We start from the raw sequence: 72,089 nt of genomic DNA, 5'->3' as shown, positions 1-72,089 counted from the left end.
GCGAACTAGGCTAGTGTAATACAAAAGAGTAATCAAAGATTTGAATTATGAATAACTATATAAATGGTATTAAAAGTAATATTGGTAAGATGTGAACACGTTAAACAAGTAGTTATCTTATGGTGTACAAAAATTAAAATGTTATCCATATGTGAACAAAACTAAAAGATAATTACCTTTCTAAGTCATTTTCACTTTTTTTTGTTCATGTATATGCCACGTAGGCAGTAACCTAGAATAACCGGTAATATTGTTTAGATGTTAACATAATAAACAAGGTAGTTACCGTTTGGTGTATAAATATAAAATGCTACCCATATATAAACAAAACTCAAAGCTAATTACCCTCTTAAGCTATTTTCCGTGTTATAACATGTGGTTCAAAATTATTACAATTTTATATAACAAAATATTATAATAAAGTATCCTTTTTATAACTAATATCAAAAACATAATTATTTTCTAACATATACGTACCATATATTGGATATATATATATATATATATATATATATATATATATATATATATATATATATATATATATATATATATATATATATATATATATATATATATATATATATATATATATATATATATATATATATATTTAGGTTCCGTTTGATGAGTCTACTATTCATAAAAATCTTACAGAATTCAATGACAGTTTACATAGTAATACTTGTTGAAATGATGATCATCTTCGTACGGAAACTTACCGTACGATGGCATTGTGTATAGATCATATTTTTTCTTACAGATTAAATTTCCAAACTTTTTAAAGCTATCCACTTACATTATTATAATTAACCAAATCTAATCTGATACTGTAAAGTCTATTTTCCTTACTTTAATTTTTTCATTGTATCACATAAAAGATTCTAATAAATTTAATGTCTAAGTATTTTTATCTTAAAGTTTAATATTAACCAATAGCAACTTGTTCAATTCTTTTCTTATTTTGCGTTTAGAAACTGCTTCTGTCCCAACATTGAATCTGAAGTTGTCTTGTTGGTGGAAATTGTGGTTTTTTTTCCCTGCTGCTTTAACGGTTTCTTGGTAGCAACATTAATGGAATACGTTTACCCTTTGACTATAGATTAATTGAATTATGTTGAGGGGAAAATGGAGGATTCAAATTTAAGGGTGTACAACTAAAATAATATAACATAATAAATATTAAAAAAAAATGATTTTAGATCGGGTCATAACTATACCATTATACATGACAATTATAATGATATAATAATTGTTACAAAATCATAATCATCTCTAACATTAATATACAAAATTAACCAAATTATTAATGAACACCGTGTACAAACTAAACTAATAAACAAACATATTTTGATACTGTCTTAAATTTTTTCTAAAAATTTTAAACATCGCTATAAACTAAATAAATTATCAAATAAACTAATATATTATTGGCAATTGATGAAAGTTTGGATACATAAAACTTTATTTTCTTCGTACTTTAAATACGAGAGGCAACATTGCTTTCTATACTTTATCATTTTACTAGTTGTAAGACCCGTATGTTATACGGGTTTGGTAAAACAAAAAAAAAAATATATATATATATATATATATATATATATATATATATATATATATATATATATATATATATATATATATATATATATATATATAAATGTTTAAACAAAAATTTATTTAAATTTGAAATTTTAGATTTGAAATTTAAAATTTGAATTTAAAAGGAAACATATTAAAATACAATATATAAGTACTAATATTGTAATTTGTTGACTATTTTTAATTAAGGCAATTAGCAATTGGTGTGTAAATTTGATTGTTAATTAAGAAAAGATAAAAAATGACAAAATGACAAATGGAAAAAAAATTTATTCAAAAATACCAAAAAATGACATGTGTCCAAATTAATGTAAGAGTAACAAGTGGCAAAAAAACCTTCATTTATTAGAGAAGATAGACTTTGACTTTGGCTATAGTAACGTTTTTTTATATAATAATTATATCTAAATCTACACACAAACACAATTACACGCTAAGTACTAGAGAGAGTGAATAAGCGAGACCTGAAAATAGAAGAGAGTAGAGAGAGATGAGAGTGGACAATGGAGAAGCAACGCTTCAATTCCAATCGTTGGGGACGGAAAGCGACAGAAGGTGGCAGAGATGGACAGCAAACGGCAAGTAAGGCCAGAACCGTCGAACCAACTGACTTGTTTTACTGATGGAGAGGATCGGCAAATCAAAGGCACCAAGGTCGAAGTTAATAACCGATCGGCGAAGCTACGTAAACACACCAGCTTCCGGAGACAACTAATAAATTGTTGGCGAATAGAGATTGAATGGCGGCGCCGTTGACCGAAAAAAATGTAAATTTTGTTTTTTAAGGGCTGGCATTTCAGTGTTCTTTACTAATACTTTACATGATTTGTAAGATTTTAAAGAGATTATATTTATAAAAAGTTTTTTTTATTACCCAGCTAATTACTCATATGTTACTAAATTTATAAATTCATAAGATGTTAGAAAATTTCTAGATTGTTTCATGTTGCCTCACAAAGTGGTGATTTCCATCGGTATCCCTCCCAAATTTACCATATAATCTGCAAAGAGAAGTAAATAACAAGGGGTGTCATGGACACCCTTTAGTTCAAAGTAGGCTCGCCTATGATTATGTTTCATGCATTAATGTCCTATATTCATGGACTCCCAACCTAATTTTGAAAACCGTTTGGATTAATCAACCAAACACATATACAAACCCTCATTGGAGTTTTATTCTCCTTGAACTCTTGCATATTATGTTTACATTAGGCCTAAAATGTGACAACCAAGATCAAACCACCGTTAGGAAATAGTAAAAATAGATAAATGTAATAGTTTAGTATCGTAATGTTTGATTTTATGAATAAATATAATCAAATATAATGTTACATTTAGAAGTAATTCGACGTTTAGACTAAGAAAATAAGTGTCCAAAAAATTATACCGTCTTTTAAAAAGGTTGATATATTCGGAAAGTACTCGTCGACGTGGTTCCAATGACATAAAATTGATAAAAATCAAACAATAGCAGAGAACCGACCCGAGATCTAACTTATTCAAACTCAATCAAAATTCCAAAGCAATACAAATTTCCGATATCCACTTTAAGTGGCAGAAGATAACATACCCGCAAACATCTGAAGGAATCATGACCACATCCTCCTAAGTTACCTCGACCATCCTGAGGACATGGTGAAACACTCCCTTCAGATCCCATTAACGGGAACTAGCAGTAGGATCCTCCTTCCTGATGGATTCTAGGGATCTATAGGCTTTGGGATCCAAATGAGCCCCTAACTGCCCCGCAACAATTCCGACCCGAAAGGCATCGAGACTACTATCGAGAGCTCCCAAAAACCTTGGATGAACGAAAAACCATCGTGGTCCATTCCAAAACTCTGCAAGTAATCTCCGATGAGATGAATTCCCGCGATCGTGCATCGATTGGCCCAGGTCCTATTCCTGAGCCGCAGCCAGAATCTGGATCCCATTCCTGAGTGCTCCAAATCATTCTCCCGCTCTTGGGCTCTAGAAATCATATCATTCAGGGTCACGTACCCTGACACACTCACCAGCTCAATCATCCACTGATGAATTGCAGTAGCTGAAGCAACCTCTGCCCTAAACCAGGCTACAAACTACTCCCAGTACATAGTCTCCAATCCCGAAAGCGCAATAGATCGCACATTAATCTTTGTCGCCCGATACAAGAGATCCAAGGCGAACCGGACCTTAGCTCCTATGGGTAGGGACTAGTGCGGAAAACACTTTCCATCTCCTTAATCCAATCCGAACTCAAAACCCTGGCAGTCCTTCCACTAGCTGGCTCACCACCAGAGCCGGGACCAAACCCTGGTCCTTCCCCATGTGTGCTCATCCTCATCTAGCAAAGCAGCTATCCCCACGATCAGAGCATAAATAAGAATTCTCCTTCCCATACTATATGATTTATTGAAGACAATTGAATAGAATTCTTAATTATGTGGTGTTTCTATTATTAGTGTTAATAGCTAGCAAGAAATTACAAAGACAAAACTAGAAAAGGGTTAACAATCCGACCAACCCATCTATCCAAAACATTATTATTTCTATTGACAAACCAATTAAATGAAAATTTTATAATTTCTTCAAAGATGATATTACGCTTTAGGATTTCATCTTTAAAGATAAGATCATTACAAAATCTCAAAATCCGCCATAAAGTGACATGCACAACAGATTCTAGAAGCATACGAACATTAGGACCGCCATGAAGATCATATATCCATCTGAAAATTTCCTTCACTGCCACCCAAATATGATTTTGTTTGTCAAGCCATTTAAAAATATTCCTCCAAATCGATGAAACTAAAACATGATCTAAGCACTCCACAACCATCGAACAAATAGGTCACATAATAGACTCCACTTCAGTACCTTTATGACTAAGATTCCAATGTGTATGAAGCCGATTCAAATGAGCTCTCCAAATGAAAATATTAACTTTCCTTGGAACACATCGATTCTACCTCATAGTCATATCCACCTCGGGAAGACGCATTTTGTCAACTATCTTCCTCATGTCACAAACCGTGAAAAACTCCATGTCTTCCAACGCCCATCTTCATTTATTTGTATCATAAGACGCATGAAAATCACTAATAAGCAAGAGAAGATTATTCATTCGAAGTTGTTCCTCCCCACCCCAATGGGGGGCCACCAATTCCAAGCACCATTTGGACCAAGTATGTCGAGCACAGAGCAATCACAATACAACTCGAGATCATATAATAATCTCTTAAATATACTTCTCAAGGGAGTATCTTCATCCAAACTTCTAACCATAATTTTGATTATCTACCATATCCAACCACCCTTCTTAAAACATTATAAGGAAGAATACCACTTTCATGCATAGTATTAATAGAAGCCACAATCCTAGCCCAAATTCTACCTTCATGAGCATACTTACCGAAGCCATCCCAAAATAAATAAATAAATAAAATGAAGTTGGCACTTTGATTTTTGGGCTTTAGAAAAATTGAATGTATATCGAGTTGGTTTTTCTTTATACAAAAACCAATCAAAAATGTATGAACTATAATCCCCAGATGATGTGTTGATGATTTTAGTGTCACCGTGTCATTTTATGTATTTGTGTAATGCCCTGTTCTGAATTGACTCCTAGTCTAAGGTTGTGGCCCGAAGGTCGATCATTATAAGAATTATGTCTTTGAGAAGGTAAGATCTAGGTCCACTTGGGTGCGGGTGATGTATTAAAAGTGATACGGGTGTTCGGTTCGTGTTTTGGAGCCTAGGGGTATTTCGGTGAAGTGGCAGTTCGGGCTTTTGTGGAAAATGGGTCTTTGTTCGGAAGGTTTCAAGAAAGGTATGAGTTAATAGAAGTGTAGGGCTTCTCGTTACCTTTCCATGGATAGGGGTGTTCGTTTGGATGGATCGGTTTGATCCAATCCAATCAAGTAAATCCAAATTCATTTTGGTTTTCAAAACATGGATCCGAATTGTCCAAACTAAATTCAAATCCGATTTGATCCGATCCAATTACAATTCGGTTGGATCGGTTTTTATAATTCGATTTTAATAAACCGGAATATTTTAAAACGACATATAATTATAATATTACTCAACTTTACACAAGAAGCAAAAACAAATAATTTAGTTGTGATTGAAAATTTATGAAAAAAACTAATAAAAAGATATATTACAGTTAAATATTTTATACATACAAAACTTTCGAGAGAATGCATATTAATGTTTTTTTTATCGGGTGAAACGTTTTGAACCTATTTGAAAAAATAAATTACAAAATTAATAAATAATTATAGATATATATTATAAATAGATAACTAATAAATGTTTGTTCGGTTTTTTTGGACTATTCGGTTTTATTTTATAAACAAAAACCAACCCGAAATCCAAAATAATAATTCGGTTTTGTTGAAAACCAATTCAAAAATCCGAATATCCGAACCAAATAGTCCAATCCAAATTGTCCAATTGGATAATTCGGTTTTATCCAAATAGTGAACAGCCCTATCCGTGGATATAAGGATCGTCGGAATCGGGTTTAGAACGAATAAGTTGTTGCCTTCGGAAGTTTTGTGGTTTTCAGGAGTACGTTGGGCTTACTGACCAGGATGGTCGTGAATGTTCCCAGGAGTACGTTGGGCGTACTCAAGTCAGATCAGAACCCTATTTTAGGGTCTTGGACCCTATTTAAGCTCCTTATCTCATAACCTAACCCTAATATTTTCAGCCTCCACCCTCTAAAACCCTAAAAATTATCATATATCATTCATGGTGACATTTTGAGCTTATGAGTCCATTTTTGGGATGTTTGGCCCATTTTCAAGAAGATGGAGCTTGTTGCAAAGATGGGAATCAAGGAGGAGATTATGGATCTGGCCTTTGGGACTCATTCTCAGCTTGAATAAGGTATAAAGCTTTGAACTTGGTCATTCATCTCTTAGATCTACCATTTGTGAGTTTTGTTCATTTTGGTCCCAAGTATGAGATCTAGTGGTCTTGATTTCATTCCAGGAGCTTTGAGTTGCCCCTCTTAGTGTTTCTGAGGTTCAAGGTCCATAAAGTTGGCACCTTCAGAGTTTAAGACCATCTATGTGTTGGATTAGGTGTCTAAGTTCATAACTATTTTGGGATGTACTTAACCCGATCAGCATGGTCCATTTGGGTTACATGGCATCATGCATTTGGATAGACTAAAATGAAAGAAATAACACTTATGGTTTATTAATATATTATAAGTTCTAATATATTAATAGGATTATTTAATTAGTATTGATCAATAATTAATTTGGAATTAATTAAGTGATTAAAAGAAGACTAATTAAATATATAGGTTGATTGTGTAAATCATCCATACTTGTATAGTGGGCTAATGCTCCATGGATTATCAAGTTGTGCTAAAACCCATAGGATGCTCCATGATGTTTATAGAATCGGTGGGTCATGGAAATGAAAGGTCATGACAATTAGGGTTTACATGGTGTAACCCTAATTGTAGCACATTATATAAGGATCCATATGCTCACTAAAATCGGACATTGAAGCAAGTAAGAAGTGGGCTAGCCGATTTCAAGAGTGTGACATTTCTCTCAAAGTTTATTCCAAGTGCATTTGGTGTTGTGTAAGACATTTGAGGCATCACACTTGGGGTGCTAGGCTCACAAGGTTATCAAGGAATCCAAAGTACTACAAGGTATGTTTTCTTACTATCTTTTATGATTAAAAGTTCCCTTGTATGCTAGATAGGTTAAGAACCTTGGAAAATCAATTTTGCATGTATCATAGATAAAACATAGATCCAAGGTTTCTAGGGTTTCATGTACACCATAGGAGTGTTAGAATGCTCAAAACCCAACACTATGTTGGAGTTTGAGCCATTTCCATGAAATTAGAATGCTATTTGGTCTTATTAGGGGCATGCAAAGTCACCAAGTCAGTGACTTTATGGGTTACTTTAGACATTATGTAGGACTCAGATTTGTGGTTTGGACTTATGACTTAAAGCATTAAGTGCTTAATGGCAAAAGTGAGACTAGAGGGTAGTAAGTTAGGCGTACAATCCAGTACGTGCAGCGTACAATCCATTAAGCGAGTACGCGCAACGTATTGCTGAGTAAGCCCTGCGTACTCAGCCAGGTTGGGTTTCGGACTTTGGGCTTTGGGTTTGGGCCATCTGTTTGGGGCCTAGATTCTTGGACCCTAATCGACCATCATAATGGTTGTGTTCTGGACTAATTGAAGGATTGGATCTTAGGTTAAGGCCCAATAAGGAGCGTGGGCCCAATTTTGAAAATAGGGCCATTCATGGGCCTTTATGGATTTTATGGTTTTGGACTTTGTGTTTTGGGCCCTATTGGGCCATCAGGTTTTGGGGTTGATATTTATTTGTGGAGGCCCATTATGGTTTTGAGCCCAAATTGGAAAATTGGGCCATAAATTGGGTCTTAGGGAATTTTTGGTAATTGGGCCTCGTAGACTATTGGGCTTGGGCCCAATTTGGAAATTGGGCCAGTAAAGGACTTATGGAAATTACAGCGTTGGGCTTTTGTATTGGGATTGGGCCTTAGTTTTGGATCATACTGGGCCTGGGGTAAAATGTTCATTTTACCCTATGCATGGATTAAGGATTATGGTACGGGACCCAATTGCTAATTGGGTATATTGTTTGGTAGTGACAGCTCGGGAAGCTGGCGGGGCAGCAATTAAGGAATTCATGCTTGAAGCTTTTGAAGTGCGAGGTGAGTCTCCTCACCATACCAATGGGTCTAAGGCACCGAGGGCGACCCATTTTATTATATGTGATATGCAAGCTGATTATATGTAAGACCTCAGGGGGTTCCCGAGGCAATAGACTAAGACCAGGTGGGGGTTCCCATGGTAATTAGTCATATGTGTTATGTGGTATGCTAGCCATTATGTGATATGTGGTATGTTAGATATTTTTGTGATATGCGGTGTGCTAGTTGACTCTGTGTTGTTTGCATGGAAGACCTCGGGGGGTTCCCGAGGCAGTGGGATATAAGACCATTTGGGGGGGTTCCCATGGCATTCCAAGCTAAGACCATGTGGGGGTTCCCATGGCAGTGATCTAAGACCATGTGGGGGTTCCCATGGCTTTCCTGGTTAAGACCATGTGGGGGTTCCCATGGCAGTAGGCTAAGACCATGTGGGGGTTCCCATAGCAGTGATCTAAGACAATGTGGGGTTCCCATGGCTTTCCTAGATAAGACTGTGCGGGGTTCCCAGGACAGTGGGCTAAGACCACGTGGGGGTTCTAGTGGCACCCAGTGTAAGACCTTGGAGGGTTTCCATGGCTTCCTTATATGTTTATATGCATGTCTTGTGTAGTTGATATGATTTATGCGAGCATGTGAATAAGACCTTGGAGGGTTTCCATGGCATCTTTATATGTGTATATGCATGCTTATATGATTGTTATGTTGTATATAGTTGTTATAGCTGATAAGGATTATATGGTTATGTGGATTGTGTGGGGTATGCTCTAACTAACTCACTTAGCTTTGTGCTTACAATTTACAGTTTTGGTTTCAGGTATCATCGATTTGGAAAAGAAGGGCTCGGATCAATCGCAGTGCACACACCTATGATTTCCGCAATGAATGATTTTGGGATGAACTCTGATAAATGGCTTACTTAATGATGATTTGAAATGTTTGAAATAAATGGTATTAATGTTTTAGCTATATTAAAAATGAATTTTTTACCCTTGATTTTTGGGTTGTTACAAATAGGAACTAAGATGTGAGCTAAGGGGATTCAAAATTTTTACTCTAATATATGTATGGGTTTGTGCAGATTGCACGCATGTATAAGATTGAATTAGAAGTCGTTTCGATGACAAGTCGGGGGTCCGAGGGTAGCGCCCCTGGGTTCGGGGTTTCCAAAGGGGCAGCGCCCCTTTGGTGGTGTCTAGGGGCAGCGCCCCTATCGGGATCTAAAGGGCGGAGCCCCTGGATGGGGTCCTGCTGACTTGTTTCCATAGTGGGATAATACAAATTCTTGAGGGTGATTATGGTTAAACTAACAAAATTCATTAGTTTTGGAAACCCTAAATCCTCATTAAAAATACGGATTTCCCTGACTTGTTTCCAAAGCAACCCATGACGGCCAACCCTACCCTAATCTCATTTATTATATAAACGAATCTTCTCTTTGAGAAGAGACACGATAGTTATTAACTCTCATTTTCTTAAAACAAACACAAAATCCGTCTAGCAATTTGGCTTACGATTTTTGGGCGTAGAATTGTAAGTGTCCTCTTGTATTATACTAGGCTGGATTTTTTACAATCCATACATAGGGTAGAAATATCAGTTTGGAAAGTATTCACATGATCCAAATGGTATCCAGATCTCCAACGTAAACCCTAATACATCCAACATGATGTACTTTATATATGAATAACTAATAAATTATATTAGAATTTTAAATAAATAATGTCTTTGCAGTTTGAATTGGCAATTAAGATAATAAATAATACTTTTTAGGGAGAAAAATGTTAAAAAGTTGTAACATCTCTAATAAATGAAAGTTTTTTTGCCGCTTATCACACTCTCATTCAATTTGTCAAATGTTATTTTATGGTTATTTTGAATTAATTTTATTCGACATGTCATTTTATAAGTTTTTCTATTTTATTAAATTTCATATAATATTTTAATATAACAATTGGAATAAATATAGTAATAAATAGATATCAATTTCATTAATGAACATACCTTTTAATTTTAAAATTCATAAAATTAAACTTCATTAGTTTCTTTTATTCATCCACTTATGAATAACGAGTGCTGAAATTCTAAAAAAAATAAATTTTTTATTTTATCTTACAACTATATCAATATGGATGTCTATTTACAGAGAATAAAAAATTATGAATTTTGATATATTTAAAATAATTTTTCGATAAAAATGACTTTATAAAAATAAAAATAAAAACAAAAAAAGTATGTTTTGTGTATATTAAGGTAATGATTAGCATATTTTAAGCAAACATGTTTGGTTAGAAAACACATGTTTATCCTTTATCAATTTCCGCCGGTACGCTTAACTGTTTTGAACCCTCCTCTCTCTCTCTCTCTCTCTCTCTCTCTCTCTCTCTCTATATATATATATATATATATATATATATATATATATATATATATATATATATATATATATATATATATATATATGGTTAGGTTCATATGAGACAATGGTGTTTTATGAGACAATGGGACCAAATTTTGACCACTCGTCTTGAATAATCAAAGGCTGAAATTAAATGAGATTAAACCACAATGAACCACAAGTATGCGGTGAAATTTTTGTAATTAAATGGAACTTTGGGATTAGATAAGACACGGATGGGCAGTAATGGAATTTTACATTCTATTTCATCCAGATCGGAAAAAAAACACTCGGTATTCTTCTAAATCTTCTTCATTCTGATTCATAAAACCCTAATCTCGATACGAACACTAAAACCCATTTGATTCAATCTCGATCATCAACATCTTTTGTTTCCTTTAGATTCAGATTTGAACACTCTGATTTTATCAACCTTTCATTCCGATTTTGATTCAGAAATCGCTCCAGCATCAACTGTTCCTGAATCAAAAGAAATCCAAATTTCTTATTGCAACAAATGGATATAGAATCGGATTCAGCTTAATTCATTCCAGGTAATGTATAGTTATATAATTTATCTGCATCATGATTCAAACCTTTCTTCGTTTTTTCTCACTTACAAAACCCTCTGCCTCGATGAACACTAAAAATCCTTTTTTCCTGATCTACCGTTCGATTGAAGAATTAGTAAATCGAGATTAAGTTTTTCTTTCAACCATCAGATTCCTCTCATGCTTAAACATTGTGATTACTCCCATTCTAATTACAGGAGAGATTTGCGATTAACGAACCCTAAAAATCCTCTTATTCACTTTGATACATATTTTCAACTTTGTGATTCTAATTATGTTCCCTATTCAATCTTTCAATCACCCAGCCTTACAAAATCAAAGAAATCGGATCAAGATCTCAAGAATGCCTGGGTCAACATGATCAGATTCAGGTTCTAATTCTCATATAAAATCTCTTTTTTTTACTTCGCTTCATATCTACTCAAAATAACTATTTTTTGTGTCCAAGAAGTCAAAGGAAATGTGAATAAACCATGATATATCTTTTTGTATATAGCTTTCTTCAAATTTTGAAATTTGAATGTCAAATATTCTATCGATTCTATGAATTTGTATTGAGAATGCATAATATTTTATATATTTTAGTATCATATTCTACATATCTGCACCAGTTAAACACCTTGTAGTTCTATATAAACCTTGCACTTCCATGAAGTACAGTATGCCAGATATTTTAAAATATGAATATGTGATATTCTAATTATTTTATAAATTGTAATGTGGAACTATAGTATTCTACATATGTTAATATAATATTCTATATATTCTTTATATTTTTTGTGGTATGTGTAATATTCTACATACGTTAGTATAGTATTCTATATATTTTGAATATGTATTCTTGTTCTTTAATTCTTTCTCCCAATTTGGCATGTACATCACATTCCTTTGCTAAACAAGTTGTGAACTGATGATTAATTTCTAAAATCTTCATAGAATTGAATGTGTGATATCATATTCTACATATTTGCATTAGCTAAAGGCTTTGCACTTCTATATAAAACTTGAACTTCCACACAGTATAGATTCCTATATATTTCAAAATATGAATTGCTATTACATGATAGTTTGATAAGTCATATGGTATTTCTTAATTTGATCCATATGTTACCTTGTTTGATTATTTAGATGATCGAGTAAAAATATAAGAAAAATAGTGTTTGGTAACTTAATATTCTAAGTATTCTGATTTGTTAAGTTTGGTGTTACATCATAATTTGGTTTCGGGTGTTATTTTATTGATTAATCAGATGTTACTGTTTACTTTGATAAATCAGAACTAATTCATATACCAATGACTTTATTGTGTAAAGTTAATGTCTATATGTAGCACATTCTAACATTCTATATTTTCTTTTATCATAACTTGATGTATTATTCAAAGAACAATTATTTATACTTTATTAGGAGAATTTATGATATTGATTATTATTAAAATGAAGTATATGGTTAATAATGTTAATATTATAACATTCTAGATTTTATTTTATCATAACTTAATGTATAATTCAAAGAAAAGTTCCTTATATTTTATTTGGAGTGTCTATGATGTTGATTATTGATAGAATGTACTTTATGTTTTATAATAGCAATACTCTAGTTTTTTTTTCAAGTATTTAATAAACAAATTCATGTATTATTCTGGTTTATGGTATTTAGTGAGAATATTCTAGTATTTTGTTCTAATTGAAGCATGATTTATGTTTTGATGCAGATCAAGTGACAAGAATGACTAAATCAAGAGCAAAATATGTTGTTGATACTAAAACTAAGAAAAGAATGATGGTTCAATTGATAGATCTTTATTAGAACATGAAATAAAGGACAAGGTATAACATTAAACACATTAACATATGTGGATATTTGATATAAATACTCTAAGTCAACATATTATTAAGTGTTATATTCTTCTTTTCGTGATGTTGATTATGCTTAGAATGTACATATTTTTATATTTGATTTTATATTAAGTTATGAAAATAATGCATTTGTTTTAGTTTTTTTTTTTTTTAATAAAGTTAGGATATATGTTTTGATGCATTTGGAAATCTTGATAAAGAAACTTGGTATAAGATGAAGGGAAGAGATTAATGGAAAAACGAAAGCATAAGGTATCCAAAAATAAAATGGATGGAAGTTTGGAAATGTGTGGTGGTGAATGAAATTCTTAGAATGTTACAATATTTTTAATTTTAGTTTTTACTTGACTGTAGTTTGTATATTCTAGGTATTTTGTTCTGGTAAATATTTGTTTACATTGATTTTACTTTTCATGATGCAGCCAAATTGAATGGTCACCTAAACTAATTGAAGAAGCTAAGGATTTTGCAAAATCTAACCGACTAAAGCATCTTAACTTGGTGCAGGAAGCGATGCAGTGAAATGAAGATTGTTGATCTAATTGATAAAATATTTGCAGGAATTTAATGGTTAATGAATTTGGAGTCTTTTTCTCTTTGAATATTGGATATATTTTCTGTATTTTGAATAACATGTATAGTTGAATGTTTGGTAAACAATAGTTATGGTTTGAAGGTTTGAAGATTGATGAATATTTAATAAAACAATATTGTGGTTGAACAATAGTTATGTTTTAAATGATGTTACATGTAATCTTTCACATATTAAACGAGTTTAAAATTAAAGTCTCTATGTAAAATACTCTATTAGAATAATATTGTATGTTTTATGTTATAATAAGTATATGTATAATATTCTAATAAAATAATTTTATGTGTTGTTCGTTATTGTCAATTGATGTTTATGTCTCTTTTAGAATTAATAGTTTATGTCGTGTAATGGTAGTAATATCTTTTACATATTAGACAAGTTTAAAATTAAATTCTCTATGTAAAATATTCTCTCAGATAATATTGTATGTTTTATGTAATAATAAGTATATGTATAATATTCTATTAGAATAATTTTATGTGTTGTTTGTTATCGTCAATTGATGTTTAGGTCTTTTTAGAATTTAAGTCACTATGCAAGGTAAATTTTATAAGTAGCGTGTATGATGTCTAAAATCATTAGAATGTTATAGTTTATGATGTATGATGTTTATAATCTAATAAAATAAAGTTCTAGGTTTTTTGTGAAATAAGTTCATTTATTTACATGAAAATAATATGCATACGTAGAATATTCTAATACAATTATGTTATATGTTATCTGTTTTCATAAATTTAACATATATAATATTCTAATAGAATAATGTTATAGGTTTCCCTTTGAATAAGTTGATTTATTACATGAAAGTAATATATATATATATATATATATATATATATATATATATATATATATATATATATATATATATATAAAATATTCTAATAGAATAATATTCTATGACATTGTAAGTTATATGCAAGATATTATAATACAACAATGCTTAATTAAAATTTGGCTTTTTTAATACTCAATGATACAATATTATTCTAGCTATTCAAAATATTCAATATTTTATAATGTGTTGTTAATATGTAATATTATAATATTATGTGTAATATTATAAAATTTAAGCGCAGTATTCTAAAACTATGTTGTATGAAATATTTTGATATTAAAGCGTAATATTCTAAATTGTATTATAACATGTAAAATGAACTTATATTACACAAGATTCTAATATTATATGTAATATTCTTAATTTACATAACATTCTAACAGAATAATTTAATTAGGTTGTCTATATTCAAGTTACAACTTAATATTCTTATAGAATAATGTTATAGGTTGTCTGTAATAAATAGAATGTAACACTAAATGATTATATGAACATCAAATATTGAACTAGAATATAACAATACATATGTAAGAAAATTAAAATAATGTACAATTTAGAATATAGTGTTATCGTCTTATTCAATTACCTCAAATACATCACTTGAAACCAAACAAAGCAAAATATAAACAAATTTATAACATCCCACTACATAAAATGAGACTCTATAGGAAATTATTATTGAGCCACATTCTCTAAAGTTCCATTCAAGACTTACCTAAAAAGTTGTAATGATAGAAAACCTGAAAGTTTTAGCTAATTTCATAATTGTACGTACCACTTTACACTGTGAAAGAGATCTGATGGGTATTGGGAGATATATACTTCTTAGCCACTTTAAATCTTTATGAAACAAGCACCATTGAAACAAAAGTGTCAAAATACGTCTTGAAGTTCTCATCATCAATTAATGATGGCAAGATATGGATTATATGCTTCTTCCAACATATGCACTGAACATTTGCATCAATAAACAGTTGTATGTCCTTCAGTCACTAACAAAAAGAAGAAGTACACCAGTCATCACTAAGTTAAGAAAAACCATCTTGGAATTTAGGGTCAATATCATTAAATAGTAACAAAGTTTAAAGGTGGGAATGAAGGAATGATATATTAGACTCTACATCAGACTCTTTATTCATTCAAGACTTTCATCAAACATCTAGAGTGCATGTATAATGTACGAGAATTGGCTCAATATAAATAATAGTTATGTACATACCTCATTAATTTTATAGAATGAGCACAAAATAACTTGAAGATACATTGTTTTTGGTTGCTTCTCTTCATTAGCAGAAAAAACCAAAATCTTGAAATTGATAATCGATGGCTGAAATCAAATATCTGGAATGATAATATATCTAAGATGAATTTAAATTTCTAAAACACTTGATTTGAGAGTAAAACTCAAATCGTCAATCTGATGGAAATCGATATCAGTTGATGATCAATTACCGATGTTGATGAATGGTTAAAAATTGTTGATCTGAAATTAAAATTGAAGCTTGAAGTTGTTTAATATCATACTTTTAGTTATCATTCAATTAGATGAAGGGGACAAATTTCTATGAAGGATTGGTAAATTTTGGTTGTGATTGAGAAATCATCAGACGACAAATGGGACGACTTCTCTGTTACGTTGACTGGGGAATATCACATGGTTAGAAAACCATTGATAATTTGAAAACAACAGTTAAAGATAGTATCATAAAAGTCCATCATATGGATACCTTGTTAGATAACGGGATGAATATGAATCTCAAAAAGTCTTATAAATTTATAGTCAGATAAAAATGTACCAAAAACCATAAAAAAAATCTATTACATATCCATTAATATCAATACTTATAGTTGAAAACTTCTAGCTGGAAATATTCAATTTCTTTTCAACCTCTAGAATCCAAAAGAAATAACCATCACGTCAAATGAATTATTTGCAAAAGCCACATTGTACAACAACATTGTCATTTTGAACTATAAAAAAATAATATGCCACCACATTAATATATAATAAAAATAATATGCATTCATATGACTTTAATCATAAATTTTTGCTTAATATTCTAAAAGAATAATATGTGGTAACATGAACTAATCAGCAACATGATGTTAATAATTGGAATTAATAAATCTATGATCAATATTCTATAAAAATAATTGATATTGGTAACAAAATTACCTTGGATTTCTTATTAATTTTCCTCATTACGGATAATATCTGAATCATCAATACTTAACATAAAACACTAAACATAATATTGTTCTAATTATGAAAATATATAATGCTATATAGATTTAAATAATTTTTTGCTAAAAAAAAACCATCTCTAATCTTTGTGTTTGAAATAAAATATTAAAAAAAAGCATGTCATTATATTAAAGAGTTGGTTGCTATAGAAAACCAGATAAAACATAAATATATAACATAAAACACAATCATAATGTCAATTATTATTGAAAGAAAGTCATAAATTCTACTTCGTGTTGTAATGTGCTAGTTTGTAGCATAATATTATAGCTATGGTTAGTATTATTAAATATATTTAACATATGGTATAATGTCAACATTATAGTTTCAGTCAAGTTTTAATGAATAGAGTAAAAAAAATACGTAACAAGGAGGACTATTACTAACCTGAACCTGTTCCACATCATGTAAAACTAGTCAATGCATCATTTACTCAACATGCAATTGACAAGAAGGACTATGACTAACCTGGACCTTTCACTAAGATATTACATGTTGTTTAATCTCAACATGTTTGTAAAAACTTCTAATTTGAAACATTCAAGTTTCTTTCGAGATAGACTTCATTAACTAAATTTCTTTGCAACAAAAATGAAGGAATTTTTGGAATCGATGTGGATTAAAATAAATGTTATGTTTTACAAGTGATTCAAACTTTACATGGATTAGGATTTACAAAATTATATTCATAACATTTCAATGATTAAATTAAATTAGTCTAATCAAATAATATACACTAGTAGAGAATCACATCACGTAATAACATATCATTGATGGTATCCAATAGATCTAATAAGGAAAATATACATTCTTATGAGCATCTAATATTTTCTTTAGTACATCCCCTTTCCTACAGGTTAACAAGAGCATATTCAAACAAAACTGTGCTAAAATACATCTCCGACAATCTGTATATATTTTAACAAAACTAAGATAAATTTAATAAGATTAGTCAATATTGAATTATTTTACTCCAATTCTAACTCATATTTTGGAAGTACACTCATCCTTAAAGAGGACTTTATTTGTGAAGAGGATGGGGTGATACATCAGAATCTTTATTCATTCAGGACTTTCATCATATAGATAGAATGCATGTATAGTTTAAGAGAATTTGATCAGGAAAAGTAATTGATTTCAATCAATCAATATGATGTTTAATCGCTGAAATCACGAATCATACATATATGAATTGGAGAAATCACTAGTAACTTGATGATTTAATTAGTTCATGTTATCGGATTAACAATTAAAAATGTTATATGCAACTAACAATGAAGGTGATGAAAACTCAAGGAAAAAAAACTCAAACCGTGATCAATTGATGAAATCATGATGCAGAGTAAAATCACAGTTTGAAAGATCGATAGTAATTGTTGAAGATGAAGATTAGTAGAAATTGTTTGAACACTTGAACATATACCTTGGATGAAATCGATGATCACAAAGCTTAAATCGATAACAATCTTGTAATGAGTTGTTGGTGTCGATAGATGAATATAAACCTCAATCACTTAGATTATCAATCGGAGATGTAGAAGAATGAAGAATAGAAGAATTAAGGAGATAGAAGATCGATAAGAATGAACTGGAGAACAAGGAATATTGATCTAGCAAATATCTTGGTAGAAGAATCGAAACAGATGATTTCTTGATGAAGTGAAGATGACGCTAACATTATATCTGATCATCTTAAATTTAACCTAGCGACTAATCTACTCCTAATTAACTAATCCATTAGATTATTTAGTGTTAATCATGTTTTTTCTGAGCCACAAGATTAGTTTTGATCAAATGCTAAGATTTGGTCCTTATGTCTCACAAAATATAGGTGGTGTCAATTGAACATCTACCTATATATATATATATATATATATATATATATATATATATATATATATATATATATATATATATATATATATATATATGGAAGGGTTATATGAAAAATGAATGATTAGGACAACACATATTCGAACCAATAAAAACATGACAACACATCACTTTACGGTAACTACATAAATAACTTCCACAATGCATTACTTGTAATTAAAGAAATGGACACGTGTCATTTGATTATTTGTTCCAACATATGTTGCCCTAGTTATTCGTTTTCCATAGGACTCATTTCTTTCTCTCTCTCTCTCTCTCTCTCTCTCTCTCTCTCTATATATATATATATATATATATATATATATATATATATATATATATATATATATATCCTCCTTAATAAATAAAGATCTTTTTTGCCACTTGTCATCTTTTTAGACATTTCGCCACATGTCATTTTGTAAATTTTTTGATTAAATTTAAATCCACATATCATTTTGTGGTTTTTTTGAATTAAATCAATTAATATGCCACATAATATAATACTAAATTTATATATGAAAAGTATTAAATATATTTAATGTGATAATAAATGCAAAGAATTTAAAAAAATATCCTTTTTAATAAATGAAGGTTTTTTTTGTCACATGTCAATCTCTCATAAGTTTTGACACTTGTCATTTTGTGGTATTTTTAAAATAAATAATATTCATATGTCAATTTATGGTTTTTTTCAATTTTTAAATTAAATTAAAAAGCCACGTAATCTTATACTTATATATGTAAAGTATCAAATGTAATAAATATTATAATAAATTGCAATTAATATGTTTCTTCATTTCTTATTTTAAAATTTTATTTTAAAAAATACTTATTATTTTATTTTCTTTAATCAAACCCGTGTAATACACGGGTTTTACACCTAGTATATATATATATATATATATATATATATATATATATATATATATATATATATATATATATATATATATATCATTACCTATATGTTAAAGAGTTGGGCTTATGTCCACGTCGATGAGCTGCTTCCCTCCTCCAATAAAAAGACTAATGGGCGGCCAATTTTATCTTACGCTATGTTCTGCACCATCCTTCCATTAGCTGCTTGGCTGCGTGCATCACCAATCTGTCTGCTTGTTTCCGGTCATCCTTGCATCTGGCTGACGCAATCGACTTCAAAGGTCAGTTTACGTAATTGCTTTTCTGCCGGCGTTTCTCCCAAAGTTGTTTGTCGCCTCAATTAACCTTTCTTTAGGTTGAAATCGGTTAAGGCTTGAATAAAACAAAAAAAAAAAAGAAATGGGAAAAGGGTGTGCCACCTCACTTTTGTTCAACATACAACAAGGCCTTTAACCTTAATACTTCCATGCACCTTCACATCAAAATCTAAGAAGTCGACCCTCTACTTCCCCCTCCTTTCTCTTATGTTCAGCCGACCACCCCTCTCACACCTACACAAAAGCTTTCACTCACTTTTCTCTCAAGTTTCCTTCATTTTCTCTCAAAATTTTATGTGTGTATGTGTGCCATTTGCAAGGATTCTTCTCCAAAACTCTTAAACTTGGTAAGAACATCATGTAACCCTTGTAATTCTAAACATTTTATGAAGCCAACTTATTGTTTACACACTTTTGTTATGTGTTAAGCTCTTAGAAACCCTTGAAATTTTTGAGAATATCTTCAAGTGGTGCAAGGCTAGGCTCGAAATCTCTTCACTCTCCTTACTTCTACCACATGAAATTTTCAAGGTGAGCTTCATACCCCAGTATTTTCGTGTTTTTCATACTTTTTTTTTTGGGGGGGGGGGGGGGGGGAATACAAGTCAAATTTTGTTTAACCTTTGGGTAATTGCATGGACCAATGTGTTATGTGTTTAACCTTTCGGTAATTGCATGAACATGGATCTTATCTTATGCATCTTCATAAAAATCATGAGAAATGTATTTGTTAGCATATATATGTGCATGAAATCTTGTGGGTATGGGTTGCACACTCCAAAAATGGCAAAAAAGAAAAGGTGTTGTGCTCAAACATGCTTAACTTTTGGACATATACATTTTTAACACTTATACTTACACAAATATTTGCATATAATAAATTTCATGGTCATATGTGTGTTTTGTAGAAATCGTGACTTGCTAGAGTCACAACAAATTAGAATATTTTATGTTACAAACTCTCAAACTAATTTTTGGTGTATTAAACAAACTACAAAATTTGATATTTTGCTAATATAAATTTATTTAGTAAAATATTTTTAACTATGTCAACACTATTTTTGGATGGCTTAAAAACTTGAGAAATTATGATATATGATATGTTAATTATGGATTTTTATAAAAAGTGTTATAAATAATCTAACCGGAATGATATACAAAGCAGAAACTATGACAGAAAAATAAGCATGTCATAACATGTGTGTCATAAAAACTCTAAAGGCATGAATAATAAACCTGCGTGTCATAAAATCTGTTAAGCGCGCGTCATAAACTGAATAATATGAAATCTGCCAATCGCGTGTCATAAAAAAGCTGTCACAAGTTTGCAATGGAAATGTTATTTCCTTAATCGATAAAGGGACTCGAAATTTGCGTAAATCCGTTAATGCTCTAGTGAGACACCTTCCTTCACCGTACCTACCAAGCGTACATTTAAGTCCTATAGTTATAACCAGAGTCTCCTGGAGGGAGAACGAGGTAATAATGTATAGATCTATACGGGGTTGACACCCCTATACCTGATCAGTTCGTTACAGCTAGACGGGGCCAGTCTAGGGTGTAAAATATCTTACCGAAACCGACACCTGAATAACGTCATGAAAAGCGTATCAGTCACATCAAGCATGGTTGTAACGACTTACATAGGGATTAACAACGTTATTTTGGATTTACGGAAAATATACACTTCACTAGTTTTTATAAAATACAAAACTACGTTTCACTTTTTTTGTCCACTATTATCATCACTCCAGTCTTAGGGTTTAAGACTACAATTTTTCATACAACAGAAAATATTGGATTTTCTGGGAACCTGCACTTTACAACTTCAAACAAAAAGAAAACAAAGAACATGCATGCAATTATTCACAGTTTTAGAACGACACTTACAAACCATTTTTCACAGAAAATATCGGATTTTTTGGAGTCCTAGAAATGATTACAAACAAAGATGTTACAAACCTTTTTCGTACAAAAATGCTTATGAAATCACCGACATTCAATGTTGATGATTTTCAAATGACTTGTATTCTCAAGGAACTAGTAAGCAGGTACCTAGGAACCGGATTCGCTGCATTTTGAAATTTCACACAATATGTAATTTTTGTGTAACTTCATGAACATATACAATTTGTAAACAATGTATGTTGGTATCTTTTAAATGTATGTTGTTTGGTTGCTAAGTTTCATTCATATTCAATTGTTATGATACTATACAATGACGTCATCCGCCCCCGGATGTTTCCGCCGTCCTGGTTCGGGGGTGTGACAATATATCCTTTCACAAAGATAGTAACCATGTTTTTGTTCATTCTCATTCACCATGTAAGACAAATTAAGCTTTTTCTCAGTCAGAATATCTTTGAAAATGGGTGACGTCTGAATAACATTTTTGTCATTGTTATAGACCCGATGACCCCAAAGTATGCACACCAAAGCCACAAATCAATAGATTTAACAGGTTTCAGTATCAAAGATGGGCAGCTATATCACTTCGGGTGATTGACCTCGCTACCCATTTCGACAATTTTCTTACCCCCAATGTGTACATGCAAGGCTTTCTATCATTAATGGTAGACCATACTTCCTTGCACGTGCCAAATATAATTTCTTAATATCATGTCTATTAGATTTTCCATAAATACATTATGTCGCAACCTCAATAATGTATAAGTAAAGATAATGCATTTACTCCTGTGTGTAACGCCCGCATTTCCAGGCTAGGCATTATTGGTGATGTAATAGTCTAGGTTAACCTTTGTAACTCTTTTTGAAGTAATAAAGATAAATTATGTGATTATTATGTGAATTGTGTGTTTATTGCTTAATTATGTGATTTAATTGAATTAAGAATAAAATAAGCGTCAAAAGTAAAATGTGAGATAAGCCCGATATCCTTGCATGAAGATGTAGTAGTTGAAACAAGGATTTCGGAGATATAAAAAATGTCAAAATCCGAGTTATAACAAAAAAAGTTATGACCTGTCAAAGTTTCGCGACCGGACCGGCACGACGCTGCATAACGTAAAATGTGAATTTGAAATAGAGAGATATTTAGCCTTAGTGATCTAAACAAATGTTGTAGAGTTCGTTAAACCAAGAGCGTGCATAAAAAGATTGTCCAAATCTGATTTTCCGAAGTTTCGACTTAGCAGTATGCAGCCCGAATACTCGACTTGAGATCGAACGGTTTTTAGCCGAAACAATCTAAACGAGAATTGAAGATCTCGTCATTAGTAGTGCAACGATAAAAAGACAGACGAAAACGGAAGTCAGACGAAGAAGTTATGAGTTTATGACGTAGTTTTCCTGTCCCGGCCTACTAAAAATAAATTCGAAATCAGCCGACGGAGTCTAAACGAAAGTTGTAGAGCGTAGTCTCACCTACGTATGGATATAAAGAACCTCGAAAACGGAGTTAGTATGAGGAAGATATGAATTTTGGAAGTTTTATAAATAATTAAAATATATATCTAATTAAGAATTTCGGATAATATCCGAAGGAGTCACTGATCTTATCCAAACTACACCCAACGTAGTTGAGTACGCCCAGCGTACCTCGGTGCATGAACCGCCTCGGACTCGAGTGCTCTGAATACGTAAGCAGTGACGTTTCCGAAGCATTACACCCCACGTAGCTGAGCATTACGCCCAGCGTAATGCGAGGGTTCCAACCCCTATAAAAGGGTGCGAGGGCAGCCGGCCTTTTTGCTCATTTTCTCTTCTCTCTCTCCCGTTTTGCCTCAATTTTCGTGCAAGAAATATCTCGAAGCCCCGGTATTAATCCCGAGTCCCGAAGCAAGTCCGGAAGCCCCAAAGATCCCGAGAAGTGCAATTCCTGAGCCGAAGCTCTACCCGCGAGACGTCCGGTTTTTGTGAAGATCTCCCGGTTTCACCGAAGAATACTACTTCTACAAGCTGTAGTGTTGTCCGATCATCTTCTGATCAAGTGAGTGTGTAGTCACTTTCTTCTAATGCATAATTATGAAGTATTTTATACGAAATACATGTTATGTGTATATTTTGTTGTTATATGTGTGAATGTATATTCACTTTATTCTATCTCATAGATATGATTTATTCTCTATGAAATACGTGTTATGTGTATGTGTCTCATCTGTTGTTTGGAATACTGAATATGTATTGAATGACAATGCTATACAGGTTTTAAACTTTGTATAAAAATATATATTCTTATCTACTAATATGTTGGGTAGAACATGGGTAGATAGTTGATGTGTGATAAACAGATGAGAGGCTTCGATGTTTTTTTTTATTTAGTCATCTAACAGAGTTTAGATGACGACCACAGACGTATCTAGACAGTCCTGTGGAATGCTAGCAGACTCGCCACTTGTAGGTGTTAATGAACTTGGGTGTTCATTCGTTGTACTCCATCCCCCTCATAGTTGCCTTATTTGACATATATTGCTGGGAAACCCCCGAATGCATGTGTTGTCGCCCCGGTGAAATATTCTTAGACTAGGTCCCTTGTGTCAGTTGTTTTAGGGACATAAAGTGAGAATAACGAGAATGGGTAATTGGGTTATTGTTGGTTAATGAAAATAAATTTAATTACTTATTGCGGGTTGAAAACCCTATATGCTCACCAGGCTCCCAAGCCTGACTCACTCAGTTTTCTTTGTATTACAGGTAGTGGCGCCAGAGCATAAGTTGGATGACTTGTCAAGTTATTTTTAGATTATAGACCTGTTGTTGTAAATAACTGTTGTAAGGTCTGTATTGATATGTTTATGGTTTTGGTCTGTTTATTGGCACATGACATCCCAAGTATTGTAATATAATGAAATATACCTTTCTTCAAGAAATGTTTTGGTAAATCTTATTTTTATCACATTTTGTTTTGGGAACAAATTCTGTAACTCTTTTTAATCAAAGGATTACTCTGAAATCATTTTAAAAGCATAAATTAAACCGGTCTTTTCTGGTCGTGATTTTGGGGATGTCACACTGTGCGATCTCTCAGACATTTTCAAATAATCATTTGTTGTGTCGTGGGTTTTATCATCCATTAAATACCTAAGTGTAACTGTACATATTTGTACATGACTAAAAACAAATCCACCTCTAACATTAGATTTTTGCTAAAAGCTAATTATAGTGTACCTCTAAAACATTGTGCCTACATTAAAATAATTATCTGCTTAAACAAAAACTTCGTTTGAATGATATAAATACAGTTATCGGCTCACGTACCAAAAGTTGATGCGTAGGTTGCCGATCTCAATTAAGGTTGCGTGTGTTGTGTCACAGCTAACTAAAAAACTAGCTTATTTTTCGAGCTTGTTTGGGTTATCGTGTTTGGTAAGCCAAAAAGCTAGTTTTTAAAAAGCTACTTGGAGTAGCTTTTCATGAGCTTTCTTACAAACTTTCCAAATATATCCTTCATTAATTATATAAAACTTATTTTGGAAAATATCCTTTTATGTAATTTTATATCTTTAGTTTTTACTAAACGCTCTTTTTTATTGGCTAGTTTATCAGTTTACAGCTAGCTTTTCAGCTACCAGCTAGCTTTCAACTAACGTGTCAAATGCATCTAATACATCTAATATATGTGGAGTCTTGACTAGCAACGTTTTCAACAACATTAAAATATGTTGTGATAAACTCACCTTCATCGAAATCATAATTTGAAAAAAAATAAACATATGTGGCGTTAAAGGTGTTAAAAGAAAATGGTGATGTTATTTGGTATAATATAGGCCAGTAAATGTTTTAAAAGGTTCGAATTGTTTTTTTTTAATACTACTAACCATTCAATGGATATATGTCTTTGAAATCCATTTCTCACATTTATGTGTTCATTGACGTTGCCATGGCCAAACCAAGCCACGAGCATCACGGCAGCCACATGTTGGTGTGCTATGTCATAACATCAACATGCCATCGTCTTTGCCTAAATACGATCGAGAGGGCCTTATAACTTCATATTTCAATAAGTGAATTGTTATAGACAGAGTTGAAGGTTGACAACTCAAAAGTCGAAACGAAAATAATCATGTGTGTATTGGCTCTAGGCTTACTTGAATCTTGATACATTCTAATGTTGTATACTTTATTTTTATCACACTTTGAGTCTCCCTCGGTTTATGACTGTTTCCAAAACAAAAAACAACACACACACACTTATATATATATATATATATATATATATATATATATATATATATATATATATATATATATATATAAACGTAAGTTATCAAGGGTACACACAAACATCAATCCTTTGTACATTTTTACATGATTTCTTTTGAAAAATCTAATATAGTATAATAATTTCATCTAACAAAATAATATTTTATTTCTTCAAATTACATGATTGTCTATGTAACGCCCGTAGATCCGGGCTAGTCAATTTAGAGACGATAGGCGTCAAAAATAACTTTTTGATGGAAGATTATCTAGAAGGATTAATCTTAACCAAGTTGTGGTATATGTCACAAGGTTTCCGTGCATATAAAGAACGCCAAAATCCGAGTTATAACGAAGAAGTTATGACCCATCGAAGTTTCGCGACAGAACCGGCACGACGCAATGCAACGTAAAAAGTGAATTTACGTTAGAGCGGTATTTAGCCAAAGCAATCTAAATAAGAATCGAAGATCTCATTGTTGGTATCGAAGCGATAAAAAGTTAGGCGAGAACGGACGTCAAACGAAGAAGTTATGAATTTTTAACGAAAGTTTCTGTCCCGGCCTATTAAAAATAAATAATAAAAATAAAAGTCAAAATTAGCCGACGAAGTCTAAACGAAAGTTGTAGATCGTATTCTCACCTTCGCGTGCATATAAAGAACGTCGAAAACGGAGTTCGTATGAAGAAGATATGAATTTCCGAAGATTATTAAATAATTTGTATTTATTTTTAATCTTTAATTCGGAAGCATTATCCGAAGGAGTCACCAGTCTGATCCGAGGTACGCCCCGCGTACTCCGAAGTGTCGACATTCGCAGCAAGTGGCTTCGGATGACGAACGCGGTGACGTTTTTCGGACCAGTACGCCCCGCGTACTCCGAGGCTCCAGCCTCCTATAAATAGGATGCGAGGGCAGCCGACCCAAATGCCAATTTCCTCTCTTCTCTCTCCCGTTTTGCATCGATTTGCGTGCCAGAAATACCCCGAAGCCCCGGTATCATACTCGAGCCCCGAGGCGAGTCCCGAGATCCCGAAAATCCCGAGAAGTGCGGTTCCCGAGCCGAAGCTCTGCCCGCGAGAAGTTCGATTTTTGAAGAGATCTTCCAGATCTGCTGAGGATTACTACTTCTGCAAGTCGTAGTGCTGTCCGATCATCTTCTGATCAAGTGAGTGTGTAGTTATTTTCTTCTAACGCATAATTATTAAGTATTTTCTATGAAATACGTGCTACGTGTATAATATGAGGTTGTTTATATGTGTGGGTGTATAGTCCCTTTCATAAACACGGGTATAATACAAGTATTGTTTGAATGTATTAAGTGTATGTTTGGGAGAGTGTATGATTACTTTCTTCTAACACATAAATATGAAGTATTTGGTATAAAATACGTGCTATGTGTTTATATATTGTTGTTTATTTGAGATGAGTATGGAATGAATGTTTTATATAGTTTTTAAATGAGATAAACTGTATGTGTATTCTATATCTACAAATATGTTGGGTAGAACATGGGTAGATGAGATAGTTGGTATGTGATAAAGTGATGAGGTATGAAAGATGATTAAGAATGATATTGGTAGACGCACCAATTAAAGAATGTCATAAAACTAGCAGATGTGCTGGAGAATAATATCGGTAGATGCACCAAGTAGTGAATGTCGTAATCCTGGCAGATGCGCTTATAGGATAATGTCGGCAGATGCGCCAAATAGAGATTGTCATAATAATAGCAGATGCGCTTATAGGGTAATCTTGGCAGATGCACTCATAAGATAATGTCGGCAGATGCGCCTAAAAGAAAAGGTCATAAACTTGGCAGTCGCGCCTCATAGTGTATGACGTAATCCTGGCAGAGGCGCTTAAAGGATGATGTTGGTAGATGCGCCTTATGTAGCAATAGATTTTTGTGCTAATTCCTTAGGTCAATCCTAGGAATGGATGAATGACGGGTAGTTGAATTCTTAGGGTAAAATCCTAAGAAATAAAGGAGATAATGGGGATGAGTAATCGGGTTGATTGTTTGATGGTTGAATATAATAATTATATTATTGTGGGTTGAAAACCCTATATGCTCACCAGGCTCCCAAGCCTGACCCACTCAGTTTTCTTTGCATTACAGGTAATGACACAAGGGTATAAGTTGGTGGACTTAACGAGAGGTTTTGGATTATAGATCAGTAGTTGAATAACTATTGTAAGGTCTATTTTATATTGTTTATGCTTTTGGTCTGTATCGGAACATGACATCCCGAGGTTTTATTATTTAATGGAAATACATTCTCTTTGAGAAATGTTTTGATAAATGGTTATCATATTTTATTTTGGGAACAAATTCCGCAACCGTTTTCTTTAAACGATCACTCTGATTTATAAAACAAAGCATAAACAAATCGGTCTTTTCTGGCCGGGAAATTGGGGATGTCACAGTCTATTATAAAATCTAACACAATATAAAAATTCATCTACAAAATAATTTTTATTGTTATAATAAAGTATCATATTAATTACAATGTTGTTATAGGATTAAATGAAATAGGATACTATAATAAAAAAAAATAAATGAAGGTAGAATGCTATTTCCTATTTTGTATATGCAAAGCAGGAAATACCGAAATAGGACCATATTTTTATTGATTCTTTTTTATAGCATCCTACTTTCATTTCTTTGGCGAGGCTTTGGTCCTCATCAAAAATTTGATGTCAACTTAATTTTAGACATCATTAATTTCCGAAGGAACATGAAATTAATGTCACTGCTACACTAATAGATGTATTTTTTTTTTTTCGGGAAACTATGTTGCAATAAGAACATAAAATAGGATGATACTTACATTGGTGTAGAAGCATCGTACATGCACCGGTCAAACATGTTGAGTAATCATGTTAAATTTTATAGAGATGGAACTTTCTATTTTTTTTCTTTATGTGATGTGATGATATTTTTACATATGATTATCAACAACCATGTAACATATTAGTAGCACTTACTTTGGCAAAAATACTTGTAAAGTATGATGTTGTAATTGGAAAAAATAAAAAGAAAAAAAAGTTTCATTCCAATCACATCCAGACTCACACACTCAATCGATTCCTTCTAAATACAAAGATTTAATATCGAACCAAATTTTAACGGGAAGCTAGACGTTGGGTCTTCCCTCCCACCTACTTCACATGTTTCAAGATAATCATGAGACATTGTGATTATATGGGAGTTGATTTGCAAATACACTTGTGTGCTCAAATCTAGGAAAAAAACATAAATATCTACCATTCCATCTGCAATGACGACACACAATCAACACTGGCTACATTTTATAAAACATGAACTCAATATATCTCTTTTAGGTGACATTATAAAGGAAATGCATACACACGATGATGATGGGTTGACATCATCTCATACTGAGACATATAACCCAAAGATTGATCCTCGATTATAGGAAATCGAAAACATAATCCCTAAAACTGAAACCAAAAATAAGACCAAAAGGATGTAAGTTTATGCTTTTACCCTTTTTTTTATAACATATTCATTAGACACATGTCAAACATCATCAAACAAAACACTTCATCAAAAAAATCAAGACTAATGGCCATGATCTATGTCATGACCTAAACGGTAATAAAAAAAGGTCTCAGAAACTACTTTTAATAAAAACAATGTGCTATGAACTTGATCAAAATCCCTTAAAACTACAACAAAAAAGGAAATTTGTAGCTTATGAGTTTTTCTTTTGTGGGGATATGAATGGATTTGTGTATATAAAGTATCTTACAAAATCGGGAAATTAAGTATACACATTAATGATTTCGGACTATTAATTAAATAATATTGTTTGTTTTATGATTTTTAGTGCACGTAATTTAGGATATAAGATATGATTTCAGAATATTAATTTAAATAATGACAACCCAAATATTGATATTTAGGAAGTGAATGTTGATGGATCCAAAGAGTTAATGGACGGAAAAAGTAAAGAATAGATAGCTGGTGGAATGACACGTTGCAGGAGACAATACTTATCTGTTTCCTTCCTTTTCCTGCTATTTCCTTGTTGACCTTTTAAATAAATATCCTTGTTGACCTTTTTAAGGTCTTTTATTAATAACATAGAGATAAAGATTTCATAAACATCTTTATTTTTTGAAATAGTTTTTAGTTTATTGATTTAAATAGTTACACACCTAACAAGAAATCATGTCACCTTTTAGCCCAAAAATAAGATTCAATAGTATCTTTAGAGAAATAGATAAATAAACAAATAGATCCTTTTTATTGAACAAAATAAAATACAACTAAAATCATATATGGACCAAAATACAACTAAAATCATATATGGACAAAAGTTCAAAAAAAAAAAAAAATTTGTCGGACAGTTACAGAAAGTAATTGATTTATCTTACGTTTTTACCTCAACCCAGTTTGTAATTGCTCAGTCAAAATAACAAAACTTAGTGCTGTAACGGATCAAGATCAAAATGAAAATTTAGCTTTCGATAATAATACAAATAGTTATCCCACACATTACTTAATTTATATAGCTTCTTTCATAGACAACCATTAACTACAAAACTCAAAATCAACACATCAATTCATGCAAATCCACAGTCCACGACCTCTTATAAACCTATCGCCGCCGTGGCTCATCTCCTTGCATCCGTCACCGGACTTGCCCGAGTACCTCCCCCCCTCGTACCCAATGGGGTGTCCTCCACGTCCATCGCTGCCAGCAACCCTGTTCCCAACGGCGAGATATCCTCCACTTCCACCTCCATCACCTCCACCGTAGTATCATCTCCACCATGCTCTTTCAGGTTCATCGACTCCATTCGCTTCCTTGCATCCTCCTCAGTTTGATCATCAAACATTTCCTACCCAAATAAATCATACATATCACTTTCATTTTAATTAATGTTTAGTATTATATAATACATTATCAATTCAGTTTACTACACACGAACAAAAACGAAAAATTGATTTGATTTTATCACATCCGACTGACCTTTGTGGCGCCACCGGTTTCAGAAAACTTCTCCTTGGTCTCCTCTTTCTTTCCGGTCAGTAAATCCATGGCTTTCCTGGCAGCTTCAGCGGCGGCGTCTTTCAACTCCGTCGCCTTTCCCACAGTCACATTCTTCCCTTCTGTTGCCTTATCCGCCGTGTAGTCTCGAGTAGCCGCCGCCTTGTCCACGGTGTAGTCCTTGGTTGCCGCCGCCTTGTCGAAGGTGTAATCCTTGGTGGCTGCCGCCGTATCGACGGTGTAATCCTTGGCTTCAGCAGCTTTTTGAGCAGCATAATCTTTGTACTCCCCCACTTTATTAACCGTCACATCCTTGGCTGCTTTCGCCTTCTCCGCCGTGTAGTCTCGGGTGGCTGCCGCCTTGTCAAGCGTGTAGTCTTTGGTGGCCGCCGCCCTGTCGACGGTGTAATCCTTAGTAGCTGCCGCCGTGTCAACGGTGTAATCCTTGGCTTCAGCAGCTTTTTGAGCAGCATAGTCTTTGTACTCCCCCATTTTATCGACCGTCACATCCTTGGCTGCTTTTGCTTTCTCCGCCGTGTAATCTTTGGCAGCAACCGCCTTATCGACTGTGTAATCCTTCGCTGCCACCGCCTTGTCCACCGTGTAATCTTTAGCGGCTATAGCTTTATCTGCAGTGTAATCGGCAGCCTCCTTTGTTTTCTGTGCAGTATAGTCCTTGTACTCTCCTAGTTTCTCCATAGTCGTGTCTTTAGCTTCTTTCGCCTTCTCCGCCGTGACATCCGCCGTCTCCTTCGTTTTCTGTGCAGTGTAGTCTTTGTATTCTACGCCCTTGTTAGCCGCTTCCCTCCCCTTCTGTGCTGCGTAATCCTTGTACTCTCCTGTCTTCTCCATTGTCGTGTCTTTGGCTTCCTTTGCCTTCTGCGCTGCATAGTCCTTATACTCTCCGGCTTTGTCCATCGTTGTATCCTTAGCTTCCCTCGTCTTCTGTGCCGCGTAGTCTTTGTATTCTCCTCCCTTATCGGCGACTTGTCTTCCCTTCTCCGCCGCATAATCCTTGTATTCTCCGGCCTTCTCCATTGTTACATCCTTACCTTCTTTCGCCTTCTCTGCTGTAGCATCCGCAGCTTCCTTAGCTTTCTGCGCTGCGTAGTCTTTGTACTCTCCCGTCTTATCAGCGATCTGTCTTCCCTTCTCCATTGTTGCATCCTTGCCTGTTTTTGCCTTCTCTGATGTAGCATCCGCAGCTTCCTTTGCTCTCTGTGCTGTATAGTCTTTGTATTCTCCAGTCTTCTCTTTTGTCTCCTCTCCGATCCGTTTCCCTCTCTCAGCAGCTTCCCCACTAACCTCCGCTGTCTTCTCCGTCGCGGCATGGGTTTTCCCGGTGACAGCATCCTTAGCCTGGCCTAAGGTACCAGTGACGGTTTGAATTATACTGCTAACAATACCAGGTCGACCTTCATCAGTTTGTATCTGTTCACGGCGTTCAACCACTACTACATCGCCGCCGCCACCAATCTGTCTCTGACGATTGACGTCCCTTAGCTCGTCGGCGGCAGCCCTTGCAGCGGTCTCCGCCTTCTGTTCCTTGCTCCTAACTTCTTGATGTGATGCCATTGGATTATCTACTGTAAAATGCAAACGAAACTTTAATGTAAGTTGGATGAAATGATTGCTGGGTGATGAAATTTGTGGTTCGTGAGTAGAACGTGAATGGATTTATAAGAAGGCCTGGCTAAGCGATAGAAACTTACTGGTGATGTAAGCTATAGTTGCTTGACACGTAGCATGGAGGGGACACGTGGATGCATACCAAATGAAGTGGCAACTGCAGAAAATATATCTAGTAAATATCATTGGTTATGGATGTGATCAAATTGTGGGTCGGTGTGTTTGACGAATATGATAAGTCTAAAAGGTCGTGTTGGGTGACATAAGCATTTTCTTTTCCTTTTTTACACAAATGGTCCTGTGACTTGGGCAATTTGCATGTTTTGGTGTTTAATTTTTTTCATTTATTTTAATGGATAATGGGGAAATGTCCTTAAAAAATATTTTGTTAGGTCTTTGGTCGTTACTCGACTAAAAAGATTATATTGTTTTTTTAATTTATTTATCGTTTATTGTTTATTTATCAAAAAACGAAAAATATATAACCCTTTAAAGTTAATATCTTTATTTTTTATTATATCGTCCGTGAGAGTGTCAAACCATTTTGTAACATCTGTTTTTTAGTATGTTTTTAACCTTCAAAATTATTGAAATTCTAAAATGTATTTTGCTAGGTATTCAGTCTAGACCTAAAAAGACTATATTTTTTTTTCTTTTTTCTAATTAATTTATTATTTATTTATCAAAGTATATATATATATATATAAAACCCTTTAAAGTTATATTATAACCATCAAACCTTATATCTTTATTTTTTGTTATATCATCGATGAGATTACGATGTCATTTCCTCTTTTCTTTGTTGTTTCTCTCTTTATATTCCTAGAAAACTCTCTAGACATCATCTCTTTCCTTTTTCTGCCATCAGCAACCTTCTATGACCCATTTTACGTCCAAATATGCAACCTCTCGTCAGAAAAGTGCACAGACGCTAAGGTCTAGTTGCCGAAAAAATGTACAAAGTTAAAATTAGGTTGTGACCGACAAGAAGAAAATGACCGTTAGTTAGGGTTTTAGCGACCGAAGCAACGCTAGCATCAGAACGTTATCTTAATTCCGAACCATACTCTCTACCCATATGCTTTAGAAAGGTTCCTTGTCCAAAGTTATGAATAAAACGTTGGTCGATTTTAATCCTTGTTTATGAATTGCATTTGGGTTTTTTTAACAAGGTGTATCTTGATTTTTTGTGACAACAATTATATCTAGTTTTTTTAGTGGGGCGAGACATGTCAGAGAAGACGAATGAGATGGTGGTAGTTTTTCAAAGGTAAAGTAGCCAGTGGCGGAGCTTGAAGTTTGGATTTGGAGGGGGGGTGAAAATAAAATTTGTATAAAAATTGAAGAACAGGGGGGCCAAAGTCAAACTTTATTGTTTTTGGGCATAATATGTAACTCTTTTAATACTTATGGACTAATTATTAAAAAAATAGGGGGCTATTTGTATAAAAATTGAAGAACAGGGGGGGCAAAGTCAAACTTTATTGTTTTTGGGCATAATATGTAACTCTTTTAATACTTATGGACTAATTATTAAAAAAATAAGGGGGTCACAGCCCCCCTGGCCATATATAAGCTCCACCAATGAAAGTAGCCACGAAGTGGGTAAGGGTCGAGGGTGGATGTAAGGGCAATGGGGTGAATGATTTTTAGATTGTTATATGTATGTTCATCTCCAACACTTGCGACTCTATTGATTTCTGGTTTGAATGGATTGAATTTTTTGTTTTAATAGATTGATTCTGGTTTTACTTTTTATTTTAATTTATGGTTCTGATTTCTTGTTTGGATTTTTGGTTCGAATGGATTCCTCACTTTGATGAGGTATTTTTTTTTCAATATTAAAGGTTATGGTAATTTAGGGGTCGTTTGATAACTGTGAAATGAGTTAGAATTGACTGGGTTAGAAATTCTGACTGAGTTACCTTCTAACTGAAACTTTGTTGTTTGATTTTACATCTGACCGACTGTACAAAATGACTATATTACCCTCCAACAAAACTTTTTTTTATAATATATAAATAATCAACAAAAAAAATTTATTTTATATCACTAACCTCCATGGTTTAAGTTCATTGCAATTTTCCAAATGATTCATAAGTAATATATAATCCCAAAAAGACATCGCATGAAATTCCAAATGAATCTCCAAATGATTCCGTCTCAATAAAAGTATGAGAATCAAAACTTCAAAAACAAAGAACATAATACAAAATGAAATATAAAAAACAGAACACACTGATTATTATTGATTACTGATTAATAGTGATACCATAATAATTATCCATTTAACTAGTTATCAAATACAAAAAGGGTTCCAATTGGAGACCCAGAAACAAAAACACCAGCCCCATGTCGAAACAATAAATAATGGCTTCCAGACAATCTTCTTGAATCTCTAAACATAAGCTATAGATTTAGAGAAAGAAACAGTAAATTGAATTAAATTTTTTCGGAATTTGAAAATAAGAATAATTGAAATCGATTTCATTAATCGATTTTGCTGAATAAGCAAAATTGAAATCACAAACAATCAAACCTCAATTTTATGAAATTGATTTCATTTATTGATTCAAACAATTGATTAAAGAGGAAGAGAACCCTTGGTGGGGATGGAAAAGTTATGTGATCGATTGAAGGAGAATATGTGTTCTTGAAGGAGATGAACGCCGTTAGAGAAGACGATGGTGGAGGAGGTGTCCGACGATCGATTGCAGAACCGGTGGTGGTGGAAGGAGAAATTATGCGTTGGTTTGAAGGAGAACGAAGAAGGAAGCATGGAAAAGGGTATATATGAGAACGAAGTACAACAAACTGGGTCAGCCAATATTTTTCCTTGGACCGAATAACACAAAAATAAGGACTGAATCCTTGATTTGGACCGAGTCCAAAGGTGTAGAAAGGAAAACAAACAAGCTGCTTCGGATTGAGGACCGGGTCCTAATTTTGAACCCAATTAGAAGGCAAATCAAACGACCCCTGGTGTACAAATGGTGGTGATTTCTCCACCACCTGTACACCAAACTAAATTAGTCAAACCAAATTAATATATAATTTTTTTTTATTTTTAATTACTTAATACTTATATAGTTATATTACATAGTTTTCCAAATTAGTTATAATATCTTTTATTTTTTCGTCGATTCAACAAGAAGATATTATTTATATTTTTTTTTATTTTTTTTCAAGTTTATTTTAATTTTTGTATAACGTTCAAGCTTTGTACTTTGCATTTTTTTCATGTTAAATATAATTTTTATATTATTTTTTACAAAAGGAACAAAACATCTAAAAGTTAAAAATATTCCAAAGTCGTAAAAGCTTTAAAAAAAAATTCGAAGTTGTAAAAAGGTTACGAATTTAGATAATCCGGTATTCAAAACTCGGTTTTAGAAAAACGAACAAAATTTTGTATAAAAAATTTTAAAATAAAAAAATTAAGATAAATAAACAAATAAATAATAAATAATTGCCAAAGTACGACTTTGACAAAATATTTTTTGATTAGATTCAACAAGAAAAGAATATTAAAATCTTGTTTTTGTTGTTTAGACATTTTAGTCGTTTTTAAAATTACAAAAGCCATAAAATCAATAAAAAAATATAAACAAAAACCATCAAAAAAACCTTATAAAATGTATTCAAACAAAACATTTAAAAATTTACATGAAATGCGTAACCATAAGTAGCCAGAGGTGAAATAGTCATCCGAACAGATGATTTTACTCTAGAGTCACAACCAAACAAGGAACATGCAAGAGAGCATAAACCAAGAGTTATCAGACTATCCTACATAACCACAGACAGTCCCTAGGGCACTCTACCAAATGATAACCAGTAAGTACAGGTAACATACCGATCCAACAGTGCACTATAGCATAGCAACATCTTATATACCAGGATAGCGATCTAACGGATAGCGATCTAACGGATCGCTACATCATAACAATATACTCAGTACCAGAATACAGATTCAACAGATCATTACAACATAGCAACATACTAAGTGGCAACAATTTAAGAAATGACTGCCCGCATATAATTAGAGGTGAGATAGCCACCCGGATAGGTGATCCCACCCTAGAACCACAACCAAACAAGGAACATGTAAGAGGGCCTAGATCAATAGTCCTCAGTCTATCCTACGTGACTATATATAGTCCCTAAGACATCCCTCTACCAACAAATAATCGAAAACTGGCGGGCCAACATTGGTGCCTTCGACCCACGGTACAATGAGACGAAACTCACTTGAAATAAAGAAACCCGAGAATACCACGATCTATTCCATGCTACATTGATTGCTCTCGCGGATCCACTAACATCAGAACCAGATAGAATCTCAACCAATAAGCCACAATCTTCAAGTTTGACCCAAAGTCAAACTTGGCCGAAAGTCAACAGTCAACGAAGGTCAACAGTCAGCAAGCCCTCACGACGTGACCATCTATGCCCCACGTCGTGAGCCACAATAGGATAATATAATCGAGGCTTGCAACCCTCACAACGTGACATGCATCTTCTTCGCATCGTGAGATCAGTCTCTACATCATTTTGGTCCAAAAATGTAACGCCCGTAGATCCGGGTTAGTCAATTTAGAAACAATGAGCATCAAAAAAATGAGTTTTTGATGTAAGATTATTTAGAAGGATTAATCTTAACCAAGTGGTAGTAAATGTTACAAGGGTTCCGTACATATAAAGAACGTCGAAATCCGAGTTATAACGAATAAGTTATGACCCGTCGAAGTTTTACGTCAAAAACGGCACGACACCGGGAGACGTAAATAGTGAATTTATGATAGAGGAGTTTTTAGCCTTAGAAATTTAAAAAAAGTTGTAGTATACTTTAAACCGACAACATACAAAAAAAAACACCCAAATCTGACTTCGTATGAGGAAGTTATGAATTTTCTAAGATTTGGCATAGCAGTGCACGACCCGAAACTCGAATTTTAGTTCGAGCGGTTTTTGGCCTATGCGACCTAAATGAGAGTTGAAGATCTCATTAATAGGAACTCAACGGTAAAAAGATAGAAGAAAACGGAGTCCGTATGTAGAAGTTACGAATTTTACGCGGACATTTAACAGTATAATCTCCTCATACTATTAAATTTAATATCAGTCGAGAACTAGCCGACGGAGTCAAAAGTAAAGTTGTAGATCTTATTTTTACCTACGTGTGGATATAAAGAATGTCGAAAACAGAGCTCGTATGCGAAAGTTACGGAGTTTAGAAGTCGGCAGGATGCTGCTGCAAAAGGAGTGATGTGGCACAATCTTGGTCATTGCTTTCTCCCCAAGGCTTGCCACTAGATGGTGACATGTGGCACCAACTTCAGCCATACTTTACCCTATATATACAACCCCTTCCACCCTCATTTCTTCACACCTCCACCATTCTCTCTCTCTCTCTCTCTCTCTCTCTCTCTCTCTCTCTAAACCTCCCAAAACTCCCCTAGCGCTAGAAGAAAGCCCCGAAGCGCTCAACAGCTCCGAGAAGAAGAGCTTTCGGCTCGGAAATTCTACCCTTGCAGAGCACGACTTCTAGCCAAACCCCATCGTAGGTAAGATACGCCTACCTAATTTTTAATATAGCTTTTATTTAAATATAGTAACGTTATTAGGGCCTTATAATAATTATTTAAGCTATTATTATGGGTTATATAAGTGTCGTTATAATATCTTTTTAACCACTTGCGGTACGGGGAATCCGGTTTGAATGGCCACCTGGGTTGTTGGATTTCAAAAGTGTTATATGCCAAAATGATTCTGCCCCCCGGTGTTTTATGTATGGCCTTTGTCTGTACATAGTGGTTGGAAAATATTATTTAAACGCTTATATTATAATAATAATAATAATAATAATAATAATAATAATAATAAGACTAATAATTAGTCACGGTAAATATTAGACTAAAATCTAGTGGTAATAAAACTAAGTTTCGTCGAATGAAATTATTTTAAAGTAATCGAAGCGCTGTCCGAGTACCGAGTCACCACTTTATCAAGTGAGTGCATAGTTACTTTCATCTTACACATAGATATGAAGTATTTTATATAAATTACGTGCTATGTGTGCATATAACCTGTATACTTGCTATATATGTTGGATGAATGATTTTATACATGTTTTAAATAATTTAAACTGTATATGTATTTTATATCTACGAATATGTTGGGTATAACATTGGTAGATGAAAGATGATATGAGTGAATTTATATCTATACACATTTGTCTACGAATATGTTGGGTAAACCTATTGATTTGTTAATTTAATAAAATTAAATTAATATATTTGATACATTTTAACACTTGGTAGAAGTGTTGTAGAATTTGAAGTTGAAACACCCCAAAGAACCAAGGGTTCTCGCCTTAACCAAAACCCTTTGATAGATTAAAGTTTCGGACCAAAAACGATTTCCAACCGAAAACCTTCGCATACCGCAAACCCCTCGCATAAAGGAAACACCAAACTTGCACTCGCATCACAAACGACTTTCGGCTGCAAACCGTTCGGACCGCAAACGTGCAAGACTCCTTCTAGAAGCCTTATCTTCTCGGGAAGGGTTCTCCGCTCCTCGGTTTGAGTTCACAGCTAAAAACTGAAGCCGCGATATGTATTATCGGTCGAGAACCCTTAAGTCGACTTGCTTTATTCTTCCTTACATATACTTACAATTAAAAATAAAGCTCATTTCTTCATATATCAACCAAAATCTCAAGATTTTCTCTCAACTTCAACCGAAAACTCCCTCCTCTCTCCTCAATAACATGCGAAGCCTCCCCTCTCCTCTTAAAAACACACAAAAATCACTTGTTTCTTCATAGAATCTTTCAAGTATCATTCCTTGATCTTGTTTCCATTACAAAAACACCTTTCAATCTTCTAGTATTGGGCCGAAAACTCATAAAATCTCTAGTTTTCATCAAGAACACACGAACAACATGAAGAACGCGAAGAACACGAAAAACTATTCTAAGGATTATTGTAAGTCTTTTTTACAATAATTATGTGTTGTTTAACACTTTAAACTTCATTAGATTATCTAATTTATACTTAATTTTATATTAATATAAATTAGGATTCAGTCTTTATCACGAGTTTTAACTTGTGGATTTAGCTCTACTACACCGTATCTACAACCGAAAACTCACAAAAGGTGAGTTCATACCCCTGCATTTTTACTATTTTTCACTGTTTTAAGGGGAGAGGATACAAGTCTAACACAAAAAATATTGTGTTTACAATAAAATGATTTCTAAATATTTTTAAAATGACTTTAAATGTTTTATAAACTCTTTTTAACTTATATTTTGCAAAGAATCATATATATATATATATATATATATATATATATATATATATATATATATATACATATATATATATATATATATATATATATATATATATATAATTTAAAGGGCTTAGGACTAATAATTGGCTTTATTTCCCTTTTCCTTGTTTGGATGTGGGCTTAGGGTAGAATTATTTGTCCGAATGTCATTTCAATTTTAATTTTATATATATATATATATATATATATATATATATATATATATATATATATATATATATATATATATATATATATATATGAATATAAAAGTTATTTTAATTAGATTCATATTCCCTTTGTAACATGTCAAGCAAAGGGGATACTTTCATGAATATTACATATCAAGCAGAACACACATATAAATTATAATAGGCATAATTTATGGAACTTTCAAACTATTTTCATGAATCAGCTATACAAAGTTTAATAGATTACTCTTGTACAAATACTTTACATTCAAGAATACTAGAGAAAGATCATATTATATGTTCATTTACTTCAAAATGACTTTTCATCATTTGTTATATACATAATCGTCAATATGCTTTTTGTGAGACAATGTTTAGTTGCTTATTCATTTAGGCAATACAGTTAAAGTCCTGATATTATAACCAGAATCTCCAGACAGAGAGCAAGACAAATGTGTATAGATCTATACGGTATTGACAATCCCGCACTCATATTGTAAGCTACAGTTGGGCAGGCACGCCTATGAGTGACAAATGTCGTTAACAGTTCTGACACGTACAAAGTGTCGTATCAAGTCATCTAGTCATAGTATGGTTATAATAACTCACTAAAAAGATATGAACAATTATGATTAGTATATAATTAATTAAACCAAAGAGTACGAATACAAAGTACTGGTTTTTACAATAATACGATTTACAGTATTACATTACAGTTTACAGTTGGTGGAGTCAGACATACTCACTTTTACAAGGTTTTCAAAGAGTACAATTACAGAACTTGGAAAACATAAACAATACAGAAAACATTCTTTTTACGGTTTTATGGTATTAAAACTACTTTTCAGTTATATTAGAAAATATTGAATTTTCTGGAAACAATAAACATGATTACTATTTCAAGAAACAAACAGCAAACTTCTAAACATAAATACTTATGCACTCACTCAACTTAAATGTTGATACTCTCTTTTTCAAATACTTGTATTCTCAGGGAACTAATAAACAGTTACATTTCCCAAGCTTTTGAAGACAGAGTAGTATAGAGTTACATCTTTTGTTTTGTTATATCTATTTTGGTATCAATATACAATGATTGAACACACATGTAAAACTATTATTTCTTTAATACAATGGTTGTTGTACTTTGATTACTATGATGCATGTGTTGTGGTACTTAAAAATGAAGTCATCCACCCCCGGACGTTTCCACCGCTCCGGTTTGGGGGTGTGACATTAGGGACGTCAGAGGCTGGTTTGGAACTCTAAAATGAAGTTTATGGGGTTTAAATATGATGGAAACCCTAAAAGATTGTGGGCTTGGGCTGCATCTCACCTCACGTTGTGAGCTCAGTTAATTCAAAATCTTCATTGATCACTCCTCGCGTTGTGACCCTTCAATGGTCACGTAGTGAGCCCTGATTTTCCCAAAAACTAGGCCTTTGACTCCTTGAAGCCCAAAGTCGATCTGATCTGGAAACGGGGTGTTACAGATTTGGGAGGTCTCGGAGCACTTGAAGAACAAAAAAACATCATATTTTTGCTCTTGATTCTTACTACATGTTGGGTACTTTTAACTTTTATTTTGTAATCATGAGTTTAGCCATGCTAGGCTAAACTAATATTGGTTGATTTTGGTGAACCCATGGATGTTTAGTTATTTGAATACTATCGTGAACTTTTTATGAAAGTGTTTTGCATTTGAACATCTTACCATTTACATGTCTTTATTCATGAGTTTAGATGTATGCTTGGTAATTAGTTGGCTAATTTCATGATTAAGTAATAGACCCTCAAATTAGCAAGCAACAAATGATTTTTGTGTTAGTTTTCACTTCACACAATCATAAAAACACTTTCTCCAACATGGTAGTGAAAACATTTGACTCCTCTTGGATTTGGTGACTTTTTAGTCCTTAATGCTAGTTAATTTTTACTAATTAAATGCTTAATGGAAATTATCACTTTAACTAATGAAATATGTTATGAGCTTCTCTAGCCATTTTACTAAATAAGAAAAGTCTAGGTGACATCAAGCTTCTTGGGTTGCTATAGCCAAATTAAAATGAAATTACAAGTCTAGCACAATGTTGTATAATGATAATCAACTAATTTTCCATGTGAAGAAAACCAAAGTCAACCATCTTTCCCTCAATGATTTTACATTCAACTCTTGCTTTTGTTGAATTGTCTATTTAAATCTTAGTTTAACTCTAATTTTCTTTTAAAAACTCACAAAAGACCAAACCCCCCTGTAACGCCCCGTTCTAAGAGTAGCTATTTATGGTTCCCCGAGATCAAGAGTAAGGGCGTTTCGGTCTTTTATGGGCAATGGGTTTTATTCGAGAAGGTTTCGGGTCGGGGTGTGTTGCTAGAAGCGTAGGGCTTCTCGCCACCTTTTCGTGGATATAAAGTTTGTCGGAAACGGACTTAGAATAAAGGAGCTATGGCAATTTGAAGATATTGTCACTTATGACACTTGATGGAAAATAGTTGACAAGGTAAGGCCATGCATGCATGGGACACCATGGGTACACCCAGCGTAAGGCTGGGTTACGCCCATCGTAATGGAGTTAATGAAACGCGGGGTCCCTCGACGTACGCCCGGCGTACTGGAATTATGCCCAACGTACGTCCAATGTCCAGAAACCCTAATTTTAGGGCCAGCCCCTATAAAAGGAACATTATGGTTCCAAACCCAACCTCCATATATGCCCTCTTACCCTCAGAAACCCTAAGTAGTCGTTCTTTCTCCATTGTTGTGGATATTTGACCTTGGAGAGCTTGGAGAGCCTAGAAGAAGAAAGAAGAAGTTGTTAAAGAAGGAGTGGGGTGGCTGGAGCTCGTAGATCTGGAAAGGCATCATCTTCTGAAGCCCTTTTGAGGTATAAAGTCTCTTGCTTGGCAATCATATTGTGTAGATCTAAGTGTTCTAAAGTTTTGACATCATTCTTGTCCCAAAAACCCCAAAGTGATGCATGATGCGAGTTGGTTGAGATTAGCTATCCTTTCAGACCTTATGAGAGGTCTTGAGTGAGAAAAATGAGGTCCCAATGGCTCTGGTTGTCCCATGTGTGAGATAGGTAGGTCTTAATGGATTAAGACCTTGGGTTAAGAGCTTTATGGACGTCCCAAGTAATAAATTTTGAGACTTTATGAATCCTAGGCATATTTGGTCGATGGATCTGAAGTTTGGGCTTAAGAGCTTAAGCCATTAAGAACTTATGAAAGATTTTAGTTCAACGAGATTACGCCCCGCGTAAGCTTATGTACGCCCAACTTAGTGGGTCTGTGTCCCGATTCCAGTCCGCGAGCATCGATGTATGCCCAGCGTACCAAGAGGAGTACGCCCAGCGTACTCCCTTTGTTGGGTTTTTGATATTGGCCCTTAAGTGATTGGGCTGTTATTGGGCTAGTGAGGCTTGGGTCGTGACTGAACATTTTGGATGGAGTATTTTAGGCCCAATAATTATTATGGACCTTGGATCTAGGCCCATTTGATGAGGTGGGTCCAATTTAGTAATTTGGGCCAATATTGGGCTTTGCATGAGAATTTGACTTTGGGTCTTGGCCCAATAAGAGGATGATGGGCTTAATGAGTGTTGTGGACCCTTGGTCTAGAAAGTTATGATGGTTTTTTATGTGATGGTTTTCATATGATAGTTGGGATTCCCGGCGAGTCAGCAGTCAGAGAGTTGCAGGATTCCGGCAGTTGCAAGGTGAGTTTTCCTCACTGTACTTGTAACATCCCCCTCTGGCACATATCACAATATTGTCCGCTTTGGGCCACTCAGCACGAGGACTTCCCAGGGGGTCACCCATCCTGGTACTACTCCCGCCCGAGCACGCTTAACTGCAGAGTTCTTATGGGATCTGCTGCCCTCACGGCTTTAAAACGCGTTGTGACAAGGAAGGTATCCACACCCCTTATAAAGAGTGTTTAGTTCTCCTTCCAAGCCGATGTGGGATCAGATCTAACCCGCTTTCACCCCCCATTATAGGGTTCGATGTCCCCGTCGAACACATCGACCCGTGCCCTGGCTCTGATAGCATTTGTAACATCCCCCTCTGGCACGTATCACAATATTGTCCGCTTTGGGCCACTCGGCACGAGGACTTCCCAAGGGGTCACCCATCCTGGTACTACTCCCGCCCGAGCACGCTTAACTGCAGATTTCTTATGGGATCTGCTGCCCTCACGGCTTTAAAACGCGTTGTGATAGGGAAGGTATCTACACCCCTTATAAGGAATGCTTAGTTCTCCTTCCCAGCCGATGTGGGATCAGATCTAACCCACTTTCACCCCCCATTATAGGGTTCGACGTCCCCATCGACCCGTGCCCTGGCTCTGATACTATTTGTAACATCCCCCTCTGGCACGTATCACAATATTGTCCGCTTTGGGCCACTCGGCTCGAGGACTTCCCAGGGGATCACCCATCCTGGTACTACTCCCTCCCGAGCACGCTTAATTGCAGAGTTCTTATGGGATCTGCTGCCCTCACGGCTTTAAAACGCGTTGTTATAGGGAATGTTTCCACACCCCTTATAAGGAATGCTTAGTTCTCCTTCCCAGCCGATGTGGGATCAGACCTTACCCACTTTCACCCCCCATTATAGGGTTCAACGTCCCCGGCGAACACATCGACCCGTGCCCTGGCTTTGATACCATCTGTAACATCCCCCTCTGGCACGTATCACAATATTGTCCGCTTTGGGCCACTCGGCACGAGGACTTCCCAAGGGGTCACCCATCCTAGTACTACTCCCGCCCAAGCACGCTTAACTGCAGAGTTCTTATGGGATCTGCTGCCCTCACGGCTTTAAAACGCGTTGTGATAGGGAAGGTATCCACACCCCTTATAAGGAATGCTTAGTTCTCCTTCCCAGCCGATGGGGGGTGAAAGTGGGTTAGATCTGATCCCACATCGGCTTGGAAGGAGAACTAAGCACTCTTTATAAGGGGTGTGGATACCTTCCTTGTAACAACGTGTTTTAAAACCGTGAGGGCAGCAGATCCCATAAGAGCTCTGCAGTTAAGCGTGCTCGGGCGGGAGTAGTACCAGGATGGGTGACCCCCTGGGAAGTCCTCGTGCCGAGTGGCCCAAAGCGGACAATATTGTGATACGTGCCAGAGGGGGATGTTACAAATGCTATCAGAGCCAGGGCACGGGTCGATGTGTTCGACGGGGACATCGAACCCTATAATGGGGATGAAAGCGGGTTAGATCTGATCCCACATCGGCTTGGAAAGAGAACTAAACACTGTTTATAAGGGGTGTGGATACCTTCCTTGTCACAACGTGTTTTAAAACCGTGAGGGCAGCAGATCCCATAAGAACTCTACAGTTAAGCGTGCTCGGGCGGGAGTAGTACCAGGATGGGTGACCCCCTGGGAAGTCCTCGTGCCGAGTGGCCCAAAGAGGACAATATTGTGATACGTGCCAGAAGGGGGATGTTACAGTACTCAAGGGTCTAAGGCAACAAGACCGGCCCTTTGGATTGTTGTTAGAGCCTGTTATGTTATGTGGTGATATGTTTGCTAGTATCCTGGTAGATGAGGTTGTGATATGAGAATATGCTTTGTCAGCTTAGTATCCTTGAGAAATGGATAGTTGTATGATGGCTAGTTCTATTGGATCAGCGCCCTGGTAGTTGGGTAGTGAATAGTTATAGACCGGTAGTTGGTTTGGCATTATGTACGCTGGTAAGAGGTACTTGCGGGTTATGTATGTTGATCAGTAGCAGAGGGTATCCCACCCCGGTAGGATGATAGGACCCATAGTGTGTTGGTTATGTAGAGTGTTTTATGTATGCCTGTTATGTGTGCATGTCTGCTAGTGTAGATCGACATTCCAACCCGATGGTTGTGGGCCATGAGTATTCCATCCAGGTAGGATGATTGGACTCATAGTAGTTTGGCATTCCAACCCGATGGTTGAGGGGCCTGGGGTATTCCATTCTGAGGGATGATTGGACCCATAGTAATAATAGTAGTAGTAGTAGTAGTAGTTATTGTATGTATAGGAAGTGGGGCATTCCAACCCGATGGTTGTGGGCCAAAAGTATTCCATCCCGGTAGGATGATTGGACTCTTAGTATGTTGGCATTCCAACCCGATGGTTGAGGGGCCTGGGGTATTCCATCCTAAGGGATGATTGGACCCATAGTAGCTAGTGTTGTACGTATAGGTGTTCTTTGTCATATGCGTATGATTATGTGTGTATGAGTACTTTGGGGGAACTCACTAAGCTTTCGGGCTTACAGTTGTGGTTTATTGTTTCAGGTGCTTCAGGAGATCGTGGCAAGGCGAAGGCGTGATCGTACCGCTCCTCATGTTTATGCTTTATGTAATATGATTATGGGAAAAGTACTCTGATGTTTAAACTATTTTGAAGACAAGATGTATGATCGTAACGGTTTTTGAATGAATTAAAATGTTTTAATTTGGTTGAAATTTTTGGTCGTTACAAGTTGGTATCAGAGCCTTGGTTTGAGTGAATTGGAGGAACATTCGTGTGAATTCAGTCTCAAATCAAGGAGAGGTTTTCAAAAATGGTTTTCAAATGGTTTTCAAAATAAGTAAAGGAGGACGCAGAGGGTACGATCAGCCGGAGCCAGTAAGTTACCCCAAAATACCATACAAGTTATTTGTTTTGAGATATGTGAGAACAACATGCTAGTACTAGGCTAGGGATCTTCAGGAATTGCATGATAGAATTGCCTAATTTATGATGCCTGCTAGCCTAGGGTTTCCTTGTTATGAGCTATTAAGTGTTCCTCTAGGGTGAGGATTGAGTGCTTGCTGTGTATGTTTGTGCTTGGGGCGTTGTGGTGATACTTGAGACAAATATGGGTAGGTGTGGAAGGTAGTATGGGCCCGTACTACTGAAAGCACAGGACCCATACGCGTGTCAAGGAAGTCACAACCTCTAGGTTGTTGATTTGGGGTTAGTTCTCGGTGGTTATGCGAAGGATTTGAGATTTTTATGGTTTATTCCGGTATGGCGGATGCGAGACGTTTGGAGGCAGGATCCGGTTCGAGATCAGGATCAGGAGAGGGTGGTCGGGATGGACCCGCATCACCCAAAGTCATTGGCCAGATGAGTACAGATGAGTTGGACGCTAGGATTCGTGATATCCTACATGAGGAGGTTGCTACTATGTTCCGAGCTGAGTTTCCGGAACTGTTTTGGTCGATCAAGACAGCCATGGTTGATTATTTTGATGAGCGCTATGCAGATCTTGCAGAGACAGCGGCCGCGGCAGCCGCAGTGGCTGTGGCAGCGGCAGGGGGAGGAGCCAGTCTTAGTTTTCAGTATCGAGATTTTGACAAGACGAAGCCTCTACTTTTGATGGAGTTCAGGATCCGATCGTTGCTATGAGGTGGTTGTCAGACGTAGAGGGTTGCTTCTTCACATGTTCATGCCCTATGGATCAGAGGGTGAGGTGTGCTCTGAACCTTCTAAGGCTTGGGGCGAAGGATTGATGGAGGTTGACCATGGGATCTTATTCTGATGTGCAGCGGGCTGCGGTTTCGTGGGATTAGTTCCGGGAAATGTTCAGTACTCATTATGTTCCACAGGTTGATAGAGAGAGAGGTTGGCTCAGGAGTTCCTGGAACTGAAGCAGGGTTCAGAGTCAGTGACGGAGATCACCAGGATGTTCATTTCCCAGAGTTTGCCTCAGAGCAGGCTCAGATGTCCCGATATGTGAGTATGCTCAAGAGGGACATCAGGCAGTTTGTATCCATGCAGAGGTGTAGTACCTTGTTGGAGTTGTAGGAAGCCGCTAGGCGGCGCGATTTAGAGATTGAGCTCCAGTTGAGGGAGCAGAGGCAGGCCCCGGTGCAGTCGCAGCCTGCACTGAAGCAGATGAGGACCGCTGATTATCGACAGGGAGGTCAGAGGAGTCGCACTTGCAGGAAGTGCGGCAATGTGCACGAGGGTAGTAGCCGTTCTTCTTCGGGGTGCCACAAGTGTGGCAAGGAGGGCCACATAGCCATCGATTGGAGGCAGTCGACTCCAGCGGCAGGGGTCCGACTTTGTTATCATTGTGATCAGGTGGGCCATATGAAGGCCCACTGTCCTCTACTGGCTGCCAAGTCAGTGCAGACCCCAACGCCAGCCACTTTGAGACTTACTGATGGAGGTCAGGGTCGAGAAAATCCTCCGAAGGCTCCAGGGCGTGCTTATCAGCTTGTGACCGAGGAGATCAGATCTGAGCCAGAGGTGTCAGTCGGTATGTTTTTCTGCTTTATCTTATTTAAGCTATGATTATGAGTTGTCGTTTCTTGCATGAGATGTTTAGTGTTGTATGTATTAGAGGTGAACGAGCATTGAGGGTTCTTAGAGGGTTATCATCCAGTGTGGAATTCGTGAAAAAGGAAGGTTATGGTTCGAGAATTTGGGAACTCTCAGCAGGAACTCAGTTTCCTCGAAGTTCGGTGTATTAGTGGGTTCGTTTGAGCATGCGTGTTAGCTTCGCCACAGCAGATGGTGGTTAGTGCCCTAAGTGGGAGAGAATTGGAAATTATCAGATAAGCCGCTGGTTGTAGAAGGTTGCCTGGAACGGCTTGAATGTCGGTTATTGGGATGATGCGATGAGGCGGTTCAGTTATTGTAAGGGTTTGCATGTGTCGAGGAAATGCGGCAGGTTATGTGTGGGTCGCTGGGTATGCGACCAGCCTCTGAGTATGTATGCATGATATGGGATAACGGTAAGCACCACTAAGGGGTAATGTATAGCGAGGATCTGTCGTGGTGGCAATGTTGGCTGATGCATAGGCATGTTTTCAGTCTCCTTGGAAGAGGAGAGGGATAGTGGCTCCAGATTGGAGGTTTGGACAGAGGAAAGTGAGATAATAGGTTAACAGACTCGGGAGCAGTCTGGACTGGTGATGAGAATTATGTAAGATATTGCAGTCGGAGGTCAAGGACCTGGAGATCATGATAAACAGGTATGGGTGGGGTTACACTCAGATGTGGTGAACCGAAGGGTTCGAGGGTGACGCAAGGACATGGTCCTTGGTTCCAAGTATGGTTATACGTTGAGTTATGTATTTGGAGGTATTCCAATCTAGGGTATTCCATCATGAGGATGATCGGACCCTATGATTGATTGGACCTGATGTGTTTGGTATTCCAACCCGAGGGTTGATTGGGCAAAACATATGTAAGGATGCAAGGGTATTCCATCCTAGGGATGAGCGGACCCGTTATAGGCATACCTGGTATTCCAGCCTGAGGCTGATTGGGCCAGGTGTGAGTGTTGGTTTGGTAAGAGTATCGATGTTTGTTCGGTCGGATATGAGTTAAGAGAGAGACCAAGTGTGGTCGACAGTAGAGTAGGACTCGTGGTCCTGTTTTAAGGTTGGGAATTCGGGTTCCCACGGTTGATTAGTTCCTTTTCATAGTAATGGGAAGAGGTCAGGGGATGGTGAGTTTGGACAGCCTGTCTGGGAGACGGATCCAACTTAACTTTCCGGGTTCAGGGCTTTCCGGAGAAGTAAGTATTGAGTTTGCATGAGAAGAAGTAGGTATCCATTCGAGGAGGAGTTCCAATGGGGCTAGACTCCATTGGTGGGCATCACTTGAGGGGCGTGAATGTGCTTTTCAGGATTTTGGATAGCCAGAGTTGGCAGTTGGCAATTTCGAGGGCGAAATCATATTTAAGTGGGGGAGAATTGTAACGCCCCGTTCTAAGAGTAGCTATTTATGGTTCCCCGAGATCAAGAGTAAGGGCATTTCGGTATTTTATAGGCAATGGGTTTTATTCGAGAAGGTTTCGGGTCGGGGTGTGTTGCTAGAAGCGTAGGGCTTCTCGCCACTTTTTCGTGGATATAAAGTTTGTCGGAAACGGACTTAGAATATAAGAGCTATGGCACTTTGAAGATATTGTCACTTTTGACACTTGATGGAAAAAAAAGTTGACAAAGTAAGGCCATGCATGCATGGGACACGCGTGGGTACGCCCAACGTAAAGCTGGGTTACGCCCAACGTAATGGAGTTAATGAAACGCAGGGTCCCTCAACGTACGCCCAACATACGTCCAGTGTCCAGAAACCCTAATTTTAGGGCCAGCCACTATATAAGGAACATTATGGTTCCAACCCCAGCCTCCATATCTGCCCTCTTACCCTCTAAGTAGTCGTTCTTTCTCCATTTTTGTGGATATTTGACCTTGGAGAGCTTAGAGAGCCTAGAAGAAGAAAGAAGAAGTTGTCAAAGAAGGAGTGGGGTGGCTGGAGCTCGTAGATCTGGAAAGGCATCATCTTCTGATGCCCTTTTGAGGTATAAATTCTCTTGCTTGTCAATCATATTATGTAGATGTAAGTGTTATGAAGTTTTGACATCATTCTTGTCCCAAAAACCCCAAAGTGATACATGATGCGAGTTGGTTGAGATTACCTGTCCTTTCAGAACTTAGGAGAGGTCTTGAGTGAGAAAAATGAGGTCCCAATGGCTTTGGTTGTCCAATGTGTGAGATGGGTAGGTCTTAATGGATTAAGACCTTGGGTTAAGAGCTTTATGGACGTCCCAAGTAATAAAGTTTGAGACTTTATGAATCCTAGGCATATTTGGTCGATGGATCTGAAGTTTGGGCTTAAGAGCTTAAGCCATTAAGAACTTATGAAGGATTTTAGTTCAACGAGATTACGCCCCGCGTAAGCTTATGTACGCCCAGTGTAGTGGATATGTGTCCCGATTCCAATCCGCGAGCATCGATGTACGCCCAATGTACCAAGAAGGGTACGCCCATAGGGGCTTGGATAAGGCCCTTGGGTTTGCTTAGGCCCTAAGCAAAGGATAACTAGGGTTTCCCCTAAACCCTAGATCCCTCAGCTATATAAGGAGCCTCCTGGTTCATGTTTTGGTCACTTTCTTTTGAAGAAACCCTAAGGCCGAGATTTTGCATACTCCCTCTCCCCTCTCTCTTCTACTTTCCTTCTTGTTAGTTTGGGTGTGATTCCATTAGAGGCATTACACTTGTGGTGCTAAGCTTCCAAGAAGATCAAGATCAACATCAAGGGAATTGTCAATTTTTTTCTATAGCAATTGAAAGGTATGTAACTCCTAAACCTAGTTTATTATTTTCAAAAATAGTGACCTCCTCTAGGGTTCTTGTTTTGCAATTCAAAGTTGTATGTTCAATAGTTAAAACATAGATCCAAAGTAGGTTGCATGTGAACTTAGGAATTGTTTTCTAGTTTATTTGTTTTACCTAAAACCCATCAGTGATATCAGAGCGATTGTTTGTTTTAAATTGAATTGCTATACTTGTTGAATTGCAAATTAGGGTTTATAGCTATTAAACCCTAAAGGCCATTTTCGATTTCTAGGGTTTTGGATCAAAGGGTTTTTCAAAACCCTAGCCTCCAAAGAACCCTAATCGAAATTAGGGTTAGGGTTTTGAAAAACCCTAGCCTCCTCCCTTGTGAATTTCGAAAATATGCTAGACATTTTAGGTTTCTTGTTTTGGATAATTATTACTTGATTAGATTAATTGGATAATTATCCTTACCCTAAATTTCGAAATTTAGAGGGCTAAGGATTAGGATTAAATTAATTGTTTAAAGTAATTGGATAATCCTTACAAGATTTAATAAATTAATTAAAAGTTAATTAATAGATAAACATTAAATCTAAATAATTGGTTTATTTAAATTTAAAATTTAATAGTTTAAATTTCAAAATTTATATAAACCCTTGGAGTTTTAAAATGTTCTAAAACACACCTTATATATATATATATATATATATTAATTAAAAGTCTAATATTATATATGTATAAGAATATGGTCAGTCAAATCGCTAGTATGCCTCATTCACGAAGCTAATCTATAAGGGGGTATAAGGAAACTGCCTATAAAATGGTAGTTGAATGGGTGTCCACTCTCACCCACCGCTTCCTTGATTAGTGGAGGGTCGTTAGCAGAACGGATTTGATAGGACAACTACTTCTCATTAAAAGTATAATGCTATTAAAGAAAGTACTAGAACATTATTTTTAAAATCCTAACTCTAGCTACTTTAGGAAAAATGTGAAAAGTATGCTAATCCATGAAATTGCACATTATGCTTTACTGGTCGTTAGTGGAGCATGTGTGGTTAACCAGCACACTAAAAGACACTAATAAAGAGTAGTAATGGGTATCTTGTAATTATCATTTTGATGGAGCGTGTGTGGTTTACCGGCACATCAATAGTTAATGATAAAGACAATAAGGTTACCAAGCACATTTGCATGGTTATTCACATCTAGTTTGTGATCCTCGGTATCCCAGTCACAAATAGTAGAGCATAATCCGAGATTAAAACGTGCCATTAAATAGTTTTAATGTATCTCAAAAGAATCAGGAATTTCATTTCGTTTATTTTATCTAATGGTGGAATTGGTGAATCACCTACCTTTATGAGATTTGAACTTGGATCTCAGCATCCCATTTCTAAGTTGTAAATCGTCATAGTTGGGTCCTAACCTTGATATGATATTTTGGGTTATTGTATTGAGGTGTCTTGAAATCTAAACTAAAACTATCCTTCTTTTCAGATGTCTACTCCTGGAAACACTTCTGCTTCTTCATCCTCCAACCACAACTTCTCTTTGCTCAACATTTGCGCTAAAGTCGTTATGGATGGCTCGAACTATAACGATTGGATGCGTAACATCAAGATGGCACTCAGATTCGAGGACAAAGAGTATGTCCTTGAAAAGGAGCTCAAAAAACTTGATGAGTCCAAAGCCACTCCCGAAGAGTATGTTGCATACAAGAAGCACTATGATGATGCTACCAAAGTGGCATGCATCATGGTCGCAACCATGTCCCCTGAACTGCAAAGGTACTATGAGGACTACTGGCCTTTTGAGATGAACAAGGACCTTATGGAAAAGTACCATAAGCAAGCTCGTCAAGAAAAGTTTGAAGTAGTCAAGTCACTCATGGCCTGTAAGACGAAAGAGGGGGAATCGGTTGTGTCTCATGTGCAAAGAATGCAACACTACATAGAGCGTTTGGTCAAGCTCAACATTCATTTTGATGAGGAATTGGCCATTGACATGGTCTTGAACTCGTTGCCTGATTTTTATGGTCAGTTTATCTTAACTTACCATTTGAACAACACTGAGCAGACATTGGCCCAATTGCACAACTTGTTGCAGACTGCTGAAGCAGGGATGAAGGGTAAAAGTATAGCCCCCACCCCTGCAAGTGCTCCTGTTCTAGCTATTGGAAAGGGAAAGGGGAAAAAGAGGAAAGGTCCTCCCAAGCAAAACTGGAAGGAAAAGGTCCAAGTAGGGTCATCTAGCAATGGCCCGAAAGCCAAGCCCAATGCTTCCATTCCCCATGTCTCTGATCCAAAGGAAGCTGTTTGCTTTTATTGCAATCAAAAAGGGCATTGGAAGAGAACCTGCCCACAATATCTGCAGGACATCAAAGATGGAAAAGTGAAGCCATCTTCGGCAGGTATTTACACTATTTCTTCTAATAACTCATTATCTCCTCGTTCATGGGTCCTGGATACAGGATGTGGTTTTCACATCTGTTCTGATTTGCAGGGGCTAAGGGAAAGTGATGAGATAGAGCGAGGTAGGATAAACCTGATCATGGGAAACAAGAAGTCTTCACCAGTAACCAAGATCGGAGTTTATCAACTTTTTCTTAGTAATGATGTTAGATTAGATTTGTTGAATTGTTGCTATTCGTCTGAGATGACGAGAAACATTATTTCATTTCATGCATTGTTCAGACAAGGTTTTAAATACTCTTTTAATGATTTGAATGGTTCAATTTCTGTTTATAAGAATGGTGTTTTTGTGTTTGAAGCTTTAACTTGTGATGACGTGTATGAAACAGTGACTTGTGTTGATAGCTTAGGAAATAGTGTGTTTAATATTGACTTGTCTAATAGTGTAGACAAGGCATGCTTGTGGCATTGTCGCCTTGGGCACATTAACAAGAAACGTATAGTCCAACTCCAAAAGGATGGAGTCTTGGAATAATTTGACCTAAAATCAGATGATCTGTGTGAATCTTGTCTTTTGGGAAAGATGACAAAATCACCATTCACGGGGTCTTGTGAAAGAGGTGAAGGTCTGTTGGATCTCATACACACAGATGTGTGTGGGCCCTTCAGATCAACCACAAGAGATGCTAATCGATTTTATGTGACTTTCACTGATGATTATATTAGATATGGTTATGTATACTTAATCAAACATAAGTCAGAAACCTTTGAAAAGTTCAAAGAGTTTAAACATGAGGTCGAAAATCAATTAGGCAGGAAAATAAAGGTACTTAGATCTGATAGAGGCGGAGAGTATCTTAGCATTGAGTTCAACGACTATCTAAAGGAATGTGGGATAGTCTCACAATTGACTCCTCCTAGGACACCACAGTTAAATGGTGTAGCCGAGAGGCGTAATTGAACCTTGTTAGACATGGTTCGTTCTATGATGAGTCGTTGAAACGACCCAAAAATACGACCCAAAAATTTCGTTTTTCAACATAACCAAAAACCATAATCTGAGTGTCATATCATAAAACCATACATGATGTATCTCAAAATAATAATAAAACACTGTGCGGAAAACTGTATCATATCCATGTCATATAAAAATCAAGAACTAAATCAACTCCCAGGATAAAAGCTGAAGCTGTGGTGTGTGCGATGCCATCATCCCGAGCTCTTCCCTCTGCTAGCGGAAGTACCTGAAACCCAAAACTGAAACTATAAGCACGAAGCTTAGTGAGCTCCCCCAAATTACCACATACCATACAGTAACATATCAAGCACATACTGGGGCCTTGCCCCCCTCCATCGGACCGAAGTCCGAAGCTGACATAGGACCGAAGTCCGAAGCTGACTGGGACCTTGTCCCCTACATCGAACCGAAGTCCGAAGCTGACTGGGACCTTGTCCCCTACATCGAACCGAAGTTCGAAGCTGACATCGGACCGAAGTCCGAAGCTGACTGACTGGGACCTTGTCCCCTACATCGAACCGAAGTCCGAAGCTGACATCGGACCGAAGTCCGAAGCTGACTGATCATAGCATAAACATATCACTAACATGAACACACATAATCCTGTCTGAGCCACGAAGGCACCAAACATGCTAACTACTGCATCGGATCAAAATCCGGACACTACTGCTAGCTAAACGGGCCGACATTGTGGCCTTAGACCCGTTCCTACTGAAAGGAAACTCACCTCGTGAACTGGCTGCTGAGTGAATAGCTCTGAGGGCTAACTGCTGCTGCTCCGGTATCTCCCCGGCTACAAGTCCATAAACACACTCAATCAAATACTAAACACTGCACTGGGTAAAATGACTCTTTTACCCTTGGTCAAAGTCAACTCTCAGCCAAGGTCAACTCTCGGTCAAGGTCAACCCACAGTTGACCTGACTCGCCGAGTTGGGCCGCCAACTCGCCGAGTCCTTATTCTCACTCCTCGACTCTACTCGCTGCTACTCGTCGAGTATGGCATCGACTCGACGAGTACTCTCCCGCTCCAAGAATTCAGACAATCTTCATCCGACTCGTCGAGTCCTATGAACAACTCGACGAGTTGTTCTTGAGCTTAAGAAGATTGCCTTGGACTCGCCGAGTTGTATGAACAACTCGCCGAGTCCCTCCATTACTGAGTCTACCCTCAAACTCGCTGAGTCCACTCCACTACTCACTGGTCCCACTCGACACCGCTCAAAAGGAAGAAATCGGGGACTCGCGACCCGACTCGCTGAGTCGTTCTTCCGACTCGCCGAGTCACCGCCATGCAACTATTCTACACTCGATTCTGCTCGAATCCAATACATACAAATGATAGATCTGAGTCCAATAAGCTGATTTACCACGTAAAGTTTCCAACTTTACGTGTACAAACGCATGAACAAGGGAATAAAGGCTAAAAGATGCTTAAAAGGGGTAGATCTAGGGTTAATATGCAAAATAGCTCCATAAAGGCAATAGATCTGGGCTCTACAACTCCTAAATGAGCAGATCTAAGGTTATCTCGGCATAAGAGAGCTTCCATATCAACATAAAACTTTGAGAAAGGCATTAACAAGATCTAGAAAGGGTTTTAAGGCATAAAAGAGGAGGAAAACTGAAGAATACCTCAAAGAGCTCTTGCTTTCCCTTGAATCTCTGCTCTACAATCCTTCTCCTTGCTCCTTTCTTCTTCTCCTTCTTCAAGCCTTCACAATAGCACACAAAATCACTTAGAATCACTCAAGAACGAATTAGGGTTTTCTCACAGCTTTTCAGGGTGAAGGAGGCGAGATTGGGGGCTATAAGGTGGCTTAAATAGTGGGCAACCCGGGAATTTAGGGTTTCTCCCAGACGGACAGACTCGCCGAGTCGCCAGCTAACACGTGCTCGAAATCCCGACCCTACTCGGCGAGTCAGGCTATGAACTCGCCGAGTCCCTCTTGCAAAAATTCAAAATAAATACCAAGGAATTATCATACCGGAGACGGGTCGTTACAGTCGTGCTCCACTTCCAATTCATTTATGGGGCTATGCCTTAGAAACGGCCGCCCACATCCTAAATCTTGTCCCAACAAAGAAGGTTGCCAAAACACCTCACGAAATGTGGACAGGGAAAGTTCCCTCGTTAGCACATATTAAAGTCTGGGGTTGTGAAGCTTTCGTAAGACGATAGACTCACGACAAGCTAGCAGAAAGAAGTGAGAAATGTGTTTTCATTGGTTACCCAAAACAGTCTTTTGGATATTTGTTCTACAGACCTAGTGAGAACGTGGTGTTTGTAGCTCAAAGAGGAGTCTTTCTAGAAAGAGAGCTCATATCCAAAGAGGACAGTGGGAGTACCATTAACCTTGAAGAGATTCAAGAGTCAACCAATGAAGGAACCTTAGATGACACTAGCACTCGACCAGAGGAAACAGTTCCTGTTGAACCAGTTGATAAACCATTACCTCTTCGTAGATCCACTAGGGTGAGTGTGCCACCTGAGTTGTATGGTTTTCATATCACTTCAGACGGTGACACATTCATCAGTGATAGGACACTGGTGAATTTAGATGAACCAGTCTCTTACGAGGAAGCAATGGCAGGCCCAGAGGCTTCCAAGTGGAAAGAGGCAATGGAAAGCAATATAAAATCCATGTATGACAACCAAGTTTGGAATTTGGTTGATAATGCACCAGGTCGTAAGACAGTTGGTTGCAAATGGATCTTCAAGAAGAAGACAGACATGGATGGGAATGTACACACATTCAAGGCTAGACCGGTTGCGAAAGGTTTCACACAAACCCCAGGGGTTGACTATGATGAAACTTTCTCACCAGTAGCCAAGATCAAATCTATCAGGATATTGCTCGCCATAGCTGCCTTTCATGACTATGAAATCTGGCAGATGGATGTTAAGACTGCCTTCCTTAATGGGAAGTTGGTTGAAGATGTTTACATGAATCAGCCAGAGGGTTTTGTCGATGCAAAGTTTCCCAATAGAGTGTGTAAGCTTGAGAAATCCATTTATGGATTGAAACAAGCATCTCACAGCTGGAATCTTTGCTTCCATGAGAAAGTCAAAGAGTTTGGTTTCTCTAGAAGTGAAGATGAGTTTTGTGTGTATATCAAGGCTAGTGGGAGTATAGTAACTTTTCTGGTGTTATATGTCGATGACATATTACTCATTGGTAACGACGTTCCAACCTTGAATGAAGTTAAGTCTTGGCTTGGAAAGTGTTTTGCCATGAAAGACCTTGGAGAAGCTGCCTATATTCTTGGGATTAGGATATTGAGAGATAGAAAGAAGAGACTAATTGGACTTAGTCAGAGCACATACTTGGATAAGGTACTAAAGAGGTTTAGTATGGAAAATTCCAAGAAGGGAGAGCTGCCTATCCAGAGCAACACAAAATTGAGTAAGACTCAATGCCCTAGTACAGACGAGGAAATAGCAGACATGAGTCGTGTACCTTATGCTTCCGCTGTCGGATCGATCATGTACACTATGACATGTACTCGCCCTGATGTGGCCTTTGCTTTGAGCATGGTCAGTCGCTATCAGGGGAACCCGGGTAGAGCTCATTGGACAGCAGTAAAGAATATACTCAAGTATTTGCGAAGAACAAAGGAGTGGGTCCTTGTACTTGGTGGCAATGATACTTTGAGAGTAGATGGTTACTGCGATGCCAGTTTTCAAACGGATAGAGATAACTTCCGTTCTCAATTTGGTTGGGTATTTCTACTGAATGGAGGAGCAGTTACTTGGAAAAGTTCCAAGCAAGATTCGGTGGCTGATTCTACTTGTAAATCAGAGTACATAGCAGCGAGTGAAGCGTCTAAAGACGCAGCTTGGTTGAGGAACTTCATCGGGGATCTCGGAGTTGTTCCAAGCATCCAGGAGCCTATGGAACTGTTCTGCGATAATGAGGGAGCGGTTGCCTTAACTAAGGAACCCAGAGACCATGGTAACACCAAACATATCGACAGAAAGTACCATTTCATCAGGCATAGAGTAGAAGAAGGCCATCTTGTTGTAAAGAGGGTATCATCTGAAGATAACCCAACAAACCCCCTCACAAAGGGTCTGAGTAGGGTTAAGCATATTCAGCATGCTCGGAGTATAGGTCTGAAAGATGATATTAGTTTTAGTAGTTAGATTAGTTTTGTCCTGAAACTTGTAACAAAGTAAATGTAATTGACTTTTGGTGATTAAATAATAAAGTATTATTTATGGGTTTACTACCTTTTGTCAATTGTTTATTGTTGTGTTTCATATTTTTGCATGTTTTACTTCCCGAATAAATACCAAGGAATTATCATACCGGAGACGGGTCGTTACAATTCTCCCCCACTTATCTCAGACTTCGTCCTCGAAGTCTGCTACGGCTGAATCTGCAAATATCTCTGGGTAGTGCTCCCTCATCTACTCCTCAGCCTCCCACGTCCATTCCGATCCCTTCCAGTGCTGCCACTGCACCTTCACTAACTGAATTACCTTGTTCCTCAAGGTCTTGGTCTTCCGGTCCAGAATCGCGACCGGCCTCTCAATATAATTCAGGCTGCTATCAACCTGAATATCCTCTAGGGGAACGACTGCTGACTCATCCACCAAACACTTCCTCAACTGAGACACATGGAAAGTGTTGTGGATCTGACTAAGCTCCTCAGGAAGATCTAACCGATAAGCAACCCGAACCACCCGGGCCAAAACCCTGAAAGGACCAATAAATCTGGGGCCCAGCTTGCCCCTCTTCCGGAATCTGATGACACCCTTCCAAGGTGAGACCTTCAGAAGGACCATATCCCCCACCTGGAACTCCAAGTCCAAACGCCTCCTATTGGCGTAGCTTTTCTGCCGACTCTGAGCAGTCTGCAGTCTACTACGGACCTGCTGGATCAACTCAGTCGTCTTAAGCACCACCTCCGTGCTCCCGATGACCCGCTGACCGACCTCGCCCCAACAAATCGGGGTCCTACACTTCCTCCCATACAGCATCTCAAAGGGAGGTCGATCAATGCTCGCATGATAACTGTTGTTATACGAGAATTCCGCTAACGGAAGATACGTATCCCAACTGCCACCAAAATCTAGGACACATGCCCTAAGCATGTCCTCGAGAGTCTGAATCGTCCTCTCGCTCTGTCCGTCTGTCTGAGGGTGGAAAGCGGTGCTAAAATGGAGACGAGTACCCATCTCGTCGTGGAACCGTTTCCAGAACCTGGATGTGAAACGGACATCTCGGTCTGACACCACCGATACCAGCACTCCATGACGTGCCACAATCTCTCGCACATAGATATCGGCTAACTTTTCCGCCGATATACTCTCCTGGATCGGAATAAAATGGGCACTCTTCGTCAATCGATCCACTACTACCCATATCGAATCCACTCCTCGTGCGGTCCTGGGAAGCTTGATGACAAAATCCATGGTGATGTCCTCCCATTTCCACACGGGAATGTCTAACGGCTGCATCCTGCCGTGAGGTCTCTAGTGCTCCGCCTTGACCTTCCGGCAGGTCAGGCATCTCTCGACGTACCAGGCGACGTCCCGCTTCATGCAGGGCCACCAATAATCAGGTCGAAGATCTCGATACATCTTCGTCACCCCTGGGTGGATAGAAAACCGAGACTTATTAGCCTCATCCATCAACACTTGCCGTACTCCACCCCAGTACGGTACCCACACTCTCCCGTGAAGCGTCAGCAAACCACGACTATCATAAACAAACGAGGCTACTCAGCCCACGATCCTCTCACACTTCTGTCTCTCCTCCTTGAGGCCCTCCACCTGAGCCTCCTTGATCCGCTCCAACAACGGAGTGATCACTGTCATCCTCAAACATAGATCTCTGATAGGGGCCGCCGACACCTTGCGGCTCAGGGCATCGGCCACCACGTTGGCCTTCCCTGGATGGTAAAGGATCTCACAGTCGTAATCCTTTAGCACATCCAACCACCTCCTCTGCCTCATGTTCAGACTCGGCTGATCCATAAGGTACCTCAAACTCTTGTGATCCGTGTAAATAGTACAACGGACCCCATAAAGGTAATGCCTCCAAATCTTGAGGGCAAACACAACTGCCCCCAGCTCCAAATCATGGGTAGGATAATTAGCCTCGTGAGGCTTCAACTGTCTCGAGGCATAAGCTATCACATGACCTCGCTGCATCAAAACTGCTCCCATACCTGTGATCGAGGCATCACAATAGACTACGAAGTCCTCTACTCCCTCTGGCAAGGTAAGGATCGGAGCCTCGCACAACCTCTGCCTGAGGGTCTCGAACGCTGTCTGCTGCTCTGGACCCCAACGAAATACCACTGACTTCTTGGTCAGTCGGGTGAGCGGCACTGCTATCTTGGAGAAGTCCAGAATAAATCTCCGATAATACCCTGCCAACCCTAGGAAGCTCCGAATCTCAGATGGAGACTTCGGGACCTCCCACTGCATCACGGCCTCTATCTTGGCCGGATCTACCAAAATGCCCTTCTGGTTGACGAGGTGACCAAGGAACTGCACCTCGCGCAACCAGAACTCACATTTGGAGAACTTTACGAAAAGTCTCTCCCTCCTCAAAACCCCAAGCACCTCCTGCAGGTGCTCCTCGTGCTGCTCCTGCGTCATGGAATATATCAAGATATCATCTATGAATACTATCACTGACCGATCCAACATCGGCCTGCACACGCGGTTCATGAGATCCATGAACGCAGCTGGAGCATTGGTGAGCCCAAATGGCATCACCACAAACTCATAATGACCATATCTGGTTCTGAAAGCAGTCTTCTGAACATCCTCATCTCTAACCCGCATCTGATGATAACCGGAGCGTAGATCGATCTTGGAGAACCAAGACGCTCCCTGAAGCTGATCACACAAATCATCTATCCTTGGAAGTGGGTAACGGTTCTTCACCGTTACCTTATTCAACTCCCGATAATCAATACACATACGATGCGACCCATCCTTCTTCCTCACAAACAGGATCGGCGCTCCCTAAGGCGAACTGCACGGCCGAATGAAACCCTTGTCTAACAGCTCCTACAGCTGTGTAGACAACTCCTGCATCTCAGGGGGAGCTAGTCGATACGGTGCCTTGGCTATCGGAGCCGCACCAGGAATGAGGTCGATCCTGAACTCAACCTGTCTCTCAGGAGGTATCCCCGGCAAATCCTTGGGAAACACATCCGGGTAGTCTCGAACAATAGGAACATCATCAACTGTCATCTTGCCCTTCTCCCGGGCATCCAAGACGTAAGCTACAAAACCGGCGCAACCCTGCTGAACATAGCGCCTCGCCCTTGCGGCGGAACAAAAGGTCGGTCCACGCTGTGGCCTCTCGCCCTGAATCACTAACTCTCCCCCACTGGGAGTGCGAACCCTCACTAGCTGAAGCTCACAATCAATCACCACCCCATTGGGGCTTAGCCAATCCATGCCCACAATAACCTTATTCCCTCGCAGGGGAATAGGTACCAGGTCTACTGAAAACTGCTCATCAAACAACTGAAGGGAACACCCTCTATGCACTCTGCCGACCCTCACGGTCCTATCAGCTGCTATCTCAACCTCTAATGGACAATCCAGCTCCCCTGGAGCTCTACTAAATCTCTTGCTAAGCGCAAGCGATACGAATGATCGGGTAGCCCCCGAATCGAATAATACCATAGCAGAAATGCCGTTCACAGAGAACGACCCTGAATAAAACATACAATCATAAGTAATACTCAAATGATAATAATAATAAAGAGATGAAGGGAAGATACATACCCGTCACTACATCAGGAGTCGCTCGTGCCTCCTCCGCTGTCATCTGAAACGCCCTGCTCTTCGCCACTGGCGTCTCGGCTCGGCCCTGCCGGCCATCTGTAATCCTCAAGGTAGCAGGGGCAGGTGCAGCCACCTTCCCTGCTGCGGCTAAGCTCGGACACTGGGACTTTTTATGTCCCCTCTGATTGCACTGAAAGCAAATCAGATCTGATGCTGCAACGGCAGTAGCAGGAGCCGTACAATCCCTACTCAAATGTCCAATCGGACCGCACTTGAAGCATCCGGAACTCCCTGCCTTGCACGCCCCCTCGTGCATCTTCCCACACCTACCACATCGACCGTGGCTCGGCTGTCCCCTGGACCTGTGATCTGAAACCCTGGGCTTTTTGCCCGAACCGCCTGAACCCGAAACCGCCTCCGGTTTCCTCTTCTTCTCCATCTCGAGATCAATCACCCTCTCCCGAGCCCTAGCAATCATATCTTCCAGCGTTTTACAGCTGGATCGGCTCACAAACTGGCGGATATCGCTCCGCAACATCTCATGATAACGGGCCTTCTTCATTTCCTCATCAGCCACGTACTGAGGAATGAGAAGAGCCCTCTCCCTGAACTTGGCGGTGATCTCCGCCACTGTCTCTGTAGTCTGGGTGAGGTCCTGAAACTCCCTAGCCAACTGCTGCACCTCAATGACCGGTGCAAACTCTGCCCTGAACCTGGTAGAGAAATCAGCCCAGGTCATGGCGTCCAATGCTGCATCATCCCCAATGGCATGTCCGACCTCCTCCCACCAATCCCGTGCCCTGTCCTTCAGAAGACAGGACGTCAGTCTGACCTTGTCCCCCTCGGGACATCTGCTAGTGCGGAAAGCGTTGGCCACATCCGCCAACCATCTGGTACTCGCTATGGGGTCTCGCGCCCCATGATAGTCCGGAGCTCCACATGCCCTGAACTCCCTGAAAGTAAGGGTGCGCGACCCCATCATGGCCGCCACCTCGGCACGGAAGGTGCCCAATCTCTCATCCATCAGCTCTAGAATCCCCTCCTTGATCGAACCGAAGATCACAGGAGTCTGCTCTAAAATGATACGAGTAATCTCTGAAGAAAGAAACTCTCTGGTCTGCTCATCCATGTGCTCGTTCCCCGAGCCTGATCCTGATCCCTCCCCGGCACCTCCACTGCCAGTTGCTGTCCTCGGACGCAAAACCACCATACTGAAACACATCATAGCAATATCAGAAAATTGAAATATCTCAAGGGATCATTGATACTACTACTAGCTTCCTGGCCTTGTCTCGGCCTTCCTTGATTCGAGTACGAATCCTCTGCTTTCAGTAGTACGGGCCCATACTACCTTCCACATCTATCCGTACTTTCCTCAAGAACCGCCTTGACTCCACCAAGTCACTTCTACTACTGCTGATCTCTGCTATTCTCATCCTAGGCTTGCCCTAGGGAAACCTCAGACTCAACACAACTAGTCCTCAGCTGCTGAAGGCCTCCTTATAATGCTAATTAGCCACCACCTGAACACCATCACATGTGACGAGGCTCAGATAATCCTTCAAGTAAAAGACTCGTCCCTATAACGGTTGGACTCAAACAAGAGCTGCGCAATAGGGCCAAATCCAGCACTCTGAGATTATTCAACCCTGATCACATGTGATGTGGCGTATTCACCTAATGGCTAACTCCCACCACTCAGAGTCCCACAAAGCACAAAGCAAGCAGCATTCGGATAAGGGAAACATACTCAGGCAAAACTATTCTCATAACGAGAAGCTACTCTAGCATACAATGCTAAGCTCGCGCTACCAGGCATAACCTAAACAGGCTATCCTACTGCAGTGTACTTAATACTAGCATGCAATTCTCATAAAATTGTAACACATAAAGCAGGCACATAAGGCATCCTCCTAGATCCTTAGTCCTATACTAGCATGTTGTTCTACTGAAGCTGGAACAATTAATCATAATAATAAAACTTGTATTGGTAATTTGGGAGTACTTACTTGAGCTCGGCTGATCGCATGCACCACACCCTTATCTGGTTTTAAAAAAAATCTTTTCTTTCTAAGTGCTTTTCAGAATCTAATTCGAAAACATTTTTCTTTTTGAAAATCTTTTTACCTTTCCCTTAGTTTGAGTTCAGATGCACCCGGAGGTGTATCCGAATCCCTCAAACCAGGGCTCTGATACCAACTTGAAACGACCCAAAAATACGACCCAAAAATTTCGTTTTTCAACATAACCAAAAACCATAATCTGAGTGTCCTATCATAAAACCATACATGATGTATCTCAAAATAATAATAAAACATTGTGCGAAAAACTGTATCATATCCATGTCATATAAAAATCAAGAACTAAATCAACTCCCAGGATAAAAGCTGAAGCTGTGGTGTGTGCGATGCCATCATCCCGAGCTCTTCCCTCTGCTAGCGGAAGTACCTGAAACCCAAAACTGAAACTGTAAGCACGAAGCTTAGTGAGCTCCCCCAAATTACCACATACCATACAGTAACATATCAAGCACATACTAGGGCCTTGCCCCCCTCCATCGGACCGAAGTCCGAAGCTGACTGGGACCTTGTCCCCTACATCGAACCGAAGTCCGAAGCTGACATAGGACCGAAGTCCGAAGCTGACTGGGACCTTGTCCCCTACATCGAACCGAAGTCCGAAGCTGACTGGGACCTTGTCCCCTACATCGAACCGAAGTTCGAAGCTGACATCGGACCGAAGTCCGAAGCTGACTGACTGGGACCTTGTCCCCTACATCGAACCGAAGTCCAAAGCTGACATCGGACCGAAGTCCGAAGCTGACTGATCATAGCATAAACATATCACTAACATGAACACACATAATCCTGTCTGAGCCACGAAGGCACCAAACATGCTAACTACTGCATCGGATCAAAATCCGGACACTACTGCTAGCTAAACGGGCCGACATTGTGGCCTTAGACCCGTTCCTACTGAAAGGAAACTCACCTCGTGAACTGGCTGCTGAGTGAATAGCTCTGAGGGCTAACTGCTGCTGCTCCGGTATCTCCCCGGCTACAAGTCCATAAACACACTCAATCAAATACTAAACACTGCACTGGGTAAAATGACTCTTTTACCCTTGGTCAAAGTCAACTCTCAGCCAAGGTCAACTCTCGGTCAAGGTCAACCCACAGTTGACCTGACTCGCCGAGTTGGGCCGCCAACTCGCCGAGTCCTTATTCTCACTCCTCGACTCTACTCGCTGCTACTCGTCGAGTATGGCATCGACTCGACGAGTACTCTCCCGCTCCAAGAATTCAGACAATCTTCATCCGACTCGTCGAGTCCTATGAACAACTCGACGAGTTGTTCTTGAGCTTAAGAAGATTGCCTTGGACTCGCCGAGTTGTATGAACAACTCGCCGAGTCCCTCCATTACTGAGTCTACCCTCAAACTCGCTGAGTCCACTCCACTACTCATTGGTCCCACTCGACACCGCTCAAAAGGAAGAAATCGGGGACTCGCGACCCGACTCGCTGAGTCGTTCTTCCGACTCGCCGAGTCACCGCCATGCAACTATTCTACACTCGATTCTGCTCGAATCCAATACATACAAATGATAGATCTGAGTCCAATAAGCTGATTTACCACGTAAAGTTTCCAACTTTACGTGTACAAACGCATGAACAAGGGAATAAAGGCTAAAAGATGCTTAAAAGGGGTAGATCTAGGGTTAATATGCAAAATAGCTCCATAAAGGCAATAGATCTGGGCTCTACAACTCCTAAATGAGCAGATCTAAGGTTATCTCGGCATAAGAGAGCTTCCATATCAACATAAAACTTTGAGAAAGGCATTAACAAGATCTAGAAAGGGTTTTAAGGCATAAAAGAGGAGGAAAACTGAAGAATACCTCAAAGAGCTCTTGCTTTCCCTTGAATCTCTGCTCTACAATCCTTCTCCTTGCTCCTTTCTTCTTCTCCTTCTTCAAGCCTTCACAATAGCACACAAAATCACTTAGAATCACTCAAGAACGAATTAGGGTTTTCTCACAGCTTTTCAGGGTGAAGGAGGCGAGATTGGGGGCTATAAGGTGGCTTAAATAGTGGGCAACCCGGGAATTTAGGGTTTCTCCCAGACGGACAGACTCGCCGAGTCGCCAGCTAACACGTGCTCGAAATCCCGACCCTACTCGGCGAGTCAGGCTATGAACTCGCCGAGTCCCTCTTGCAAAAATTCAAAATAAATACCAAGGAATTATCATACCGGAGACGGGTCGTTACAGTCGTGCTCCACTTCCAATTCATTTATGGGGCTATGCCTTAGAAACGGCCGCCCACATCCTAAATCTTGTCCCAACAAAGAAGGTTGCCAAAACACCTCACGAAATGTGGACAGGGAAAGTTCCCTCGTTAGCACATATTAAAGTCTGGGGTTGTGAAGCTTTCGTAAGACGATAGACTCACGACAAGCTAGCAGAAAGAAGTGAGAAATGTGTTTTCATTGGTTACCCAAAACAGTCTTTTGGATATTTGTTCTACAGACCTAGTGAGAACGTGGTGTTTGTAGCTCAAAGAGGAGTCTTTCTAGAAAGAGAGCTCATATCCAAAGAGGACAGTGGGAGTACCATTAACCTTGAAGAGATTCAAGAGTCAACCAATGAAGGAACCTTAGATGACACTAGCACTCGACCAGAGGAAACAGTTCCTGTTGAACCAGTTGATAAACCATTACCTCTTCGTAGATCCACTAGGGTGAGTGTGCCACCTGAGTTGTATGGTTTTCATATCACTTCAGACGGTGACACATTCATCAGTGATAGGACACTGGTGAATTTAGATGAACCAGTCTCTTACGAGGAAGCAATGGCAGGCCCAGAGGCTTCCAAGTGGAAAGAGGCAATGGAAAGCAATATAAAATCCATGTATGACAACCAAGTTTGGAATTTGGTTGATAATGCACCAGGTCGTAAGACAGTTGGTTGCAAATGGATCTTCAAGAAGAAGACAGACATGGATGGGAATGTACACACATTCAAGGCTAGACCGGTTGCGAAAGGTTTCACACAAACCCCAGGGGTTGACTATGATGAAACTTTCTCACCAGTAGCCAAGATCAAATCTATCAGGATATTGCTCGCCATAGCTGCCTTTCATGACTATGAAATCTGGCAGATGGATGTTAAGACTGCCTTCCTTAATGGGAAGTTGGTTGAAGATGTTTACATGAATCAGCCAGAGGGTTTTGTCGATGCAAAGTTTCCCAATAGAGTGTGTAAGCTTGAGAAATCCATTTATGGATTGAAACAAGCATCTCACAGCTGGAATCTTTGCTTCCATGAGAAAGTCAAAGAGTTTGGTTTCTCTAGAAGTGAAGATGAGTTTTGTGTGTATATCAAGGCTAGTGGGAGTATAGTAACTTTTCTGGTGTTATATGTCGATGACATATTACTCATTGGTAACGACGTTCCAACCTTGAATGAAGTTAAGTCTTGGCTTGGAAAGTGTTTTGCCATGAAAGACCTTGGAGAAGCTGCCTATATTCTTGGGATTAGGATATTGAGAGATAGAAAGAAGAGACTAATTGGACTTAGTCAGAGCACATACTTGGATAAGGTACTAAAGAGGTTTAGTATGGAAAATTCCAAGAAGGGAGAGCTGCCTATCCAGAGCAACACAAAATTGAGTAAGACTCAATGCCCTAGTACAGACGAGGAAATAGCAGACATGAGTCGTGTACCTTATGCTTCCGCTGTCGGATCGATCATGTACACTATGACATGTACTCGCCCTGATGTGGCCTTTGCTTTGAGCATGGTCAGTCGCTATCAGGGGAACCCGGGTAGAGCTCATTGGACAGCAGTAAAGAATATACTCAAGTATTTGCGAAGAACAAAGGAGTGGGTCCTTGTACTTGGTGGCAATGATACTTTGAGAGTAGATGGTTACTGCGATGCCAGTTTTCAAACGGATAGAGATAACTTCCGTTCTCAATTTGGTTGGGTATTTCTACTGAATGGAGGAGCAGTTACTTGGAAAAGTTCCAAGCAAGATTCGGTGGCTGATTCTACTTGTAAATCAGAGTACATAGCAGCGAGTGAAGCGTCTAAAGACGCAGCTTGGTTGAGGAACTTCATCGGGGATCTCGGAGTTGTTCCAAGCATCCAGGAGCCTATGGAACTGTTCTGCGATAATGAGGGAGCGGTTGCCTTAACTAAGGAACCCAGAGACCATGGTAACACCAAACATATCGACAGAAAGTACCATTTCATCAGGCATAGAGTAGAAGAAGGCCATCTTGTTGTAAAGAGGGTATCATCTGAAGATAACCCAACAAACCCCCTCACAAAGGGTCTGAGTAGGGTTAAGCATATTCAGCATGCTCGGAGTATAGGTCTGAAAGATGATATTAGTTTTAGTAGTTAGATTAGTTTTGTCCTGAAACTTGTAACAAAGTAAATGTAATTGACTTTTGGTGATTAAATAACAAAGTATTATTTATGGGTTTACTACCTTTTGTCAATTGTTTATTGTTGTGTTTCATATTTTGCATGTTTTACTTCCCGAATAATATGATTGTTCAAACTCCACAGTCGCTCGTACTTTTGGAAGTAATTAGTGAATTAAGACTGTCATGAATTGGATTGCAGAATGTCTAAGGATAGACATGGCAATAGAATTGTTGCAATGTTCATGAGTACTCAGAGAGTGAGATTTGAGTATTGGATAAACCCACGCTCAAAGTATTACTTCATGGATTCATCACGAGTAATATTGAGATGATAATATCTATAATCTTGGAACAGAGATATATGAGTTGTAATTTGCAAGTCGGCTATACATTGGTAATACGAAAACGCATCAGTAACTTGGTGTTATAAAACGTATTGTCATGTATGGTTTGATGAGTAAAAGATACAAGCATATGAGTCAATGTTTATTCGTTCCTTTTGCCCTAATGGGAAAAACGATATCTATGGGCCCCTCGATGATTTGGTGTTGACTTTTGTGCTGGGCCCAGCCATGACTGAATTGATGTGTTTGATTAGAAGTCCTATATCATCACAAATTAGGAATCAGGAAACATAGATTCTGGACAAAAGAGGTTGATTACATTCCATGTCTTTTGTCTAGGGATATCTAGCAGAACGAAGGATTATATGATCACTTATCTTAGGACTGTAACTGACTGGGTCAGAGTTCGGCAGCAGCTTTTTGGAAGCTACAATTTGTTGGTCAAATTTAGAAGGCATACTAGCAATTATAGTTACAGACTTATCCAAGTGGGAGACTATTGGATTAGGTGTCTAAGCCCATAACTATAATTGGTATGTACTTGAATTGATAGCAGCACAGTCCTTTTGGGTTGCCCTCAAACCTGGCAACCAGACAAGGAAATTATGAAAGGAGAGATATTAATTTATTATAAGATTAATAAATTAATATAAATTTGTTAATATGTTAAAAGATTAATATATTAATTAGAAATCATTATGTTTAATTAATAGTTAGCCAGAAATTAATCAGAATTAATTTTGAGGTTAAAAGTATTAATTATAAGGTGCAGGGACTAGTTTGCAATTATCTAATAGTTGAGTGGAAGGCTCTAGAACCCCCTTGGAAGAGGGTGGACGAAATCTATAGGGGAAACCCTAATGATTTCGTCCATAGGGGCTTGGATAAGGCCCTTGGGTTTGCTTAGGCCCTAAGCAAAGGATAACTAGGGTTTCCCCTAAACCCTAGATCCCTCAGCTATATAAGGAGCCTCCTGGTTCATGTTTTGGTCACTTTTTTTTGAAGACACCCTAAGGCCGAGATTTTGCATACTCCCTCTCCCCTCTCTCTTCTACTTTCCTTCTTGCTAGTTTGGGTGTGATTCCATTAGAGGCATTACACTTGTGGTGCTAAGCTTCCAAGAAGATCAAGATCAAGATCAAGGGAATTGTCAATTGTTTGCTATAGCAATTGAAAGGTATGTAACTCCTAACCCTAGTTTATTATTTTCGAAAATAGTGACCTCCTCTAGGGTTCTTGTTTTGCAATTCAAAGTTGTATGTTCAATAGTTAAAACATAGATCCAAAGTAGGTTGCATGTGAACTTAGGAATTGTTTTCTAGTTTATTTGTTTTACCTAAAACCCATCAGATTGGACCCATAGTAGCTACTGTTGTACGTATAGGTGTTTGGGCATTCCAACCCGATGGTCATGGGCCGAGAGTATTCCATCCCGGTAGGATGATTGGGCTCGTGTTATGTAGGCATTCCAACCCGATGGTTGAGGGCCGGGGGTATTCCAACCGGAAGGTTGATTGGACCCGAAGTATGTTGTTCTTTGCTGTATGTGTATGATTATGTGTGTATGAGTACTTTGGGGGAACTCACTAAGCTTTCAGGCTTACAGTTGTGGTTTATTGTTTCAGGTGCTTCAGGAGATTGTGGCAAGGCGAAGGTGTGATCGTACTGATCCTCATGTTTATGCTTTATGTAATATGATTATGGGGAAAATACTCTCATGTTTAAACTATTTTAAAAACAAGATGTATGATCGTAACGGTTTTTGAATGAATTAAAATGTTTTAATTTGGTTGAAATTTTTGGTCGTTACACTCCCCTCCCCCTCTATCTTTACTTTTATTGTCATTTTACAAGTATTTTTACAAAGAGATTTTCATAGAGTTATAAAATTGAACCAATCTATGTGGATACAATCTATTTACCATTGTACGCTACTTTTTGAGTACAATATTGAGGGTATGTATTTTGTTGCCTCGACAACCACCAACACGTCTGGTCATTGACCGTTGACCTTTGATCAGTTTAACTTTTGGTCAAACTTTGTAAAATTAAGCTATAGACTTAGGTTTGACCTTTGATTGTAATCTAGTCGGTTTGCATTGTTGATACGTTCGAGTACGCATGGTGTATTGGTTAAACTCTATAATTTAGGTGATTTCTCTCACTATACTATGTGTAGCATTATATGTCTGGTGTTGTAGGTTGGATAATTACTGTCTGGGTACAATTGTATGTTTAAGCTGGTTAGTCTATTTGCTTGTTATGTGTTTAGATCCTAGGGGAAGTTGGATATAAGCCTTCAGGCCCATTGGAATTGTAGTTGTAAGTTCAATAGGTCTTTAGGATGATGACCTTGTACCTATTAGCATATTGAGGTGTTGAATATGAGCTGATGATGGCTGGAAGTTCAATACATTTTTGGGATGATGACTTTGTGCTTATAGGTACATTATGGCTAGAAGTTCAATAGATTTTTGGGATGATGACTTTGTGCTTATAGGTACACTGAAATGTTCACTATGAGCCTTATTTGTATGCATTGTTTTATGTGATATATATATATATATATATATATATATATATATATATATATATATATATATATATATATATATATATATATATATATATATATATATATATATGCAAACGGGACGATGGTTACATCCTATGCCCCCAAAATTCATCCGTTCCCCCGTCCCCGAAATCTCCAACCTTCCCGCCCCGCCCCCGAATTCCTGGATTACCCCGTCCTTGTTTCTCCCGCCCCGATGATTTTGGATTGTCTTTTTTTGCGCTAAAAGTTCTTTTTTGGGCTAAACGAAACTATTTTTTG

At 37.9% G+C, this 72,089-nt stretch overlaps 1 protein-coding gene and 1 pseudogene across 1 annotated transcript; both read right to left on the bottom strand.

Annotated features, from left to right (window-relative positions):
• Window positions 1-30,500: 30,500 nt before the first annotated feature.
• On the bottom strand, window positions 30,501-32,724 carry LOC111894200 (embryonic protein DC-8). Its single transcript, XM_023890281.2, has 2 exons — window positions 31,048-32,724; window positions 30,501-30,916 (listed from the first exon to the last, which is right to left on the bottom strand). Exons 1-2 carry the CDS (start codon window positions 32,638-32,640, stop codon window positions 30,689-30,691), a joined length of 1,821 nt encoding a protein of 606 aa, XP_023746049.1. The 5' UTR covers window positions 32,641-32,724; the 3' UTR covers window positions 30,501-30,688.
• Window positions 32,725-44,944: 12,220 nt separating this feature from the next.
• LOC128126961 (5S ribosomal RNA) lies at window positions 44,945-45,062 on the bottom strand (annotated as a pseudogene).
• Between the last annotated feature and the right edge of the window lie 27,027 nt (window positions 45,063-72,089).

The sequence above is a fragment of the Lactuca sativa genome, chromosome 6 (assembly GCF_002870075.4).
Source record: "Lactuca sativa cultivar Salinas chromosome 6, Lsat_Salinas_v11, whole genome shotgun sequence".
Classification (NCBI taxonomy): Eukaryota; Viridiplantae; Streptophyta; class Magnoliopsida; order Asterales; family Asteraceae; genus Lactuca; species Lactuca sativa.
Note: the sequence above shows the minus strand (reverse complement) of the source record. Positions and strands in the feature narration are given on the sequence as shown.

Coding starts and splice junctions, on each gene's coding strand:
- LOC111894200 (XM_023890281.2), bottom strand. CDS start 32,640: ATGGCATCACATCAAGAAGTTAGGAGCAAGGAACAGAAGGCGGAGACC. Junction 30,917..31,047: donor AAACCGGTGGCGCCACAAAG/GTCAGTCGGATG, acceptor TTATTTGGGTAG/GAAATGTTTGATGATCAAAC.